Source organism: Schistocerca serialis, chromosome 3, assembly GCF_023864345.2.
Source record: "Schistocerca serialis cubense isolate TAMUIC-IGC-003099 chromosome 3, iqSchSeri2.2, whole genome shotgun sequence".
NCBI lineage: Eukaryota > Metazoa > Arthropoda > Insecta > Orthoptera > Acrididae > Schistocerca > Schistocerca serialis.
The window spans coordinates 301,634,104-301,706,192 of record NC_064640.1 but is presented as its reverse complement, the minus strand read 5'-3'; the positions used below and the strand labels follow the sequence as shown (position 1 = coordinate 301,706,192).

The 72,089-nt window shown below is 41.8% G+C and overlaps 1 protein-coding gene across 1 annotated transcript; it reads left to right on the top strand.

Annotated features, from left to right (window-relative positions):
- Positions 1-42,831: 42,831 nt before the first annotated feature.
- On the top strand, positions 42,832-45,654 carry LOC126470092 (innexin inx2). The gene has a single exon (XM_050097639.1). The coding sequence runs from the start codon at positions 42,963-42,965 to the stop codon at positions 44,040-44,042; it is 1,080 nt and encodes a 359-aa protein (XP_049953596.1). The 5' UTR covers positions 42,832-42,962; the 3' UTR covers positions 44,043-45,654.
- The last annotated feature ends 26,435 nt before the right edge of the window (positions 45,655-72,089 follow it).

The window sequence follows — 72,089 nt, the reverse complement described above, 5'->3', positions numbered from 1 at the left end:
TGTTGCTGTTTGGTCGGCTATCTGAAAACGCACAGGAAGGGAGTAAGGATACCCGGCGTTACTCAGCAAGTTTTACACGCAAATATTCAAGTGAGAAAACGATGCCTGTCGCATTCCGTCGGCCTCTGGCATCTTTGGGTCCATTCATCTCTAGAGTCCAGAAAACTACAACTGAAGAGGATAAACTGATGCCATCTGAGGTAATAGAGCTGCCTTTCAAACCATATCCCACTGGACAACCTGACAGCGACCATTTTGGAAGCAATAATGAACAAACGAGAATGTGACCACAATTTCGATGGAAAATTGTAAAATACTGAATAAACCATTTCAATACGGTAATTTTAACTTCTAATTCGTTATCAGTGACATCACAGTACTTGAAACTCGAAATTTTACTCGTATCCTCTGAATTTTTAATTTTTGATCTGCCAGATTGGCTCCGTCATTTTGATCCAAAGAATCTAAGGGGATTTTAGGATTTTATATCCATTTTTTTCTGCTATGTCCAGGTTTTGAAGCGAGTTGGCCGACTGAGCGGCGGTCCCGCCTCACGTGATACTTAGTGGTCAACTCCGCATTACATAGGGGTGTCCGAAAACTTCTGATCATATAGTGAACGTTTTGCGAAACGACCACAACGAGCTAATCAGAGAAATCAGAGTTAATACGTAGGTTTACCATTAACCATTCTTCGCAAGCTGCGTTCGGGAATGGGAACAGGGAAGGGGCAAAAGATAGAGGTACTTCTGGTACTCTGCCCCGCACCTTAAGGTGGTTTGTGGAGCTTATTTATACAGTAGAAATAGATTGCTTTGAGGACGGGTACACGGTGAGATGGGAATTATGCCTCCTTGGAAGGAAGGGAGGGAGAAAGAAAGATTAGGTCATATATTGCAGGCTTTCACGGCGGTATTTGCATCGCTGGTGGTTTTTGTAATATATTTTTGTTATATGGAAATTAGGCCGTGCTTAAGACACGTATCTGAGTCTACCATCTCGTTTCCCTATATTGGAGACATCATCAGAGGCTATAGAGCCTCAGATAGTAGTTTAAAACACAAACAAGCTCAGCAATCGAAACTCTTTTCGTGTATATTTGCATCGTAGCAGAAATGTGAGTGAACTAACTAAACGAGATCGCTTGTTTCGTTTTCCTTCTAAAAATTAAACTTTTCTTGAGGCCAGTGTCGATGCAGTAACTGTCACAGCCGATTTTTTAGGCTGTAACAGCCGGGACATACCTTCAGTGTTCCGTGCATCTCTCGTGGTGGTGAAGGAAGCAGTGGGAATTCGTTTATCGAAGGAATTAATTAACAGTGATTGCGGTCGCAGCTTGCACAAAGCGTAGAATCTGGCACTTTCTTTAATCAATTCACCAATAAATCGCTACAGTGCAGCTCTTGTTGATGCAGCGACATCGCAGCATGGATCGAGCGTCTAATCTTAGATTCAGTTCATACAAAGTTGTTCGGCGCCGAGCAGCTTCTTTGTCCGTTGCGTATTCAGTTGCCGCAAACAATGACGCGGCTCTCGTGTTCAAAATAGCTAATGCGAATAGCGCTACTTCGGTCTGTCAGCTCTCTTGGAAGTTGGCTGGAAGGTATACGGCCGACAAAATAATGGCTCTGAGCACTATGCGACTTAACATCTGAGGTCGTCAGTCCCCTAGAACTTAAACTACTTAAACCTAACTAACCTAAGGACATCACACAAATCCATGCCCGAGGCAGGATTCGAACCTGCGACCGTAGCGGTCACGCGGTTCCAGACTAAAGCGCCTATAACCGCACGGCCACACCGGCCGCCTATACCGCCGACATACCGGTTGAAGAAATGGATTTTAAGCGGAAGTATTCCTGAAAACTTAATCGGCCAGTAGATACGCCGCGAAAATATGAAGACGCACATCATGTACTAATTTCGCCAAGAGAAGAACCAATAAAGAAGAATAGCTCAGTATTTAGCTGTGACTCGATAGAAAATTATGGAAAAGTTATCTTTTAGGAAGCAGTGATGAACAAAAACGTATAGTAAGCAAAGTATTGCCGGCCGGAGTGGCCGAGCGGTTCTAGGCGCTACAGTCTGGAACCGCGTGACCGCTCCGGTCGCAGGTTCGAATCCTGCCTCGGGCATGGATGTGTGCGATGTCCTTAGGTTAGTTAGGTTTAAGTAGTTCTACGTTCTAGGGGACTGATGACCTCAGAAGTTAAGTCCCATAGTGCTCAGAGCCATTTTTTAACCAAAGTATTAAGAAGCATTTTTATTGAAATACGACGGGATTTTTACTTATGATTTTATTTATGATTTTATGTTTTGTTGTGTTTATTTTATAAATTTTCTTTTTTTATAGTTGTATAATGTCAACGAAACGAGTAAGAAATATTATGAAAACTTCAACGTCATATAAGTGGCTGAATATTAGAGTATGTAATTCATGCAACGTGGGTTTTTAGCAGTTTCGTCTCACTTTCGTCACTTGCTAAAATAACTGCTATATCTACTTTTAAATAGTGCAACTAGTCTCTAATGTAGGTATAATTTTACTACGTTTCATGCCCAATTAGGGCCCTTTAATTTCATAAAAATAATCACGTTATATTTTTACAACTGTTATAACAGTACAGAACTTAATACTGTATATCTTTGTTCCACCCGGCGTATCCGTGCTATCCATTGTGACCTCTGGCTGACGTTTAACTGGACGTTGGCTTAACCGCCAACTAGACTTCCGGGAGTTTGCCAGTGGCGGGTGATAGTGAGTAACACTGTTAGCTACGAAGAGAAAAGCATTTTGCCTATAACCATCGACACGCTAAATTGCACGTGACCTAATCGGTTAAGTTCCATCAAGGCGATAGCATACATAGGTCAAATAAGTTAATAACAATAAATAAATAAAAACCAAACCGTCTTCAGTCATAAATCGTGATTTTTATTTCAATGCACGATGCACTTCGAGGCTGGGTGCTTCTCTTCAGGTGCGTGGTCAATCTACATCAGTTTTCAAATTTACGTTAATACTAGTCCTGTTTGCGATATTCTTCTTCTTCTTAACCGTCGCTCTGACCTGGAAAACCATAGTCGTCCTCTACATTCCGCCACCAATGATTTCTGTTTCTGGCTTTCGTGGCTCATTCTCCTTTTCTCAGGCCCATCGCCTCCGGATCGTTGATATCATCCTTTCATCTTGTTGGTGGCCTTCCTCGGCCCCTTATGCCCTCCACGGATCCTGAAAATGCTACTAGCGCTAGTCTTTCCTCTGCCATCCTCGTTAGGTGTCCTGACCACATCGATCTTCTTTTCTTCATCCTTCGACCAATGTCAGCTTGTGAGTATATGTCTACCGGTTCTTGCTTTTTTTAATATCCTCCATTCTTCCGTCTGGGTGGCCCTCTTTGGACCAAATATTTTCCTTTCTCTCTCTCGAAGACTAGCACCTTTGGTTCATCTGTTTTCCTTAATGTAAGTGTTTCAGAGAAGTACAGAGCTACCACATTAAAACTTCTCGGGATTGCTTTACTATACAGTGCGTCCCGTAATCCAAAATATGCTCTATTTGCCGCTGCTATCCTTGGCTTAATCTCTGTTTCCATTCGACTCGGCTCGTTAAGAATGCTTCCCAAGTATTTAAATATGTCTATTCTTTTAAAAGTTACTTCATCACTTGTTGGTGGGGTACTATCATTGGTTGCCTTGCTCACGACCATGTTCTCAACTTTCTCATCATTAACTTGTAAACCTGCTTTTCTTGCAATATTTATGTAAGAACTTGCCGTGAGTTGCAAGTCCTCTTTGCTGTCATTTATTAGAACAACATCACCCGCTTATGCAAACCAATTTATTTAGTTATTATTCAGTTTTATTCCAGCTTCTTTTATTCGTGGTGTTCTCTGTCTATCTTTTTTTAAATAAATTAAAAAATATTGGAGATAAGTCGTCTCCTTGTCTGTTGTATGAGCACTTCTGACTTCAGAATGCTCTGACTTTCCTGTAGCGATATTTACTCTGCAATGAGGTTTCCTCTACACACAACTGTACTAGACGTATTAACTTTTGTGAAGACTGAAACTCTTTCAAGAAATTGGTAATTGTGCTCCTATGTGAGCTTTCATAAGCTTTTTTTGCAGTCAGCAACAACCATGTGAATATGAACGTTATGTTCCCAACCTTCCTCGGTTACCTTGTCTGAGCATAAAAAGTTGGTGTATAGTTGATCTGTTCCTTTTGAAACTACATTGATAGTCCACTAAAATTTCTTCTGCAACTGGGTTCATTCACTTCAGTAGACAATGAGACAGAATTTTGTAGCTTATACTAAGGAGTGCAGTCTCTGTAATTATCAGTACTAGGGGTCGCTCTTTTTTAGTATAGACCAGATTACGGCCGTTTCCCGGTCGTCAAGCAATCCCTCATACTCTAAAACATTTCTCAGGAATTTCGAGATTATTTCAACCAGTACAGGGCCTCCAACTTGGTAATACAATGTATATTACAAACTGGCACGTTATGAACACAAGCTTTACAAAACTAAGACTTCAAAGGCATGTAACCACTACTAAAAACTAAACTCAGCACGAACAGGTCATGAAGGCCCAATGGCACCGACCGGCCGCCGTGTCATCCTTAGCCCACAGGCATCACTGGATGCGAATATGAAGAGGTATGTAGTCAGAACACCGCTCTCCCGGCCGTTTTGTCAGTTTACGAGACCGGAGCCTCTATTTCTCAATCAAGTAGCTCCTCAGCTGACCTCACAAGGGCTGAGTGCACCCCGCTTGCCAACAGCGCTCGGCAGACCAGACGGTCATCCATCCAAGTGTTAGCCCTGCCCGACAGCGCTTAACTTCGGTGATCTAACGGGAACCGGTATTAACACTGTGGCGAGGCCGTTGGCAACCACTACTAGAAACAGTAAATAATTTTTCGATGTTGTCTTAGTTTTGTATAACTTGTATTCAAAATGTGTCAATTTGTTATAGACATATGTAGTCCTAACAAAAACAGTATTAACATAAATCTGAAAAACGATGGCCGGCCTTGGTGGCCGAGCGGTTCTAGGCGCTTCAGTCTGAAACCGCGTGACCGCTACGGTCGCAGGTTCGAATCCTGCCTCGGGCATGGATGTGTGTTTGTTAGGTTTCAGTAATTCTAAGTTCTAGGGGACTGATGACCTCAGATGTTAAGTCCCATAGTGCTCAAAGCCATTTGAACCATTTGAAAAACGATGTGAAGTAACCAAGCACCTCAAGATGAGCCATTAAGACTCGAAATGTATCGTGTATTGAAAGAAAAGCGCGATTTGTGACTGAAGGCGTTTGTTGTCTTATTTTACGAAAGCAATACAGTCAAGGAAGCATCGCTGATAGCAGAGGATAAAATTAAAATAAATAAAACGAAGCTTTTACGCAACGATTAATTACTTGTAATAAAATGTAAACTACTTTGCCACACGAGATCTGTTGGTTACAGGAAAAATGTCACTATCCTTTCCTTGATTTGGACGCTAAATTATAATGCTTACAAGTGTAAGAACGGTAAGACAGTACGAATGTGATGTGTTTTGAACGATAATATCGATGGATATCAGGAAAATAGAAACACTTGAACCTCCCTTAGCACATCATATGTTTGCGATTCGTCGCAGTGTGAACTCTTTCTAAGCCGTGGAATGTTTTCTAGAGGAATTGGGTACGCTCCGGCATAATGGCAGACTCTACAAGTCAGTCACTGTATACTCGGGGATTTCTCAGTTAAACTTCCGAGTGTGTAGGTTTCAAACATGATTAAAGTACATAATCTTCATACGTATTCTCCAAGAAAAATTGAAGTTTTATGGAACTGATGGTATACCAAGAATAACGTTATACCTAACTAAAAGAATGCAGGAAGTTGCACTTACTAATTCAAACAATATAGTCTGGAGACGTTATTCTGACTGGGGAGAAATTAAGTATCAGGTTCCCCAAGGCTCAATCTTAGGTCCATTATTGTTCATCATGTGTAAACGACTTTCAGACTAATATACAACCAGCAGAATTGGTTCTTTTAGCGGATTACACTAGAACTGTAATCAATCCAAACATATTTATATCAACAGAATAAATGGGAAACAATGTTCTGAAAAGTATCATTTGACTTGTTTTCTGCGAATGGTCTCACTCTCAATTTCACGAAGACCCAACATATTCAGTTCTGCACATCTAGGGGCACTACACCAATGGTAAGTGTAACACTTGGCGAGGAAATAATAAATAGGCTAAAAACATCAAAATTCTCAGGCGTCCGTACTCATTAGAATATAAACTGGAAAAAGCACATTTTGGAACTACTAAAACAGCATAGTCCAGCCACATTTACGCTTGGAATTACTGCAAATCTCGGGAAGAGAGAATTAATATTCTGGGGTAATTCATCTTTAAGAAAGAAAGTCTCCATTCCTCAAAAACCAGCTGTAAAAATAATGTGTGGTGCTTACCTACGACCAACTCGTAGACATCTGTTTAAGGACTTGGGCATTTTGACTACTGCTCTACAGTATATTCATTCCCTCATTAAGATTGTTGTAAATAATCCACTGCAGTTCAAAAGGAACAATGATGTACATAATTACAATGGCAGAAGAAAGAATGACATTTGTCACTCAATAATAAGGTTGTCTTTAGCACAAAAATGGCTGCAACTAAAAGTTTTGATTACTTAGCCAGGGATGTAAAATGTCTGACAGACTGGAAAGTAAAACTTGAAAACAAACTGAAAAAATTTCTCCTTGACACGCACAAAAAAACACTTATAAATGTTCAGCATGTAGCCATATTTCCAAATTAATTTGTGATGGGAACGACCTGTTCCACATTATTGCGATTTGTAGTGCAAAATGATCCATGAAAAATGAAACTAACTAACTTCGCACATACATCCCGCAAAATGACAAAGACGGTCATTCCAGTGGATTTTCAAGCTTAGTCGGAGGCTTGGAGATAACTGTTTTTCCCGTGCATCATTTATTAATGGAGTAGGAAAAGGGAAAACGACTGTGGACCACGAAGTACCATCCACCACATACCGTGTGGCTGCTTGTTGGGAACAGATGTGTATGTAGCTGTAGATGGTTGCTGCACTCAACTAGTTAACAGTGATAGGTGCGCCAATCTGCACAGGAATATCTTCGCTGAAACTGATCAAGAATGCTCAATAATCAATGAACATCTGTAAGTGGTGACTATCTCATCGAGTAGAAGGTCCCGGGAGAATGTTTACAGCCTATCGGGAATTTTCTGCAACCCTCCTTTTCGACTACTAATGTCTATATCACCAATTCTACGTTATATAAATATTCTGAAATATTGTTAACAAATTACACACTATATTATCGTATTCATGACCCTATCAATCGCTCCCTTGTATACTTACCCCTGAGAATTGAGTAAGTAAGGCCAAAATACTTTTCTTACACTTTCCGCGATTAACAGCCAACAAAAGAGCACATTGGACATTACACAGACGATGGAATTGCAGATTAAAATCCTGTATGTGATCTAGTCGAGGCTTGAAGAAAGGAAGGAAAATAACAGTTTAGCCTCCATTCCCCCACGAGACCATTAGAAACGGGGCACAAGATCGGATTAAGGAAAGATGGGGAAGGAGCTTGGTCGTGCCCTTTCCGAAGGAACCAATCCTGCTTTAAGCGGTTTAGGGAAATCACAGAAAATCTAAATCAGAATGGCGGGATTTGAACCGTCACCCTCTCGAATAAGAGTTCAGAGTACCAATCACTGCGCCACTTCGCTCGGTTCGGAATTTCAGGACGAAATTCTTAGTTTGGCGCTTACTCTCCCTATTGAGCACGGATAAAATGATCAGTAGGTCCTCTCTCTTCTTCTTAGTTTTTGACTTTTTTTCACAGTTAACTTATTAGAGAAAAATTAATCCAAGTTTAAGACATCTCTGAGATGTATTCTGAACACAACAGGAGACAAAGGAATTTTCTGTGTGTGTGAGTGTGTGTGTGTGTGTGTGTGTGTGTGTGTGTGTGTGTGTGTACGTGTGCGTGTATGTATAAGTGTGAACAGAACAGGAAAAACATGGTGTTTAAAATTGCCCGATCTCATTCCAGTCTTTCAACATGTCAAGTTTTCACCTTCTGCAGGTACGCATTGGTTTTAAACCGCGGACATCGACACGGATGAACATAAAATACTCGCAGTTCTAAAGTGATCTTCTTTGAGATATGTAAGTATTAGCGATGTCTATTTTTAACTGTTAACAGATGTCTAATGAAATTTATATACTGCAGAGTGTCCCAAAAATATGAACATAGAGTACATTTACAGTATTGTTGCTTTGATGGATATGGAATTTATCGATAAATTTTCAGAATTTGTTCAGAGTGGTATCATACAAGATGCTGATGGTCTTCACTGGCCTGTTACCGAGTAATAGCATTTCCCGACTGACTGAACAGAGTTGTCTACAAAATACACATTGAAGATGCCCTTCCACACTTCCTGGCAGATATGACCATAATAACTGTTTGGCATGTATGGTTTAATTTTGACGGTTTGACGAGATATTGCAACACTTTATAGGAAAAGGAAAGAAGACTGGAGTTTATCGTCCCGTCAGCGACAAGTCCGTTTAAGGCCGGAACAAAAGCTCGCATTTGATGAGACAGGAATTTTATATAGGAAACTGCAGAAACCTTGAATCTTGTTGGCAAGTCGGCATATCTGCTTCATTATGTACACCACCGGCCATTAAAATTTCTACACCAAGAAGAAATGCAGATGATAAACGGGTATTCATTGGACAAATATATTATACTAGAACTGACATGTGATTTCATTTTCACGCAATTTGGGTGCATAGATCCTGAGAAATCAGTACCCAGAACAACCACCTCTGGCAGTAATAACGGCCTTGATACGCCTGGGCATTGAGTCAAACAGAGCTTGGATGGCGTGTACAGGTACAGCTGCCCATGTAGCTTCAACACGATACCACAGTTCATCAAGAGTAGTGACTGGCGTATTGTGACGAGCCAGTTGCTCGGCCACCAGTGACCAGACGTTTTCAGTTGATGAGAGATCTGGAGAATATGCTGGCCAGGGCAGCAGTCGAACATCTTCTGTATTGAGAAAGGCCCGTACAGGACCTGCAACATGCGGTCGTGCATTATCCTGCTGAAATGTAGGGTTTCGCAGGGATCGAATGAAGGTTAGAGCCACGGGTCGTAACACATCTGAAACGTAACGTCCACTGTTCGTAGTGCGAACAAGAGGCGACCGAGACGTGTACCCAATGGCACCCCATACCATCACGCCGGGTGATACGCCAGTATGGCGATGATGAATACACGCTTCCAATGTGCGTTCACTGCGATGTCGCCAAACACGGATGCGACCATCATGATGCCGTAAACAGAACCTGGATTCATCCGGAAAAATGACGTTTTTCCATTAGTGCACCCATGTTCGTCGTTGAGTACACCATCGCAGGCGCTCCTGTCTGTGATGCAGCGTCGAGGGTAACCGCAGCCACAGTCTCCGAGCTGATAGTCCATGCTGCTGCAAACGTCGTCGAACTGTTCGTGCATATGGTTGTTGTCTTGCAAACGTCCCCATCTGTTGACTCAGGGATCGAGACGTGGCTGCACGATCCGTTACAGCCATGCGGATAAGGTGCCTGTCATCCCGACTGCTAGTGATACGAGGCCGTTGGGATCCAGCGCTTTGTTCCGTATTACCCTCCTGAACCCACCGATTCCATATTCTGCTAACAGTCATTGGATCTCGACCAACGTGTGCAGCAATGTCGCTATACGATAAACCGCAATCGCGATAGTCTACAATCCGACCTTTATCAAAGTCGGAAACGTGATGGTACGCATTTCTCCTCCTTACACGAGGCATCACAACAACGTTGCACCAGGCAACGCCGGTCAACTGCTGTTTGTGTATGAGAAATCGGTTGGAAACTTTCCTCATGTCAGCACGTTGTAGGTGTCGCACAGGCGCCAACCTTGTGTGAATGCTCTGAAAAGCTAATCATTTGCATATCACAGCATCTTCTTCCTGTCGGTTAAATTTCTCGTCTGTAGCACGTCATCTTCGTGGTGTAGCAATTTTAATGGCCAGTAGTGTATTAAGCAGTGTGCCGTTGCGTTACACTGCGCGCCTGTTATCAGGGACTATATCTAGCGCTCTCTCGGTAGCAAAAATGGTTCAAATGGCTCTGGCACTATGGAACTTCTGAGGTCATCAGTCCCCTAGAACTTAGAACTACTTAAACCTAACTAACCTAAGGACATCACACACATCCATGCCCGAGGCAGGATTCGAACCTGCGATCGTAGCGGTCGCGCGGTTCCAGAGTGTAGCGCCTAGAACCGGTCGGCCACCCCGGCCGGCTCTTCCGGTAACGATAGATTGCTTATACAGGGTGTTACAAAAAGATGCGGCCAAACTTTCAGGAAACATTCCTCACACACAAATAAAGAAAAGATGTTATCTGAACATGTGTCCGGAAACGCTTAATTTCCACTTTAGAGCTCATTTTAGTTTCGTCAGGATGTACTGTACTTCCTCGATTCACCGCCAGTTGGCCCAGTTGAAGGAAGGTAATGTTGACTTCCGTGCTTGTGTTGACATGCGACTCATTGCTCTACAGTACTAGCATCAAGCACATCAGTACGTAGCATCAACAGGTTAGTGTTCATCACGAATGTGGTTTTGCAGTCAGTGCAATGTTTACAAATGCAGAGTTGGCAGATGCCCATTTGATGTATGGATTAGGACGCGGCAATAGCCGTGGTGCGGTACGTTTGTATCGAGACAGATTTACAGAACGAAGGTGTCCCGACAGGAAGACGTTCGAAGCAATTGATCGGCGTCTTAGGGAGCACGGAACATTCCAGCCTATGACTCGCGACTGGGGAAGACCTAGAACGACGAGGACACCTGCAATGGACGAGGCAATTCTTCGTGCAGTTGACGATAACCCTAATGTCAGCGTCAGAGAAGTTGTTGCTGTACAAGGTAACGTTGACCACGTCACTGTATGGAGAGTGCTACGGGAGAACCAGTTGTTTCCGTGCTATGTACAGCTTGTGCAGGCACTATCAGCAGCTGATTGGCCTCCACGGGTACACTTCTGCGATTGGTTCATCCAACAATACTTCAATCCTCATTTCAGTGCAAATGTTCTCTTTACGGATGAGGCTTCATTCCAACGTGATCAAATTGTAAATTTTCACAATCAACATGTGTGGGCTGACGAGAATTCGCACGCAATTGTGCAATCACGTCATCAACACAAATTTTCTGTGAACGGTTGGGCAGGCATTGTTGGTGATGTCTTGATTGGGCCCCATGTTCTTCCACCTACGCTCAATGGAGCACGTTATTACGATTTCATACGGGATACTCTACCTGTGCTGCTAGAACATGTGCCTTTACAAGTACGATACAACATGTGGTTCATGCACGATGGAGCTCCTGCACATTTCAGTCGAAGTGTTCGTACGCTTCTCAACAACAGATTCGGTGACCGATGGATTGGTAGGGGCGGACCAATTCCATGGCCTTCACGCTCTCCTGACCTCAACCCTCTTCATTTTTATGTATGGGGCATTTGAAAGCTCTTGTCTACGCAACCCCGGTACCAAATGTAGAGACTCTTCGTGCTCGTATTGTGGACGGCTGTGATACAATACGCCGTTCTCCAGGTCTGCATCAGCGCATCAGGGATTCCATGCGACGGAGGGTGGATGCATGTATCCTCGCTAACGGAGGACATTTTGAACATTTCCTGTAACAAAGTGTTTGAAGTCACGCTGATACTTTCTGTTGCTATGTGTTTCCATTCCATGATTAATGTGATTTGAAGAGAAGTAATAAAATGAGCTGTAACATGGAAAGTACGCGATTCCGGACACATGTCCACATAACATATTTTCTTTCTTTGTGTGTGAGGAATGTTTCCTGAAAGTTTGGCCGTACCTTTTTGTAACACCCTGTATAGTTAATTTTCAAATATTATTCAGTCGGACTTTTTCTTCTGGTATCAAGTGCAGAGCGCAGTTTACGATAATCTAGGCTAAGCTCTCGTGTACCTCGTTACTAGGATTACTGTTGTTACACTGTAGGAAATACTCCATCCAACCACAAAATGGATAGAATAATTATAATTGTTGCTTCGCACTCCTGCTAGGCGTATGCTTCAGTACGTGTAACAACTCGAAAACATCGCTGTACAGTCTGTTGCAATCATGGCGGTTGAGATTTTGAAAAAATGCTTTAAAGTAACAGTTCTGTGCAATAACAGAACAGAAACCCAGCGACAATGGATAAAGATGGGCAAATTGTACCACAAAGCTCTGCATTGCTTTTGGAATTAATTTTGAAAGATTATATACCCGTTATTCATCATTGGGTTTTGAAGCTCTAACAGTAGCCGTGTTTGCTGAGAAAAACTACTGGATATGAGGTTCACCTATTATACAAACCTGTTGTCTGCATAACAGAAACTCTCTCTCTCCGTCTGAACAGGTATTGAAGGCCCGACGGTACCGACCGAACACCGTGTCATACTCAGCCCACAGGCGTCACTGGATGCGGATATGGAGGGGCATGTGGTCAGCACACCGCTCTTCCGGCCATTGTCAGCTTTTGTGACCGGAAACGCTGCTACTCAATCAAGTAGCTCCTCATTTTGCCTCACAAGGGATGAGTGCACCCTGCTTGCCAAACAGCGCTCGGCAGACGGGATGGTCACCCATTCAAGTGCTAACCACCGGCCGGAGTGGCCGACCGGTTCTAGACGCTACAGTCTGGAACCGCGAACCGCTACGGTCGCAGGTTCGAATCCTGCCTCGGGCATGGATGTGCGTGATGTCCTTAGGTTAGTTAGGTTTGAGTAGTTCTAAGTTCTAGGGGACTGATGACCTCAGCAGTTAAGTCCCATAGTGCTCAGAGCCATTTGAACCATTTGAACCAAATGCTAACCAAGCCCGACAGCACTTATTTCTTTGATCTGACGGGAACCGGTGTTACCATTGCGGCAAGGTCGTTGACGTTTGCATAGTTGGTGGACGTGAAATCCAGTAATTAGCTGCCTGCTTCTTTAAACACGATACCACAGTTGTCAGAAGGTAATAATTACTTTGTTTCTTTATTTATAATCTCACAACCTACCTGGCACAGTCCCAGAGACATTATACGTCTAACACTTCAACAGATCGCAGTTGTCATAAGACAATGAAACACTGATTTATTTATTTAAAATCACACTACATCTTTTATGGTTTCTAAGACGTTATGAGATTGGTCGATACGAAGACGCTACTACTCACCATGGATTCGCTGTATGGAACGCCTGGGAAAGCCTCTGCAAGTTTTTAGGTAACGGTCACATTCATATAAAAGTGACAATGTATTTTGTTGTGATGCTTTTTAAAATACAGTATTAACAATATCTTATCAATGTTGACGTTGTTATGAAAATCCAACGAGATGTTGTCGTAACTTACAACTGCTATTGTGGAATTTGTCATCTTGCTCCGCAACCTCTAATGGTTTTTTATTTGTGCGATTATTCTTTCCGGGGCAAGATTGCCGCGAAGAAGATTTGTGTTGAAAGCAATTAAAAACACACAAAAAAAATAAGTCGATGGTGAACATAAAAGCTGATATGAAATGTGACAATTTTCAGATAACGTGAACTATTCTCTGAGTGCAATGGAGACGATACTGGTGAGTCCGCAGCTCGTGGTCGTGCAGTAGCGTTCTCGCTTCCCACGCCCGGGTTCCCGGGTTCGATTCCCGGCGGGGTAAGGGATTTTCTCTGCCTCGTGATGACTGGGAGTTTTGTGATGTCCTTAGGTTAGTTAGGTTTAAGTAGTTCTAAGTTCTAGGGGACTGATGACCATAGCTGTTAAGTCCCATAGTGCTCAGAGCCATTTGAACCATTTGATACTGGTGAGGTCGTTTAGTATTACTTGTGGAAAGTAAGAATTTTGAATATAGATTTGAGCAGAGTTTCATGTGGAAGGTATGATGTATGTCTGTGGAGGGAAGGAGTTAAGGAGATGACGTAGATTTTTGCAACTGGGTAGAACTTTGAAGCTACGTACGTAAAGGAGGTTTGTAGCCTTCACTTGGGATGGGAATGGTAGGATAGGTTGCAGGCGATGTAATGGATAAATCTGAGTAATAGTTCATCTCGGAATGGGGGGCAGTTAACATTATCACGGGAAAGAACATGGGACGTATGGAGACATGAGGAAGGTGAACTGCAAACGAAACTTCTCAAAGTGATTTTAGGATTCTAGTGCAAGAGAGATGTAGGACAGGTGGAAGTTATACGTACCTTAATGAACAGTTATGGGAAGCGAGGAGACAGGGGAGACGGATATGAAACGAGAGGTGTTGAGCGCATAGTTCAAGACTTTGTCCTAGCGAGTAATGCCACGAAACGTTTCTAACTCAAGTTTTACTAGCGTAAAATATTAAACACGACATGTCTGTCACATAAAATGTATCAGTATGGAAATCTGTTTTCCCCGTTGTACCGTGGTTAAATAGCGGGTCAGAGAAGGGCATTAAAAGTTGTGACAGATTAGAAAAGCTCTACGAAGGACATCAGAACGGGTCGATGGAACCCTCAAGAACAGGCTTTTCCCAGAGTCATTCTGTAGGCGTCGTAGTGTTTCCCAGCGAGAAATAGCTTCCTTCATGAAAATGCAGAAAGCAATCTGTGTGTGCGTGCGAGTGTGCGTGTGACGAGCAGCGGAAGCTAGCAAGGTGTTGCTCAGACTACGAGGAACCCCAGCGTTTAGTGAAGACAAAGAGGAATTGCGTCAGCTGGTGACGCGCTGTAACCGCGCCTACTCGCTTTCTCGGTACGGCAGACACGCCTCCTGATAACCGCAACACGCCACCACGTGGTGCAAGTCTGCATACGCTCTTCGCGGAAGGCAACGGGATCAGGGTATTCCCTGGCGGAAGCTGGCTGGCGCCTCGCCTACGTCTCAACATTGGACAATGTCACTTGCCCTCTCATTCTGAGGAACAGCGGATAGGTTGGGAACTTAATCCAGCACATTGCCGCAACGACTGTTGACCAGGTACTTCACGCCATCGCCTTTCCTCACCTTGCCGGCGAAATATTAGCACTGAAAATTTCACCCGTCACCAGGATTCGAGCGGACTTGCCAGCGAGTCGAGCGTCACCGAACAAGCGAGCCTCTCTGTATACAGGGTGGTCCATTGATCGTGTCCGGGCCAAATATCACGAAATAAGCGTCAAACGAAAAAACTACAAAGAACGAAACTCGTCTTGCTTGAAGGGGGGAACCAGATGGCGCTATGGTTCGCCCGCTAGACGGCGCTGCCATAGGTCAAATGGATATCCACTTCGTTTTTTAAAATAGGAACCCCCATTTTTATTACAAATGCGTGTAGTACGTAAAGAAATTGGAATGTTTTAGTCGGACCACTTTTTTCGCTTTGTGATAGATGGCGCTGTCACAAACATGTTGTTGTTGTTGTGGTCTTCAGTCCTGAGACTGGTTTGATGCAGCTCTCAATGCTACCCTATCCTGTGCAAGCTTCTTCATCTCCCAGTACTTACTGCAACCTACATCCTTCTGAATCTGCTTAGTGTATTCATCTCTTGGTCTCCCTCTACGATTTTTACCCTCCACGCTGCCCTCCAGTGCTAAATTTGTGATCCCTTGATGCCTCAGAACATGTCCTACTAACCAGTCCCTTCTTTTTGTCAAGTTGTGCCACAAACTCCTCTTTTCCCCAATTCTATTCAGTACTTCATCATTAGTTATGTTATCTACCCATCTAATCTTCAGCATTCTTCTGTAGAGAGGGCACGTGACATTGACCAATCTAACTACCAGTAGACGACAAAGCATCTCCTGACCGTGCAGATGGGGTAGCTCGCGACCGCCACAGCCTTCGTAAGGGGACTGATTTTAAACGCTGTTTCGGTTTCCTATTGTTTCCATAAGTGTTGTGAGAAAGGAACAATGATTGCTGAAATATACGGGTACCATTTTCCCTGTTCTTGTTTAAGTTTACGTAGGCAGAGTGTTTGTTTTAACTTGAGACAGCTAAATACATCGAAAGCGACGCATCGTATGGAAAACATGTTCCAGGTAAAAAGTTAACATGACTAAAGGGGACATCTGTCTGTGGCCACCCACTAAGCACTCCTCCTGCATGGGTGGTGTCAACTTTGTGTTTTCAAACGTGGACCCCCATTGTTTTCCATTCATGGTAAATGGTGCTGCAATCGACAAATATCAGATGTGCCTGTTTTTCAATTAAGGACCGATGCATTTGATTCTGCGTCTTATCTAAGATGTAAATCTTTGTGTTTGAGCATTTATTGTCAATTACAATTATGGTAAATCACCGAAATTTAACACCTCAGTGGTGAGAGGCAAGGGGACTCACCGAAATAAAGCACATCAATGGTGAGAGAATAGTGGACTGACTGACATCAAGCATCCAGCTGGGAACAGAAAACTATTACATCAACGTCGTTGTTCCTGGATCACGCTACACGTAGTCTCTAACGCCTAACAATATTGTACTGTATAATCAAATTAGTAAATATGGAACATAAAAAATTAACCGATAGAACAGAAAAGTTTACATTTACGTCGTAAATGGAATCTAGAATGAAATGCGTCGGTTCTTAATTGCAAAAACAGGCACACTTGATATTTGTGATTACAGCGCCATTTGCTACTAATGGGAAACAATGCCTTGACTAAACCGTAGACCCTACGTACTTTTTTTCCATAGAATCTACCTCGAATGCCGTTCCCCGTCACAATCATTCGCTCACGGGCTTGAGGGAACAGTGACTGGCTGCATGCCTCCGTGAGTGTCTAATCCCATTTATCTAATCTTTCTTATATCTACGTAAGTCAAGTGATTAGGCAGTAGAATGATTACACAGTTCATCTCGAATATCGGTTCTTTAAATTCAGCTAACAGTGCTTCGTGGGATCGGATACCATCATCTTCCTTCCAGTGATACACATTTAGGCTTCCTGAACCAACCATAAACAGTCGTTACGCTTTCGTTAGGGCTGTATGTTATCTTGGCAGGGGATTTGCATTTCCCCATCCCCCTGTCGCCAAATCTGCCTTTTATTCGCCTGCTTACTACTGACTTTACGCTTTCGCCCCATTTTTTATCGCCTTGTAATAGAAACGCAATAAAAATGTTAAGCATTTAGAAGGAGAGGAGGAAATGAAATGAAGCTTCCGAGTTGCGAGCTTATGTACTTTCAGTTCAGTGGTTACAAAATCGAGTCTAATCAATAACATTGTAACTGAGCACAGTCATTATGACTTTGTACGACATCTTTCGATTTTACAAACTCGTGTCTGTGTCTTTCTAACGTCTTCCGGCAGGCCGAGTTCATTAGGTGCCCAATAGTGAAGGAGCACTCTGGAATACTTCTTGTATTATGTTATCTTGGCAGGGGATTTGCATTTCCCCATCCCCCTGTCGCCAAATCTGCCTTTTATTCGCCTGCTTACTACTGACTTTACGCTTTCGCCCCATTTTTTATCGCCTTGTAATAGAAACGCAATAAAAATGTTAAGCATTTAGAAGGAGAGGAGGAAATGAAATGAAACTTCCGAGTTGCGAGCTTATGTACTTTCAGTTCAGTGGTTACAAACTCGAGTCTAATCAATAACATTGTAACTGTCGCTCGATATCCTGGATATTGGCGCTGAGTCGGAGTTGCGATCCTACATTCACGCATATAAACCAAAATATTATGACCACATGCTTAATAGCATCTTGCTCCATCTTTATAAAAAAATAATAGAGCAACTATTCTACGTGGCGTGGGTTAGACAAGTCCTTGATAGTCCTCTAGAGGTATGTGGCACTAGATATCTATGCTCAGGTCACCCAATTCCCGTAAATTACCGGACGGTGTTTTGTAGGTGAGGAACTGGTACCCGAATGCGTCCGAGACGTGTTTCATCAGGTTAGATCAGGTGAATTTAGTGATCAAGATATCAACGTGAGTTCACTATCACGTTACTTAAAGCACTGAAGCCGATTTTAGACTTCTGATATGGACAGTACTCTGCTAAAAGTTGCCATTGCTGACAGGGAAGGCATTAAGAATGAAAGGATATAGGTAGTCCGTATTAGCGTTTGTGTATTCCACAACTGTCATGGTGCCTTCGATTACTACCACAGGTCCCATAAAATCCCAATTAAATGTACTCCATAGCATAATACTGCCACCATCGGCGTGCGTCCTTGGAGCGCTGCATGTTTCGAGTAGCTTTTCAGGACACGACCATCGATCTGGTGTAACAAGAACTGTGATTCATCGAGCCAGGCGAAACGATTTCATTTATCAACGGCCCTTTTCGGTGATTCTGTTCCCACTGCAGTCGTACTTCACGGTGTGGACGGGTCAACATGGGAACACTTGGGAGTCGTCTGCTGCAGAATTTATGTTCAACAAACTACGCTGAACGGTGTGGTTCCTGCACCAGTATTGTACACTGTCGGCCGATGTGCCAGATACCGCCACCTATCTTGATTTACAGTGCGGGCAAGCCTCCGATCTCCAAGTTCTACGGTGAGGCGTGGTAATCCAACACCTTGTCCTTACTCGTGGTTTCACCGTTCTTCAGCCACTCTCCAATGATGCTCACGACAGTAGCACTCGAACAGGCGACAACCCTCATCATTTCCGATAAGCTTTTTACCAGGTGCCTGGCCATATCAATCTGCCGTAAGTCAATGTCGCTTATACTATGTGATCAAAAGTATCCGGACACCCCCAAAAACATACGCTTATCATATTAGGTGCATTGTGCTGCCATCTACTCCCAGGTACTCCATATCAGCGACCTCAGTAGTCATTAGACATCGTGAGAGAGCAGAATGGGTCGCTACGCGGAACTCAAGGACATCGAACGTGGTCAGATGGTTACGTGTACGAGATATCCACACTCCTGAACATCCCTAGGTCCTCTGTTTCCGATGTGATAGTGAAGTGTAAACATGAAGGGACACGTACAGCAAAAAAGCGTACAGGCCGACCTCGTCTGTTGATTGACAGAGACCGCGGACAGTTGAAGAGGGTAGTAATGTCTAATAGGCAAACATCTACACAGACCATCACACAGGAATTCCAAACTGCATCAGGATCCACTGCAAGTACTATGACAGTTAGGTGGGAGGTGAGAGAACTTGGATTTCATGGTCGAGCGGCTGCTCATAAGCCACACATCACTCCGGTAAATGCCAAACGACGCCTCGCTTGGTGTAAGGAGCGTAAATATTGGACGATTGAACAGTGGGGAAACGTTGTGTGGAGAGACGAATCACGGTACACAATGTGGCAATCCGATGGCAGGGTGTGGGTATGGCGAATGCCCGTTGAATAGCATCTGTCAGCATGCGTAGTGCCAATATTAAACTTCGGAGGTTTATGGTGTTATGGTGTGGCCTTGTCTTTCATGGTGGGGGATTGCACCCCTTGTTGTTTTGATGTTTTAAGCACCTTCTTGCTTCCCACTGTTGAAGAGCAATTCGGGGATGACGATTACATCTTTCGACGATCGAGCACCTGTTCATAATGCACGGCCTGTGGCGGAGTGGTTACATGACAATAACATCCCTGTAAAGGACTGGCCTGCACAGAGTCCTCACCTGAATCCTATAAAACACCTTTGGATTGTTTTAAAAGGCCGACTTCGTGCCAGGCCTCACAGACCGACATCGATGCCTCTCCTAAGTGCAGCACTCCGTGAAGAATGGGCTGCCATTCCCCAAGATACCTTCCAGCACCTGATTGGATGTATGCCTGCGAGAGTGGAAGATGGCATCAAGGCTAAGGGTGGCTAACACCATACTGAATTCCAGCATTACCGATGGAGGGCGCCACGAACGCGTAAGTCGTTTTCAACTAGGTGTCCGGATACTTTTGATCACTTAGTGTATGTCAGTGGATTTCCCCATTTGCTGTGTGTGTCGTCACTAGAATGATTCATCATTTGGCTGATTCTTTTCTTACCACGTCATGTGCCAGCAACGCTACCATGCGGCATTCAATCTTGCGGTGGGCGGTGTTCATAATGTTTTCATCAGAATATTTACTATTCGAAGCATTTCGGGGCTGTTACTGGACCAAGGGTACGTCAACATCACGCGGACCGTTCATGGAGACACGTTCTGCATATAAACGAGGGTTATCCTGTTGAAAGACAGTACTAGGATATAATCTCACGAGCCGGCCGCGGTGGTCTCGCGGTTCTAGGCGCGCAGTCCGGAACCGCGCGACTGCTACGGTCGCAGGTTCGAATCCTGCCTCGGGCATGGCTGTGTGTGATGTCCTTAGGTTAGTTAGGTTTAAGTAGTTCTAAGTTCTAGGGGACTGATGACCACAGCTGTTAAGTCCCATAGGGCTCAGAGCCATTTGAGCCATAATCTCACGAGAGGTGATCCGTGAGAACATAAGATGTCTGTCGCTTACTACTGTTCCATCACAGTTCCCTGCGTCACTACCAGACGTGACCTGGATTCATACCTGATGTATGTTCACATCAAGGCCCTTAGCAGTAGCACAGGTGTGTCTCTCGGTACCCCCATAGTCGTAGATGATGGTGAGCCGAGGTAGCGCAGTAGCGAATTTCATCGCTGAAGAAGATACGATGCCATCGATCCATCGTCCTATGTATGGCGCCACACTAAAGGCAGTCTTTTGTGCAATGGTGCTTGTAGTGTCCCAATCATGGTATGACTATCTAGTAAACAACTAGTGGGGCACACGGTTGGTGTTCTTTCAGTGAGCTTATTACGTGTGACCGAATGACAGTTCCAGATACGAAGAGGTTATGATTGGCATGATCAGACTTATGTCGATTACAACCTTGACGATGAACGGAACACACTTCAACATCGGGCCACTATCGCATCAAAACACCCCACATGCCTGGAAATCGCACAATTATACCAGTTATCTATGTGGAGACCCACAAAGGCCCCCTTTCAAACTCTGCCGTCTGTTAGAAACTCTAAAAACTCGCGAGCACACGGCAGTCTCATAGTCCTTCTCTGTGCACACTAATAATGTGATGGACTGTTCACCTATTACATGCTCTTTTATACATGAGAAATGGTCACATACTGATAACACGAATGCACTCTGGTTGCCGTTCAAGTCATCACAGATGGTCACTACTCTAAAGATTTACATACCCGCTGATGGTGTATATGTTCATGGAATTGTGTCTCTATTGGACAATATTTCCCATACATAGTCCCTGTGGCGGCTCGTGAGTATACATTGTGAGAGTTCACAAATTTTTAGATTCAGATAAGTTTGGGAGAGTGAAATTAATAGCATCTGCTGTATAACGTTATGCTTAACAACAATTTTATACAACTGCAGCCACTGCCAATAATAACAACAACAGTAATAATTATAATAATAATGAGAAGCATAACTTATTTGACAAAGGAAAGAATTGTTTTTATGGAATTTTGTTGTTTTGTGCATAATTAAGTACAGTTTAAGGCAATAACGAAATAATGATTAAGCTTTCACTACTCTACGTTTCGCATTTTTGTGTAAGTGGGAGTTTTCGTGCTTTCTCATTTTTTCGGACAAATGTACAAGGTCCCTAACAGGTGTATTAGTTCACAAATTTACTTCCGCGCTGAAAATCAGATATTCTTACGCTGCACCCACACAAGGACTTGTGCTAGTTCTACACTTCCGTTGTTAAATGTTAGCTTGTAGTCACGCTTATTTCATTTCGTAACTATCTCAATGAAAGGATCTGCTCTCGGAGGCCCTAGTTCCTTTGCGGCTAGCTTTTCCTGATAATTTCACAAAAGGAGATTTTCACTCTGCAGCCGAGTGTGCTCTGATATGAAACTTCGTGGCAGATTAAAGCTGTGTGCTGGACCGAGACTCGAACTCTGAAACTTTGCCTTTCGTGGGCGAGTGCTCTACCGACTGAGTTACCCACGCACGATTCACGACGCTTCCTCATAGTTTTACTTTTCTGTTAGCATTTAAAATACATTCAACGTAGTTCATGTTTACAAAGCCGATTCCTGCACAGTAAACAACCAACTCTAGACACAATCTACCGTTTGTGTAAATGCGTAAACTCAGCTAGAAATATCTACCAACATGGTCACCTGACTAGAACACAAATTTGGCGCTGAGATCCATAGGGTTCAAATGGTTCAAATGGCTCTAAGCACTATGGGACTTAACATCTGTGGTCATCAGACCCCTAGACTTAGAACTACTTAAACCTAACTAACCTAAGGGCATCACACACATCCATGCCCGATGCAGGATTCAAACCTGCGACCGTAGCAGTCGCGCGGTTCCAGACTGAAGCCCCTAGAACCTCTCGGCCACCGCCGCCGGCGTGCTATCACCTAGCAGGATTTATGGCGAGTGAACGGGGAGGAAAGTCTGCCGCAGTGTGCTACCACCTGGTGGCACTGAGGTAAACCTCTAGTTGAGTGAAAGGGCTAGCTGTGCATATCGTGGTGCGCGCACGTTGTTTATCAAATTTGCATGTATTTGGCCTGTAACGTAATTACGTCACGCGAGTTGCTCAAGTGCAAAAGCTCCTCAAAACGTGCACAACTGAAGCTGTGCTCGTGACCCCGATGCCAAGTTTCACAGTGTCTAGAGGAGCAGTAGCGCTGTAGATTGAAGTGCCATATTTTTCAGATTGCAGCATCTATGTTGTGTTTACATTACACTGCCTGCCGAAATTAAGAACATAAAAATGTTGGCTTCACTTAATAAAGATTTGAAAGGATGCTAATATTTAACAGTTTTCTTAGCACTGAGGAACATACAAATTATTCACATTGACAGTTCTGCCACTATTTCCAAGAAGAATTGTCTTTCATATAAAGAGTATTCCTGCTATTCCTTCTCTCTTTTTATTATTTCAATGAAGTCGGAAGATACAGGGGTTGGACAAAATATGGAAACACCGTGAGAAATGCATGATTGAACACAAATGTAGATGCTAACCAAGTCTACGGCTTGTGCTCTTGTACGTGACCACGAACGGCACCTGTGAAATGTCCTCAATACGTTGCAAGTGTCAGCAGTGGTCATCAAAACGGTGTTCTTTATAGTTGCAAGTGCATTATGTCAGAGCTAAGTCAATTCCGAAATGGGCAAATTGTTGGTGCTTGTAAGGTGCCCGCTTCCCTAAGGCAGCCGAAGTTTTTGGTGTACGAAGGGACACCGAATCGAAGATTTATACTGTGTACAGGAAAAGTGGAAAAACACCTTCCGTTAACGCACAAAGCGAGTGCAAGTGTGTGCTGAGTGCTCGTGATAGACTGTCAATAAGAGGATTGAGACGTAAAATAAGAAGACGACAACTACAAAAGTTACTGCAGAACTGGCTGTCGCAATCGCGAACCTTGTCAGCACCATAAAAATACGAAATGGAGGAGGGGGGTCTAAAAGCAGAGAATTGCAGGACAAACTGGAATTCCAGAACCACTCACCAGTGATGCAAATGCCCTTTACAGGAAGACATGGTGCCACAGCCATAAAACCTCGACTTTGGTGGAATGGAAGAAAGTCATTTGGTCAGATGAGTCTTGTTGCACACTGTTTCCAACTTCTGGCAGAGTTTACGTCACAAGAGTGAAACACGGTAGGGATTCGGTGATGATTTGGACAATCGTGGTATTATATGCGCCCTATGGGTACTGTGCAAGACCGCGTTACTGCTAAGGAGTACGTGACCGTTGGGGCTGATCAGTTCTTCCTCGTGGTACGCCGCGCGGGGTACCCTCGCAGATTACGGCGCCTTTCTACGGTTCGCGAAGCTGCCCCGTCGGAGGTTCGAGTCCTCCCTCAGGCATGGGTGTGTGTGTTGTCCTTAACGTAAGTTAGTTTGGTAGTGCGTAAGCCTAGGGACCGGTGACCTCAGCAGTTTGGTCCCATAAAAACTTACAACAAATTTCCAAATTTCCCATGGTACAGTGTTTGTTCATTGACGTTGATGCTGTGTTCCAAGACTAGAGGGCCCTGTTCACACAGCTCGTATCGTCCAGGACTGGTACTGTGAACAGGAAGATGAATTGTTGCATCTCCCCTGGCCACCGCGGTCAGCAATATCAATATTACTCAATTTTTTAGGCTTTCCACTATTGCACAAGAAGAACGGTGCAGATTCCCTTGAGAACTACATAAGATATGCATTTATCCATTTCAAGATGACTGGAATTGGTTTTGAATGCCAACGGGTTTCAAAAATGGTTCAAATGGCTCTCACAAGGGAACCTCCCCATCGCACCCCCCTCAGATTTAGTTATAATTTGGCACAGTGGACGAATAAATGCTACAATCTCACAATCGACAATGATGTGCTTTAGGTCCTTATGATTCTCACTGCCTCAAATGGATTATTGTATGACAAAATTCATAACTTAATATTTTATAACTCATTCAGAAACCAACAAAACAAGTTTATTGTAGGTACAACTTTAACATATTCTGACATCCTATCTAATTTTACTATATAGTGAGTCAATTAGCGTATCAGAGGAGTGTGCTATCATCAATATGGTTCAAATGGCTGAGCACTATGGGACTTAACATCTGAGGCCATCAGTCCCCTAGAACTTAGAACTACTTAAACCTAAATAACCTAAGGACATCACACACATCCATGCCCGAGGCAGGATTCGAACCTGCGACGTAGCGGTCGCACGGTTCCAGACTGTAGCGCCTAGAACCGCTCGGCCACTCCGGCCGGCGCCAACGGGTTTCCTACACCTTATTATGCGTGGTAATGTGTTGTGTTTTTGTTGTTTCGTTACTTTTGTTGACTACCTGCATGTCTTTCATATAAAGATTATTTCTGCTGTTGCTTCTCTCTTTTTATTGTTTCAATGAATCTGGGTATGCATCAAGCTGTCGTGACAGAGAACAATAACGGTTGTATGACTGATATTGAGTGTGTGAAATGATGTGGTTTGAATTGCCTCGAAGTGATGATGTGTATGGAAAAACTAGAATGCAAGGGCTTCCACAGTTTTTATACACACTATATTGAATTACTCTTCTAGAAACTCGCGATCTCGGAATTGCAACAGTAAACCGTACTGTGATGCAAAACACCTGTGTTGCAACGTCTGCCAATGTTGGCTGAGTATCTCCGTGACGCGTTCTCGCCTACTAAACGAACCTGTAGCGAAACGTGCTGCTCTTATTAGGATTTTCTTTATTTCCTGTATCATTTCTATCTGGTACGGATACCAGACTGATGAGTAATATTCAAGAATTGGTCCAACGAGTGTTCTGAAAGAGCCGGCCGTGGTGGCCGAGGGGTTCTAGGCGCTTCAGTCTGGAACTGCGCGACCGCTACGGTCGCAGGTTCGAATCCTGCCTCGGGCATCGATGTGTGTGATGTCTTTAGGTTAGTTAGGCTTAAATAGTTCTCAGTTCTAGGGGACTGATGACCTGAGATGTTAAGTCCCATAGTGCTCAGAGCCATTTGAACTATTTGTTCTGAAAGCTGCTTCCTTCGTTGATGGACTACATTTCCTGACGATTCTACTAATGTATATCAGTGTGGCATCTGCAATATCCGCGAGTTATTTGATGTAGTCGTTCCACTTCAGATCGCTCCGTACGCATATTCCTAGATATTTTACGGATCTCTTTATGAAAGTAGCTGTTTCTAATGATTGTTCTGCAATTTTGTAATAATGCAATAAAGAGCCTTTCCGTCTATGCATTCGCAATGCGTTATATTCGTTTACGTTGAGGGTCTATGGCCACTCCCTGCACCAAGCGTCGATCCTGTGCAGGTCTTCCTGTATTTCGCTACTATTTTTAGCGTTACGACTTCTCTGTATAAAACAGGATCATCCGAGAAAAACCTCGTGGTATTTCCGACGTTATGTATTAGGTTACCTAAGTATGTTGTGGAAAGTAGTGGTCATATAACGCTCCATGGGTCATGCCCGAAGTTACTTGTGCGTCTGAAGACTTCTCTCCGTTTAAAATGACATGCTGTTTTCTGTTTGCTAGAAACTCTTCAGTATCATCACTGATATTCCGTACGCTCGTATTTTGTTCACTGGGCAGCAGTGCGGAACTGTACCGAACGCCTTCCGGAAGTTAAGGAACACGATATCTATCTGTGCACTTGAGTCTACTGCTGTCTGGGTCTCGTGAGCAAACAGAGTCAACTGGGTTTCACACGATCGTTGTTTTCGGAACCCATGTTGATTCCTACAAAGAACATTTTAGAACTCCAGAAATGTCATAATACGAGATCATAAACCATGTTCCAAAATTCCAACAGACCGTCGTCACAGATATAGGCCCATGATTTTGTGCGTCTGTTCGACGACCCTTCCTGCTTTTTTCCAGTAATTAGGAAGGCTTCACCTTTAGAGAGACCTACGTTATACTGCTGCTAGAAGAGGGGCAAGTTCTTTCGCATTCTCTATGTAGAATTAAACTGTATCCCGTAAGGTCCAGTGGTCTTTACGCTGTTGGGCTATTTCAGTTGCTTTTCTATTCTTATATTGCGATATCTATCATCTCGTTGTTCGTGCGACGATTTAAAGGTGCGATCTTACAATCAAAATTTCTTGGGATTTTTTTTGTCTTATCGGAAGATTAAATTTTACTTTAGAATTCGCTCAACCCTTTACGAATAACCCTCCTTGCGCCAATTTTGGCTTCACTTAGTTTACGTTTGCCTACACGGGTTTGGCTACGTTAAAATTTGCAGTGAAGCTCTCTTTGCTTTCGTAGCAGCTATCTAACATTGTTCTCGAACCACAGTGGGTCTTTCTTTTCCATCCCTCAAAATTGTGCACCGTATATTCTCGCCTAAAGTGTGTTGTATGATGCTATTGCACTTCGTCCATTGAGGTTCAACATTGTCAGTGCTAGAGATGAAATTTACGTGATGACCCATCAAGTAATCTGAAATCTATCTTCCGTCGCTCTTACTAAACAGAAAGATCTTCCTACTTTCTTACAGTTGTATTCAGTGATGCTGTAACGGCGTTATGACCACTGATTGCCTGTTTTACGCTGAGTCGAAGAGTTCGAGTCTGTTCTTCACCACCATGTCTAAGATGTCATCTTCACGAGTCATATCTCTGATCAACTGCTCAAAGTAATTTTGGGATAAAGCATTTAGCTCAAATGGTAAAGCACTTGTCCGCGAAAAGCAAAGGTCGCGAGTTCGAGTCTCGATCCGTCAGACAGTTTTAATTTTCCAGGAAGTTTCAAATCATTGCACACTCCGCTACATAGTGAAAATTACATTCTGACATTTAGATCAATTTCAATTGATTCTCCGTCCCTACTACCCGTCCTAATCAATTGAGTCATCAAGATTGTAGCTGGTAAGTTAAAATCTCCCTTTAAAACTATAACATAAAAAGGAAATTTACGTGAACTATTCTCCAAGTTCCCCATCGGATGTTCCGCCACTACTGCTGCTGAGGCAGGGGTCTATAAAAGCACCTGATACCATGCTTCATCCATCTTTAACACTTATCTTCGCCCAAATTATTTCGCGTCTCTATTAATTTCGATACACATGATCGTATTTTCATTCCTATAAACAACACCGGATAAAAGTCTTATAACAGGCTTCTGTATTCTGAAAACACTGTTGCTGTAAGTTTCTTTTCCCCAGAAAACAACTCCATAACTCATTAGTGAATGTAAATATGCAGAATAAACTAGCTTCTTCATTTTTAACCATCTACAGCTATACTCAAGCGTACTGATAACGTAATTGAATTAAGTTGCTTTATTAATTCTGGGCCATGAGTTCCTTAAATAACTAATGTGACTAATTTTCATAATCAAATCGGCACTTGTCCAAATGAGCATCGGTTTCAATTTTAATTTCATCCACATGAGCGTTTTTTTCATTTTTTTTTTAAATTTTAATACTGACAATTTAGGATCACATAACAACTTCAATTTCTCTTCCTTCCTTTTTGTTTTTTATTCTTTCAGCTCTCCTTCATCTTTTCTCCATGTTGTCTTTTCCTTTCTTCTGTACATGTCGCTCCAGATTTTTTATTTCTTCTACATTAAAAGGCTTCTAAATTTAATATTTTATTCTTGAAAATATTTCTGTCTGTTATTTCCGAATCTTTGATGTTGTTTCTGTTTAGGGCTTTCCTTATTTCTGTAATTAGATATTTCTGAATACGTATATTTTTCGCTTATTTTTCGAGGATTTGAGGACTGAGTACTGTAATCCCCAAGTCCTCGAAAAATAAGCAAAAAATACCTATTCAAAAAAGCAGATAAAAATTCACTTGACGCCTTCCTGAGAGACAATCTCCACTCATTCCAAATTAATAACATAAGTGTAGACCAGATGTGGCTTAAATTCAAAGAAATAGTATCGGCAGTAATTGAGAGATTTATACCAATTAATTAACAAACGACGGAGCTGATCCTCCTCGGTACACAAAACGGGTTAGAACACTGTTGCAGAAACAACGAAACAAACATGCCAAATTTAAACTGACGCAAAATCCCCAAGATTGGCGATCTTTTACAGAAGCTCGAAATTTAGCGCGGACTTCAATGCGAGATGCCTATAACAGTTCTCACAACGAAACTGTCTCGAAACCTGGCAGAAAATCCAAAGAGATTCTGGTCGTATGTGAAGTATGTTAGCGACAAAAAAACAATCAATGCCTTCTCTGCACGATAGCAATGGAGATACTACGGAAGACAGTGCTGCCAAAGTAGAGTTGCTAAACACAGCCTTCCGAAATGCCTTCACAAAAAAAAGACGAAGTAAATATACCAGAATTAGAATCGCGAGCAGCTGCCAACATGAGTAACGTAGAAGTAAATATCCTCGGAGTAGTGAAGCAACTTGAATCACTGAATAAAAGCAAGTCTTCTGGTCCAGACTGTATACCAATTAGGTTCCTTTCGGAGTATGCTGATGCGTTAGCCCCATACTTAACAATCATATACAACCGTTCGCTCGACGAAAGATCGATACCCAAAGACTGGAAAGTTGCACAGGTCACACCAATATTCAAGAAAGGTAGTAGGAGTAATCCACTAAATTACAGGCCCATATCGTTAACGTCGACATGCAGCAGGATTTTTGAACATATATTATGTTCGAACATTATGAATTACCTCGAAGAAAACGGTCTATTGACACATAGTCAGCATGGGTTTAGAAAACATCGTTCCTGTGAAACACAACTATCTCTTTATTCATATGAAATGTTGAGTTCTACTTACAAGGGATTTCAGATCGATTCCGTGTTTCTGAATTTACAGAAGGCTTTTGACACTGTACCACACAAGCGGCTCGTAGTGAAATTGCGTGCTTATGGAACATCGTCTCAGTTATGTGAGTGGATTTGTGATTTCCTGTCAGAGAGATCACAGTTCGTAGTAATTGACAGAAAGTCATCGAGTAAAACAGAAGTGATATCTGGCGTTCCCCAAGGTAGTGTTATAGGCCCATTGCTGTTCCTTATCTATATTAACGATTTTGGAGACAATCTGAGTAGCCGTCTTCGGTTGTTCGCAGGTCACGCTGTCGTTTATCGACTAATAAAGTTATCAGAAGATCAAAACAAATAGTAAAACCGTTTGGAAAATATATCTGTATGGGGCGGAAATTGTCAATTGACCCTAAATAACGAAAAGTGTGAGGTCATCCACATTAGTGCTAAAAGGAATCCGTTAAACTTCGGTAAGACGATAAATCAGTCAAATCTAAAGGCTGTAAATTCGACTAAATACCTAGGAATTACAATTACAACACTGGCTTGTTTTCCATTGTTCTTACTGCTAGTTTTCCTTTATAAAGTCTGTAATACTGTGTGTCAACTACATTTTCATCTAAGAATCTCGTTTCCTGCAAAGCTAAGACTTGTGTGTGGTTCTTCTGTAGAAATAATTCCAATTCCTTCTGTTTCCCAATTTTCAGAAGAGAATTTTCATGTTATATTCCTAATTACTACTTCTTTTTGCACTTAAACTTAGGAGGCTTTTCAGTATAGCGTATCTCTTCATCATCGTAAATGTTGGGTTTCCCCAGAACCCTAGGTCTCAATGCATTACAATATGTGATGATGGTTTTCTCATCAGAGTTACCACCTGGGTTATTGCATTCACTGTGTGAACTTTCGATTTAGTGATTTTAAGTTGTCAGTTGTAGAGAGTAGGAAATCTTGGGTCATTCTTGAATTCCTAAAATACCAGATTGTGAGCCTGGAATACTCCTGATTCAGCCGCCACTAACATGTGGAAAGGACGCTACCGCCACTAACATGTGGAACCGTCGTGCCCTCTGTCCAGTTTAGCCTCGAAGAAGAGGTTCCCTCCTTTCTTTTAAAAACAAAAAGAAAGAAAGAAAGAAAAGTGGTGTTACTCTTCTATGAGGAATTATTTTATACGCATTGCAGAATTATCTCGAGAAATACGGTTCATCAGAAAAAAAAGTTTATACCTAAGTACGACACAGGATGGCCCTAGCAATTTATGTAACGTTGTTAATGGTAAATCTGAGATACGCTTCATATTTTATGTACATGGTAATAAAATCTTACACAAAAATTATGGGTCAATGAGAGCCGAAATTTTAAGGTCTCGCAGATGTCACTAGAGGAGTACTAGGTCAGTTTTACAAGGCTTGAGAAGGAACTTGGACATGGTCTTCTTGAGGGACCCATCCCTGAATTCTTGTAAAGTGATTGTAGAAAGCTGCAGTAAATCTAAGTTAGGCCGAACAAAGCTCTGAATACTGCTCCTACCCGAACACAGGTCCGCTAACCACTGTGCTGTCTTCATCTGTAATGATAACCGTAAGGTGCTCTCCTATTTGCACATTTCTTCTTCTAAAATTACATTCCAAAATGTTAACATAAGAAATGGAATGTTGTACCATTGAAGGCAGATGAGGCAGTGAGTGTAAAAATGTGATATAATAACGAAACAGGGAATGCGTGTGAAACTTAATGCAGAAAGAAAGGAAAGAGGGACATGGAGGAGAGAGAGAGAGAGAGAGAGAGAGAGATAGGTTGTAAGGGGACAGTCAAACAACTAGAGACAGAGACGAAGACAGATGCATAGGGAGCTAAGAATATCCAGACTGAGTTCACGCTTCGAAGCACGAAAGTATGCCTTATAGTAATGGAAACTTCAACTGTCTAATAGGAGCCAGAGGAGACGCCCACTCCTATTAAGTTGTATCTGCCGACAAAGAAGTTGTGGGCTACTGAAAATGACAACAGCGTCGACTCAGATTTAGCCAATAAACAATATTTATGTGAGTATGAGGAGATTATCTCGTAGTCAACTTCAGTGAGCTCATAGACGCTTATCGCCATCAACACGGCAAATATAAACGTCAGAATTTGGTTTTTCTTGGGGAAATCACACTTGGGTTATGTCTTTTTCCACTTCCTTCTTCATTTCATTCAAATTTAAGACGATGTTTACCTACTTTGTTTTCGGATAATTAGATTAATCATAAATTGAACAAAAGGAGAAACCTGACTCTCTTTACAGTGGAAATATACACTGGGGTGCCAGAAGTCATGGGATAGCGGAGGAGGAGGAGGAGGAGATTAGTGTTTAACGTCCCGTCGACAACGAGGTCATTAGAGACGGAGCGCAAGCTCGGGTGAGGGAAGGATGGGGAAGGAAATCGGCCGTGCCCTTTCAAAGGACCCATCCTGGCATTTGCCTGAAGCGATTTAGGGAAATCACGGAAAACCTAAATCAGGATGGCCGGAGACGGGATTGAACCGTCGTCCTCCCGAATGCGAGTCCAGTGTGTAACCACTGCGCCACCTCGCTCGGTTGGGATAGCGATATGCATATATAAGGGGGCAGTGCATTGGTGGAGCTGTCATCTGTACTCAGGTGATTCATGTCAAATGGTGCCCGACGTGATTGTGGCTGCACGGCGGGAATCGACAGACTTTGAACGCGGAATGGTAGCTGGAGCTAGAGGCATGGGACATTCCATTTCGCAAATCGTTAGGTAACTCAATATTTCGAGATCCACAGCGTGGCGAAAATACTTAATTTCAGGCATTGCTTCTCACCACGGACAACGCAGTGGCCGACGGCCTTCACTTAACGACTGAGAGCAGAGGCGCTTGCGTACATTTGTCAGTGATAGTAGACAGGCAACACAGCGTGAAATAACCGTAGAAGTCAATGTGACACGTACGACGAACGTGTCCGTTAGGACGGTGTTGCGAAATTTGGCGTTGATGGGCTATGGCAGCAGACAACCGACGCAAGTGCCTTTTCCAGCATCAGCTCTCCTGGGTTCGTGACCATATCAATTGGCCCTAGACTACTCGAAAACCGTGGCCTGGGCAGATGAGTCCCGATTTCAGTTGGTGGTAGTGTTCGATTGCGGCGCAGACCCCACGAAGCAATGGTCCCAAGTTGTCAACAAGGCCCTGTGCAAGCTTTTGGTGATTCTATAATAGTGTGGGTTGCATTTTTATGGAATGGACTGGGTCCTCTGGTCCAACTGAACCGCTCACTGACTGGAAATAGTTATCTTGGGCTACTTGAAGACCATTTGCAGCCATTCACGGACTTCATGTTCCTAAACAACGTTGGAAGTTTTATGGCTGACAATGTGTCTTCTCACCAGGCCACAATTGGTCGCGATTCGTTTGAAGAACGTTCTAGACAGTTCTAGCGAGTGGTTTGACCAGCCAGACATGAATCCCATAGAACGTTTATGGAGCATAATTGAGAGGTCAGTTCGTGCACAAACTCCTGCACCGGCAACATTTTCGCAGCTATGGGCGGCTTAGACGCAGCATGGCTCAATATTTCTGCAGGGGTCTTCCAACGACTTGTTGAGTCTGTGCCACGTCGAATTGCTGCTTTATGTGATGGCTAAGTTTTCTTGATAAAAATTTTGTACGTTATTAGAAGAGAATGTTATATTTCTTAGATTAAAATAGCGTCGTGATTAAAATTGTACAGCAAACCCACTCTGTGGAGAACGGATCTTTTGAATCAAATGGACACAGAATCCACAAGATCAAACCCAACAGCAGGCTATTAAAGACTGCCCCGTTTTCTGCAGTGGTTTCATAATTTCTAATAAAATAATTGACTCAATAGTGAGCTTCGACCCAATTGACGAAAGGACATCCGCTTTAAAATTCAAACCCTCAAATGGCGTGCATACCGTTTTAAGAGTTCATGTTGCAACTAATGATCAAAACCAGGAGAAAAACAGACGTAATATAGACTAAAACTGAGAGAAAATAGATAACTACACGAGTAAAATACACTCGAACCGTACTATAATTCTATTGGGCGATTTCAACATATGAATTGGAAAACAGAAAAAATACAGGAAGATAATTGGTATGCATTCTGCTCATATGCTTACCAATAGAAATTGGAGAAGACTGCTAAAATGATGTGCTAATCACAATGGAGTCTTAAAATCCGTATCCTCTCAGAGAAAAACCAAGACGCTAACGATGTGAGTGTCACCGAAACCAATGTATGGTGAAAAACATCTACACCACATAGCAATAAGCAGAAAATTATGAAAAGAAATAGTGAATGTTAGAGTTATAAAGTCGGCAAATATCGAATCAGATCTGAACAGGACATTTTTGTAGATCAATTTAAAATCAAGCCTAAAGTACATAGAAAACTTAAGAGAGACAAACTGAAAACCCGAAATATGACACCGATATGCTGTAGTTCGGAAAATTAAAGGCAGATCTTCAAAACTAGGACTTTCAAATGTGCGACGATCTTAAAAATGGCATAATCAAAGCAGCAATCATAACAGCACCATCCACGAAACGAAAAAAAAAGCAATCGTGGTGGAATGATCAATGCAAGCAGCGCCTACAAGCAGGACAGAAAGCATGGGAACACTGGAATGCAAATAAAAGTAGGGTAAACAAACACAACCTAGAAAGAAGAAGGAAAGCCACTGGAACTTTTAAAAGAGAGAGGAAGTTATTCGTCACGAATGAGCTACACCACTCTATGAAGATTTTAAAAATGCATAAGAAGAGAAACTATTTCCAGCTGTTTAAAAAATAATTGACCAAATCTATACCGCCAACTTGACAACTTTTAAACTTGAAAACAAACCAAACCGCTCATTCTCAACTGTGACATAATGCCGAAACTTTTTGAAGATTTACACACTTGTCATTAACCTGAATCAAAATTTATCGTTAGTAAAGACTGTACTCAAAACGATGACTCAGCAGCCCCAGAGTTTGAAGAAAGTAAAGGAATTATATTTTTAATGAAAACCAGTAAGGCAGTTGGTGAGGATAGAATTAAGATGCAGTTATGGAAAGCCCTAGATGATGACGTCACTCTTAAATTTAAGAATATAACAGTTAAAATTTGGGAGAAAGAAAAATAGCAGAAAACTGGAAAACAACCAATATACATCATCTGCACAAGAAAGGACCTAAATTGACCCAAATAATTATAGAGGCATAACACTTCTATCAGCGGCATACAGAATTTATCTAAAGGGCTGCTCAATCGTGCAGAACCCTAACTACAACCACAACAAAGGGAATATCAAGATGGATTTCGGAAAAATGGATAAAGCAGCGAATAGCTCTGGAATCTAAAAACTATTCTCCAAATGAGACATATGAGAGGCAAAGGTACCACAGTTACATCTGTAAATTTCAAGAAAGGCTATGATTCCGTTGACAGAGAATCCTTCATAATTACTGTGAAAGAATTCGGTTTAGACAAAAAAAAAAACTACAAACAGTAACCAATATATACTAACAAACACCTCATCGAACGTCAGGTAATGTGGAGAACTCTCCAAAAGCGCTGAGATAAACACAGGAATCATGCAGGAAGAACGGACTGTCACCTTTGCTTTCGAACTACACTCTGGAGAAGGTGATAAGAGAGTGGAGAAAAATCGACACGAAAGGGATCAACTTGGGAAACCAAAATGGAAACATTTATGTGGACTTCCTGGTATTCGCAGACTGTCCACATAAATTACTCACAAATCATAACAAAATCATGGGAGTCAGCTCATTCAAATATTTACGTGCGTGTCTTAACATAAACAACACTTAGAAGAACAGTCTAGAAATGAGAGCAGATAAGATGAACATTGCATTCCAGAGCATCAGAAACATATACTAGAAAAAGGCTTAATTGTGGGACGCCAAAATTAAACATTACAGTACAGTAGTGGAATCTGACACTCTGTATGACGCCGAAACACTAAAACTACTGCGGAAAGGTACCATAAGTAACATTCTGTAACTAGGAAAAAGACTGGTTAGAAGGATACTTGGCCCAGGGACAACAAAAACAGAATACGACAGGTCAAGATTCAACATAAAAATCCATGAACATGTAAGGAGTGCGCAATAGAAGAACTCGTCCTTCCCACATTGGCTAGAATGGGTGATGACAGACTGCCGAAGCAAATATTTAATAAAGTAATGAAGCTGAATGGACAACCAGTATGATTGACTCTTACTTTAAATAACTTCAGAAAAGCAAATATTAACATAATGGATACGCATAAGAGGGATTTATTTAGGGGCAAAATTCAGAATGTGGTCTTAAGGGAAGAACAAGTAAGAAAAACAAAACACCCTCCTAACATCGAACAGCTTCGGACGCAAGAGACCTGAACATGTGAAACGAATATGGGGGTAATTGCAGAGGATGCATGCATCAAGAAGTGAAATACTGATATCACGTTCTCTGTAGAGGGGCTATTCGAATAAATAAATAATATAATAGACGACACATGCCGCTGTTTCAACCGCCAATACGGAACTGAAATCAGTTTTGTTTCGGTATTCGATAACACATTGTATCAAAACTGATTAGAGAGCACAAAATTTCGAGAGTTTTGTGTAAACAGTAATTAAATAAATTTTATAAAACAGATTAATGGCTATAAAGATAGTTGTAATGACAGGATGCTTGAATATAACGATAGGTGAAATCGGCGGAAGCTCCATTTTTAAAAAATTCAGATTGGACACAGCAATGTGGCGTCCTGAATGACTTCGTTCGTAGAGAATAAATAAACTGCTTCAAAACAGTCGTGAAATTGCGTGCTTATGGAATATCGTCTCAGTTATGTGACTGGATTCTGATTTCCTGTCAGAGAAGTCCCAGTTCGTCGTAACTGACGGAAAGTCATCGAGTAAAACAGAAGTTATTTCTGGCATTCCTCTAGGTTCCTGCTGTTCCTTATCTGTATAAACGGTTTGGGAGACAGTCTGAGCAGCCGTCTTCGGTTGTTTACAGATGATGCTGTCGTTTATCGATTATTAAAGTCATCAGAAGATCAAAACAAACTGCAAAACAATTTGGAAAAGATATCTGTATGGAGCGGAAATTGTCAATTGACCCTAAATAACGAAAAGTGTGAGGTCATCACATGAGTCCTAAAAGGAATCCGTTAAGCTTCGGTAAGACGATAAATCAGTCAAATCTAAAGGCCGTAAATTTAACTCAGTACCTAGGAATTACAATTACGAACAACTTAAATTGGAAGGATGGTTCAAATGGCTCTAAGCACTATGGGATTTAACATCTGTGGTCATCAGTCCCCTAGACTTAGAACTACTTAAACCTTACTAACCTAAGGACATCACACACATCCATGCCCGAGGCAGGATTCGAACCTACGACCGTAGCAGCCGCGTGGTTCCGCCTAGAACCGCTCGGCCACCGCGGCCGGCAAATTGGAAGGAACAGATAGAAAAATGTTGTGGGAAAGGCTAACCAAGGACTGTGTTTTATTGGTAAGACACTCAAAAAATATAACAGCTCTACTAAGGAGAATGCCTACACTACGCCTGTCCATCGTCTTTTAAAATACTGCTGCGCCGTGTGGGATCCTTACCAGAAAGGATTGACGAAGTACATCGGAAAAGTTCAGAGAAGAGCAGCACGTTTTGTATATAGGGGAGTGTCACTGAAGTGATACAGGATTTGGGGTGGACATCATTAAAACAAAGGCGCTTTTCGTTGCGGCGGAATCTTTTCACGAAATTTCAATCACTAACGTTCTCCTCCGAATGCGAAAATATTTTGTTGACACCATCCTACATAGGTAGAAACGATCACCATGATAAAATAAGGGAAATCAGAGCTCGTACGGAAAGATACAGGTGTTCGTTCTTTCCGTGCGCTGTACGAGATCGGAATAATAGAGAATTGTGAAGATGGTTCGATGAACCCTCTGCCAGGCACTTTTATGATTTGGAGAGTATCCATGTAGATGTAGTGACAATAATACATATTTTCCTGTCCCTAAAGAAAGGGATAGACGGCTAATTAGAAATTTATATTTGAACAAGAGAGCAAGAGTAAGAATAGGAGGTGTGATGAGTGAAGAAATTGAACTGGCAAGAGATGTAAGACAAGATTGTGGTTTATCACCAACAATGTTCAGTATATATCTGGACGAAAAAACTAGTGAAAGTGTTGATGGAAGGAGAGGAGTTTGTATAGGGGGTCGGAGAGTGGAGTGTATAAGATTTGCAGACAACATGGTTGTGATGGCAGAGAGTGCAAGAGAGATGGAAAAAATGTTAGCTTATCTGAACACAAAATTGGAGGAATATTGGATGAAGATTAACAAGAAGAAAACGAAAAGCATGGTAATTGGAAGAAAGGGGAGAAAATGCCTTATGAAAATAGGGGGAGAGGAAATAGAGCAAGTGAATAACTTCAATTACTTGGGAAGTGAAATAATGGATGATATGTATTGCTCAGCAGAAATTAGGAAAATGATTGCAATGGCAAAAGAAGGATTCAAGAGGAAACAGAAATTACTTTGTGGACCACTAAACAAAGATATGAGGAAAAGACTTGCCAAATCTTACATCTGGAGCGTTGCACTATATGGTGCGAAGACCTGGACATTGAGGGAGGAAGATGAAAGAAGATTGGAGGCACTAGAGATGTGGATATGGAGAAGAATGGAAAGTGAAATGGGAAGACCGAGTTAGGAATGAAGAAGTATTAAGAAGAGTTGGAGAAGAAAGAAACATACTGAAAGTCATCAGAAAGAGAAAACGGAACTGGATTGGACATTGGTTGAGGAGGGGCTGTTTATTGAAGGAAGGAATAGAAGGAATGGTGGAGGGAAAAAGGCGAAGAGGAAAAATAAGTTATCAAATCCTGGGGAATATCAAATGGTTCAGATGGCTCTAAGCACTATGGGACTTAACATCTGAGGTCATCAGTCCCCTAGACTTAGAACTACTTAAACCTAACCAACATAAGGACATCACACACATCCGTGCCCGAGGCAGGAATCGAATCTGCGACGGTAGCAGCAGGGTGGTTCCTAGAGCCGCTCGGTCACAAGGCCGGCGACAATATCAAAGGAGGCAAATATTCAGAAATGAAAAGACTGTCTATGGACAGACAAAAGTGGAAGAGACTTAACCCATGACAAGACATGCGGTAAGGCAGAATACCATACTACTACTACCAAAGAATTCTAAGTACTTTATTTTTGCTTGATTTACGCAGTCCAATAGATGTGAAACACCTATCATAGCGACAATGAAATTGATTAATTCCTCCAAAAAGTAATGAAGCAGTGTAGACATTAGAGATGATGCACGGCCTCTAATCATAGAGAATGTACATTCGCAGAGTGAGCATAGTGTACTTCGCATATTCTCAACATCAAACCGGGCTAGTCACGTGGTTTTGGGAATACGCTGCTGTCTACAGTTTGTGATAATCGTGAAACTTCAATATTACACGTATTCAAAATGTTTTATATACGTTTCTGCTCGTTTGAGTTTAGTGACAGCTGTGGTGCAGTATTGTCGTTGCTACGGATGTAAAGAGACGTATGTGAAAGGAGGACTAGTTACTTATCATAGCTAGGTGCAACCAATTTTCGAGTATAATTGTAAATATCATCTTGACATGAGGCACTTTATATGTTCAAAAGTATCGAGACACGGTATTATAAAGTCTTGGATTGTAGAGATAATTTCTGCGACTTTATGGCCATTTGTTTACGAGACAAGTGCATTATAAATTTACAAATGTGTTTGAGTAAACTGTCAGACAGTGTAGATGAAATTTATAAATGGCAGTCTGACTAATTTCCTGCAACTCATGCCAATTCTTAAGCCTTTGTATGTATCTGATTATTTCTGCATGAGGCAGTTTCATATACAGTGTCGCTGTAATGTAATTAATTGGAGCAGATTCGACAATATGAGTCAGTGCAGCAGAAAACCTAAAAAACAATTGTTGGCTGTCACTCCTTTTATTACTCCAAGATATGAGAACTAATCTTGCATTTTTTATTTTTTTGTGCGTTGTATATGGTTTTGACTTTTCTGATAAGATAACCAAGAAATGTTATAGATATTTAGCTTGTCTTTAAAAGGGGAAGGATAAATAAAGAATAATTGAAAATAATGATGAAATGGTGCAAATCGCTTACCGTATTTACTGTAACAAATTCATAATGAATATGAATAAGTGCAATAGAAAGCGTCAAAAAGTATTGTTGGCTGTCACTTCTTATCCTGTTACCGAAAAAACGTAAACAAAGCGGAATCTAAGCTATGATACTGTGACGAAGAAGCACAATACCATTGCTCTTCACGTCTGTAAGCCAACTTCAGTTCCTAGTATCAAATTGTTCAGATGTTCTGTAAAACGCTTATACAAAATTTCGTGATACTTCTGGAGGTGTTCTATCGTAGCAGCGAAGTAATAACATTGAAAATATGCTAAGCGCTATACGGGCTAAAATGCACCGTTCCAAAATCACGTGGCTTGAGCTACAGGAGATGTGGGCAGAACTGAAGACTAGAAGAAGGAAACGCTGAATAAACTAAAAAATAAATATTTCGGAAAATGAGAAAAAACCATTGGAAATTATGTTACAAACAATTTGCATTTAATGAAATATTAATTTAGATATCTGAGATTATTGTTAACGTTTTACCCAAACACATTTTAAAAATGAACATTTGATACTGAGCAAAGACTCCCATGAGACTTAACACTTTGGTAAGGCAGAGTGTGCCATGCCAAGGAACCTCTGAATGTCCTTTCAAGTTCTTACGCTCTAAAATCACTTACAGAAAGATTTATAAAATGCTCTATATTTCACAGCAAGAAAAGGAATCGTAGCAAGTAGGTCTTTTTTTCCTTCACTTAGTTTGCTTGACAGTGGAAGTTGAGGCACATTTCCTAAGGACGGTATCCGTTTTTGAACTTGGAGAACACTGTTCAGTCTGCTTCATCAGAATGGTTTCCCATTAGAAGCTTGACTTTCTTGTCTGAAGAGAAGTGTGTTACTGAAGCTTTGGTTATTTTTAGTTTGTTGGCGTTAAGATACGAATTAGCTAAAGAAGGCGCATCCAAGAAATCATCTTCACCCACACTGATCAGCATTTCTTACTCTAGCCGTGGCCACAATATTCTTTTTCCTTTTCTCTATAATGCCAAAGCCTCTATCGGAAGGCATGTAACTATGACCATACACTAAAAACTTGATTTCAACACTTTCAAACTACTTTCTGGATCAAGCAACGTTAAAGCTACCATCGTCATACGATTTTTGTTCTGTCCAACACAGTTACCACACCACAAAATGAGTTTACACGATATTCAAAGTACTACAACGGTAGGAGCTCACGTCAGACACTAGTTACAACAATCGCTGCCTTCAGGCGCGTGCACATTCAGCGCTCACTTCCGCATCAGTCGGCCCTCTTTTGAACCAAAGGAAACGTTTGTAGTACTTCCAGTCTTTTCCATATTATTCGCCTTGGCATATACAACAGTTTCCGTGAGAAATCCGACATTGCACAATTCTGGCTCTTTCAGCGTTTCCGATTTGCAGTCTTCAAATTCTCGTTCTGCGCATCCGAATGCTAACTCCATAGTTGTTTGCACTCTATGACTCTAAAAGACGAGGATACAAGAAGGAACTACCGAGCGTACATCTGAAATACTCTGTTTCTCCAGAATACGCCTGTACTGTCAGGGATGAAACCAGCTGTAGATCTTTTAACAGATTTAAAGTAATTTTTGTGTAGCTTACGCTTTGTAACTAATTTTGTATTGCGTAATTTTGCGACACTTAAAAATTGCATAAAACGTCCCTAACGGATAATGTTTGTTACTCTGCATTTAGCGCGTTCCCGATGGTGCTGTCAATAGTAAGAGAGGAAAAACAAAGGAATTATTTTAATTGTAAGAAAAGATCTTTCTTTTAACTTGGTTAGCTGAAGGAGAATGAAGTCTTAATAGTGGTTTTGTAAGAGTGCAAAATACACATTGTAATGGTGCACACTGACAACAGGGGATTGAGTCCTACAATGGACCACAATAGTTTAGTATATTGTAAACACAATCTTAAGTATTAGGGGGTAAAAGTGTATTAGCGGAGAGTAGGGAGGGGTGTATATCCCCTTCCCCTTTCCTCATATCCCACACCGCCACACAAGCAGCCATATCAATTCATGGACGCTGTGAATAAAGCCAGAACATATAATGCTCATTGACTAATAGTGAGTGTATCCGGAGACATTTGTCATGAAACCTCAAAACTATTTCGCCATTCACTGCTATTCACCTTGCGACGTGAAATGCTAGATGGCTCTGGAGTTCTAAAATCTTTCAGGGTTGCAGTAACTTCTATTAGTGATCTTTTTCTCATCGTACCAGGCAGTGTCAAAAACTACTAAATATGTGAGCATAGAAAATATTCTCATGTATCTGAACGTTCCTTGCCTGGCAGCAAGATTAATACGTAAAAATTTCGTTCAGCTGTACTCATTCAGTTTGGTATATTGTATCCAGCAGTCACCTAACATAAAGTGCAAGCAACACTGATACACTTGGCGATTAAAAAACATCGCTACTCTATAGTTTTTACTTTTATCACGTTTGAAACTGTGCATCCTTTCCTTCACTCCTTCAAAACTGAATGAGTTTTCCCATCTAGCTCAGTTCCCGCTCACGTTAAAAGTGTTGCATATGTTACAAACGCTGGCATTACGAAAAGGGATATTTACTTTATTATTTTCTCTCATACAGTCCCGAGGCGAATATATTCCCCGATAATTTATGAGGTTCTAAGAATAGCTGGTTCTCGTACTCATTCCCAGAATCTTAGTCAGATTTTTATAACATCGGACTATCATTATCAAAGTGAAATGCACACACCATAAGAAGAAGCTGAGAACAGGTAACTTCTGGAGTCTATTCTGATTCGTTCAGTGATGTTCAAAAATTATGCCAGATTGTTTAGGTAGTAACAAATTCTCAGTCTTTTCAGGAGAAGAATATAAATAACGATTAAACATGTACTTCCAGAACTATAGCTGAATTTACATTTCGATGTATTTTTAACTGCGGTATGTAGAATTGTTACAGGAAAAAGCGCAACCTTTTGTTGTTGGTGCGCTCTTGCAGTCAGAATTCCACTTATCAACTCAGTAGACATTAAAACTGTAGTTGATGTAAAAGAAACTTAACCTCTGGAAGGAATGAGTGTCACTTTCTCATTAAATATATGTTACGCCAACGATATCGGTAATCCTGCAAGTTAAGTACAATGAAAGCGTAACATTGCGTCAGCTACGCAGGGAGGTATTGGTAGGCCTGCTGCGAGGCTACTTCCCCCACCAGTCACGCTGGGACAGTGGGTAACTCTCCCCACCAACGCGACAAGTCAAGTAGCTCCAGCGGGGAACAAAGTTACATGGGACAGCATATTTGCAGTTGTGTAGCAGAGACCGAAGAAGACGGAGGTGGTGGCGGTGGCGGGAAAGGGACCGTGTGACATAGAAGTTGGCCCTGTATTGTTTTAAAAGTGCAACAGACATAGTGAACAACCATGTTTGACGTGTTCGGCTCCGTTAAGGGGCTACTGAAATTAGACTCCGTTTGTATTGACAATAACTTGTTTCGTCTGCACTACAAAGCTACTGTTATAATTCTGATTGCATTTTCGCTGTTGGTGACATCGCGTCAGTACATCGGCGACCCAATTGACTGTATTGTGGATGAAATTCCTCTTGCTGTGATGGATACATACTGCTGGATTTACTCTACGTTCACTATTCCAAATCGTTTAAATGGCAAGATAGGGCTAGAAGTGGCTCATCCAGGTGTGGGCGCCCATGTAGCCGGAAAAGATGAGGTGAAGTATCACAAGTATTATCAGTGGGTGTGTTTTGTGCTTTTCTTCCAAGCTATCTTGTTTTATATCCCAAGATATTTGTGGAAGACTTGGGAAGGTGGTCGAATCAAGATGCTTGTGCTAGACTTGAATAGCCCTGTAGTAAACGAACAATCCAAAGCAGATCGTAAGAAGCTCCTAGTGGACTACTTTGCCACAAATCTACACACACAAAATTTCTATGCTTATCGCTTTTTTATTTGTGAAGCATTGAATTTTGTCAACGTCGTTGGACAAATTTACTTTATGGATCTTTTCTTGGATGGAGAGTTCACAACTTATGGTTCAGATGTTGTACGATTTACAGAAATGGAACCTGAGGAGCGATCTGATCCCATGAGCAGAGTGTTTCCAAAGGTGACGAAATGCACTTTCCATAAATACGGTCCATCGGGTAGTGTGCAAACATTCGATGGTCTCTGCGTCCTTCCTCTGAATATTGTCAACGAGAAGATCTACGTTTTTCTGTGGTTTTGGTTTGTCATTCTGTCAGTTCTCACAGGAATAGGTCTTGTGTATCGTCTAGCAACTGCGATGGGACCACAGATGCGCATGTATCTTCTGCGTGCTCGCTCTCGTTTGGCGCCGCAAGACCAGATAGAAACAATCTCCAATAAATGCCAGATAGGAGATTGGTTCGTATTGTATCAGCTGGGTAAGAATATAGATCCGCTAATTTATAAAGAACTGGTTGCGGATCTAGCTAAGAAGTTAGAAGGTAAAGAAATAGTATAACGTAGCCACAGACTGCTTTTTTCCTGTCATAAATCTTAAAACTGTGGGTGGTTTTTGAAGGGACCACGCCTCCGTGAGAGCCCATAGTATAGACTGTTGTGTTCATTCCATCATTGCATTTTAGAAGCCAGTTAACAATGCTGGGTAAAGTGTCTCTCACACATTTCTTTTTTGTTATTGCTTCCTTGCATGAAATGGGTGTGTGCATAATGTTTCTCAGCATTGTTAAAACCCCTTAGCCTTATTTCAGAACAAGTGATATTAGGTGGCTGTATTGTTTTTATTTGTTTATTTACAGGCAAAATTAATTTCTAGTCGTACATCTGTCATAACCTCAGCCCATGTACATGTAAGGTACTGTAGTGAACTGCAGGTTAGTCCTATCATTGGTCAGATAAGTCTAAAGGTGCAATAACAATGCCAGTGTCAACCTGTAACATTTTATTTACCAGGCTAAGGTGTAAATGGCTATAAATGAAACAAATATATTCCTGTGATCATGTAAAGACTGTTCATTGTTGGAGGTGCCGTTTGCTCTTTTGTGTTAACAGTTGCTGGTGTTAAGAAAATTTTTCAATATTGTAATGTTGCTTGCAGATCTTTGAGGGTAAGATATATATATATAAATTTGCCAGTTTTTAATGAACCTTTTTCTTCAAAGGTCAGTGCTACTCACCTTCCTCATGTAGCATTATAGGGAAGCAACTGCCTCATTCAGGGGCTATGGAAGTATTTTATCAGTTTTTAGTTATTTATAATACTATCAGCAATATTTTATATTACAGTGAATGAAGCTTGAGAGATATTTTTGTGGTAGTATTTTAATCTAGTGTCTTAGTGGACAAATTTTAAAATGCAAATTTGCTTCTAGATCAGTTAAAAGCAATTTCTGTGTTATGAATTGCCATAGTTATATGTGCATGAGAAATATGGTAATGAAATTCCTGGAATCAACTTCAAGTTTTTAATTGTATTAATTTTTTGTTCCCTGTTTTACTTTTCTGTAACTTTACATTTGAAACAAGTTTTTCATGAGACTGGTATCTGTGCCTTGTTCTAATGCCATGAAAAAACTAATTTACATTTAAACATATATCATCTGTTGCCAGTTTGCTATTATCAGTGGTGAAATACTTTTTTCACTAATGACCTCCCATTTCAATATTTGTAACTGAAATGAAAGTGAAAATTTCATTTTGTATCAATAAATATTAAGACTTGTCATGAGATTTGTTAACCACACTGAATTTCTGATTCATGTGTGAGCATTACAAAATGTTAGCATTCACAAATATGTGCCTTAGTCTTTCGTTAATTTATTCTTCCAGTTTGTGTATTACGTGACTCATTGAAGAAGCAAGTCATTTACATATTTTGTCATCTCAATGTGTTCACATATGTAGTGCATTTTATTAGATATTTTTGTTGAAGAAATCAGGATTATTGTTGGTCTGGCCAAGGCTTGTCTTCCATGCATTCCTTTTGATTTTTAAAGTTTGTTTTACAATGATTTTTTTTTGCAGAGGATGCATTTCATTTAGTGTTTGTGAACTGCCTAATTTTGTATACAAATAGAATACCAATAAATAAATGTTCTATAGTGTTACTATTATTTTGTGTTACATTTAAACCTTTTTAAACTAAAATTTCACTTTTGTGTATAGATTTTGGTTTTCTGCAGTCTCTTCTTACAGCAGTATTCTTTTGGATGGGCAAACATATAATAGCTCACATTCAGCTAGCTACTAAAGAACTAAAATGAGGATTTACAGTTGCTTTGCATACTGTAGAGAGCAATTGAAGAGGTCAGTAAAACTAACATGGTATAGTTCTATTTATGTAGCATTAGTGGTATTTGTGGTTAAATTATGATTAAACTTCTCTCATTGGTAGCATAACAATTGAGGACTTTAAATAGGTTATGCCAGCAGATAGTTTCTGAGGTGGAATTTGAGCTTGCTTTTGTGTACTGAAGAGAATGACTGGCACACATAAGCAGCTTGTACATTGTGGACCACTTCTTGTAAAATAAATGTCTCACTACTGCTAAAGGGTGTGTGTGTGTGTGTGTGTGTGTGTGTGTGTGTGTGTGTGTGTGTGTGTGTGTGTGTGTGTGTGTGTGTGTCTGTGTGTGTGTGTGTGTCTGTGTGTGTGTGTGTGTCTGTGTGTGTGTGTGTGTCTGTGTGTGTGTGTGTGTCTGTGTGTGTGTCTGTGTCTGTGTCTGTGTCTGTGTGTGTGTGTGTGTGTGTGTGTGTGTGTGTGTGTGTGTGTGTGTGTTTTTGGACAATGATTAAAAAGTGTATCGAGCAGACACATCATGTTTCTGAAAAAGTACCAATCCTCAATTTTTCAGTCTGTTTTTATATATTACATGTTCTGCAGGAACAGTTAACGCAGGAGTTGCGATAAAAATATATTAAATGACACACATTGTACAAATACAGTTTCCAGATAGGATCCTTTCTAGTACAACATGCAGTCAACACCTTATTTAAAGCCATTTGAGATTATTATTATTATTATTATTATTATTATTATTATTATTATTTCCAAGCTTTCCTAACAGTTCTGATTGCCATTGCCATTCAGACTGTTACTCCAGATGTGGGGCCATGTTCAGGTTAATATTGGTGTACCTCACACTGTAAACAGTTACTGTGGAATGTATGCTGTTATGGTCGTGAATAAGAGTAGCTTGTCCTGCTTCGCTTTTATGTTGTCCAGTGGTTTCTCGTAGAGTGTTGCAGCTATCTAGATGCTTTCTGTGACTTTCGTTTTGCTGTGTTTTTGAGAGCATAAGTGAATATCATGACTGCACAATTTTTGTAGGGTGTTTTCCATTAATGTTCATTCTTTAACATTCCAAGATCAAAGGTAAGTTTCCTGTCAGTTGTTTACTTCAGTTTTTAGAATATATGGGTCACAGTATTGATACTCACACCAATAAACTTGTATGGTGAAGCTTGGTATTGCACACTTCGGAGGGACTCTACAGTGATACACAGGCCTGCAATGAAAGGCTTTCAATTTTTCTGTCATAGCAAAGAATTTTTATGAACTGCAGTTGGGGAGTTTACTTGCTATTCAGTTCAAGGTTTTGAACACTTGTTTGAATCTTTCACTGTTAAATTGTAGATTAATAATGGAGTGTAAAAATCAGACTTATATGATTTGGACAGTATTTCTTGATTTATACCGCTGGAGAATGGTACAGTTATATACATGCTGTTCAGGTATCCATCTCAAAATTGTTATAAATCTTTGTGACAGAAATAAAATCCTCTAGACATAATGTGTAATTCCCATGTACATTCTTTTTGTGAAGACAGTTGGGATTTCTGGGACTCTGCTTAAACTGCACAATATTAGAAGCAATACACACACATATTCCTGTCTGAGTAAGCAAGAAAAAGATATTTGTATGAAAACCAATATTAGCTGCACATAAAATCGTCTTTACTCTAGATTTGAGCTGTAATGAGCAATAACTGACATACCTGTAATAAATTTGCAAAACATCAAACATGGACGATTTCAATATATTTGCAAGAAAATAAATGGCAGCTATATATTTCAAAATATTGTGAATAGACTGGTGTTTGTTTGAGATACTGTTAAAATGCTGAAGGGATCATATCAGTGTGTAATGCACAATTCTAAACTACATATTTTTTCAGTGTTCACATGTTATAAAATACATTTTCACTTGGCAAGCCTTGAGAGGTCTGATACTGAGGAAACAAGACACATCCAGTACCCTCACTGACAGTATTTATTTTTAGAAAGTCATTGATGGTGTTCGGTAAACAATGGATATCAGTATTTTACTAATACCATTCATAAGACTAGTGATATTCAACAAGATAACATGCCTCCTATCAACAGTACCTCTGTGAGATACTATCAACATTGATAACTCCTAGGTAGATGTGAAACTCTGTTGTGAAGTTATTTGGTGTTAAAAATATTAGTAAATGAAATGTTTGCAAACTGCCAGTTCATTTTTTTAAAGTTTTTAAGTTATTTAAACTACTGTTGCCAGTGATAATTGTTTCACAGTAATTGTCTAGTAACCAGTGGCAAATTCAAAAACTTTACACTATCAAGTGTTACAATTTGGGGTGGCATATAAACATTTATGTAATTGTTTGTATACACATCAAATGTGTATTTTACAGAAATGGACAATATGGTTTGAGTTGTTCTTTCCTTTCATAGTGATAACTAGATAGTAATTAACTAGTAGGATGGAGGTGCTCTGCCCGATCATCTTGATCTGTTTTCATAGGTCACTAAGGCAAGTGCTAGTATTGTTCTTTAGTCAAGACCATTCCTGGCCACCCATACTATCATCATAAAGCATGTTATGTATGCTATGTGTTGCATATTTTGACCTATTGCCTTAACATTGTGTTACCGTGACAAATTCCAGGTCATTGAGAGAGAATACTTACATGAACAGAAAAAAAATAAACAGTACTGAACTTCACTATACAGGTGATTATACCATAAGATTATTTTTTACAGTAGTCTTCAAAGTTGGCAGCAGTCCACTACTCCCTCCCTCTCTCCCTCCCTCCCTCATTTCTCCCTCTCCCCATCCCCCCCCCCCCCCCCCCAAGTGCCCTAGGCCTGTGGTAGAATGTGAGTGACTTCTTGTACTGGAAGCTGTTGGCTGCCATGTGACAAACTTTTTTACTTAAAATACAACAGGAACTATGACTGAACCTGATAACCAGGATTTTAAACACATGGTGTCTGTAGCCAGTTTCTGAATAAGAAACTGGAGTTTACTTGTATCAGTACAGCTACAGTCTTGATATCCTGAAACTTTTTACTTGTAGTTAAATAAAAATGCACCACTTATGTGAAGCACAACTGTCTAAGGCAGAGGAAATTGTGCAATACTTAAGAATATTACCGTAGCATTTTACTAATCAATTGCAAACAGGTGTGTGACTTTGAATTGCAGTAGTTATTAGTGAGCATTGTCATGCAAGTTAGCAGCACCTTCATTCATATGGAAGGTTTTACGGCTTAATGTACTGATATATTAAGCGAAATTGCATGAAACTGTATATTGTTAACAGGCAGTTTTAATCTGCATAACAATTTCTCTGGAAGAGAGAGTATGATACCCCTGTCAAAATGATAGCCAGGGCACATCGAAAATCTTATTCTTCTGGAGATAAATATGTTGTATAAAAGATGCCTGAAAAAATGGTATTGCACTCCAGTTGTGTATGACTGAAATAAATTACAGGAGAGGTACTGCTGATAAAACACAATGACTTGCCAGCAGAGTGCTGGACAAAGATAAGTGTGGATGCTGCATAATTTTATTTGCTATTCTGGTCTTATTCTTTGCATCACGTTTACTGCTTTGATAACATAAGTGAAAGGTATGTATGAACATAAATTCTCATTCTGGAACACCATATCTAAAACAGTTTATCCAAAAATATGTCTATAGTCTATTTTTGTGGGTCTACTATGGCTTGGGGGAGATCATTAAAAGCAATGGTGGAGTCATGCTAAAGGCACTGGTACTTCAAAACGAAATGAGTAAAATAGTCCTTTGTGACAGAAATATGTTGGACCCAAAGGGTTAAAAAGAAATTAAGTACTGGCTGGCTCTTAGTAAGATTTCCTCACATTGAAGACTAAATTTAAAATTAAGTTTTTAAGGCGAATCTCTACTCTCCAATGAGTCACATTTCTTCAAGAAGCTAATACCAGCTTTGAGGTGTATTCTAAATAAGCAGTAGTGGTGATTGTTAGTCACTTGATTACCCCATAACCACAGTACTGTGACCAACTAAAAATCTGGTCTGGTTGGGCTGTAAAGTACTTCAGATCTTTGCATTTTGTTCTCTGCGGTTGTATTTATGCAGGAAAGCTAACAGCTGTTAAGACAGAAGAGCTGTGTTCTAATGTAAATAAAAAACATTAATGACCACTGAGTACAGAGTGTTTCCTCCATAAAATGAGCAGTGTGTGTGTGTGTGTGTGTGTGTGTGTGTGTGTGTGTGTGTGTGTGTGTGTAGGGAGAGAGAGATTAACTTTCTCCTGGCTTCCGGTGTTTACATGCGTTAGCAATATTTCTTGTGGACAGACATTGCCACCAGACTCGTTTCGTAACTCCGAAAAGAGATCAGTCTGCATCAAAAGAAAAGTTCTGTGATTCCAGAACGACTGCAATACGGCCCTGCACAAAAGTCAGATTAGTACAGTAAGAATGTTTGTTTATGTAGATCTAATGTCGCACTCGCTATTGTGGCGTAGTTCGTTAAGTGGGATGGTGGAAGGGGGGGGGGGGGGAGACGAGGAGGAACTAATGGACATCAGACCACCCAGTTCCCAACGAAAGTACATTTAGACGTATGTTACAGCTTCTAGAGCTAATAAGTCGCTAATAAGTCGCCATGTGTTAATGGAAACGCTATTTGAATACAGAAAATTGGAATTATGTTCATCAGAATAGGGAACAACAGATTGCCAAATCATGGACGTAAATTTCGTGAGAGAAGAAATGCAGCTTACCGACGTAAACAACAGAAAACAATTATCAAGTAAGACAGTGAAAAATCGTTAAAAAACAAGTCACTTGTTACTCAGGTCTTGGGAATTCTTCCGGAAGAAATGGACTAAACGACAGTAGTAGTTACATGGACAATGAATGCGGTTTGTTTGTGAGAGCAAACTATTTGACCACGAAACGTCTGTTTCATTGTAGGTGAAATAAATTGCTCCTGGCTAGATAACGCGAACTTAGGTCATATTGGGTGTTACAGTCGTTGAATAAGATGTGTAGTAGTAAGCTTTACGATGGTTTAGTAACAAGCCCCTCTCCCCCCCCCCCCCCCCCCCCCCAGCTGCCCCCCTTTAGTGTCCTAGGGTTTGTATGTTAACCGGGGGCCTAGAAACGACGGAGAGGCTCCGTCGCCGCAGTGGTCTGCAACCTCACGGCGACTACCGCAGTCCACGTCACCCCTCCACCGCCCCACACCGAACCCAGTGTTATTGTGCGGTTCGGTCACCGGTGGACCCCCCCAGGGAATGTCTCACACCAAACGAGTGTAACCCCTATGTTTGCGTGGTAGAGTAATGGTGGTGTACGCGTACGTGGAGAGCTTGTTTGCGCAGCAATCGTTGACATAGTGTAGCTGATGCGGAATAAGGGGAACCAGCCAGCATTCGCCGAGGCAGATGGAAAACCGCCTAAAAACCATCCACAGACTGGCCGGCTCACCGGACCTCGACACAAGTCCGCCGAGCGGATTCGTGCCGGGGACCAGGCGCTTCTTCCCAGTCCGGAAAGCCTTGCGTTAGAGCGCACGGCTAACCGGGCGGGCCTCCTAGGGTTAAGAACAGCAGCATAACATGGCGTAATACTTTAGAGGCCGTATATACACTTAACAGGATTAGGGCTGGAATCTCCGTGCGACCTTTTAAGTGTGGTTTAGATCTCTTGGCTAATGCTGAAATGATTTCTTCTACAAGGCAACTTTCTCCTTGGCAAATTGGGCAAGTGTTTTGTGTCTGATAAAGTTGATATCACTGGGATACCTATTTCTATCAGCCTCATACACGGTATCACGTTTCGGCGCAGGCCCAAGTTGGTGTAGCCTGCGTGTCGCAATGAGGAAACAGACGACAATATTTTTCTGTTGGTTTTCTTTTAATTAACTTTCATAACTGAGAAGGATCGTTGACAGGGATAATGATCTGCCGAAGTAGCGAAATGTTATGATCTCCTTACACAGGTTTATTTACCACTAGACATATTTATATATGGAGGCGTCTGACCGTGACTCCGTGATGATGGAGGAAAGTAAATGTATAAATCTGTGGTAAGGGATCCTGGTCCGGAAACTACCGAATCTAAAGTTGGATGCGAATAATCGTTCTGATACCTCTGACGGTGTAATACGTCTACCAGTAACATTGTTGCTAAGTTTTTAAGGTAGGGAACTTTAAGGGATAGTACAGTAGTATGAACCAAAACAAGAAAAAAAATCCAGTAATTATATTCTCTGAAATGCATGCCTTTAGAGGTATGAGAACTTGTTGATCTTCGCTACTGCGAAACACGTCTCTTCTACTGAACAAGTGCCCCTAGTTCTTAAGTTATGTATTTTAGAGACCGTATTTACTGGGAATTTTTTGTTGTTGGTTTGGTCCATGCTACCACCTCTAAGAATATGGAAACCAAGGAACTTGCGATAAAAGAGATTGCTTCATAGTATCAAAGTCGAACAAGCGCTCATAGCTCTTTAAGATATGCATGTCAGAGCCGAAGTTTAGTAGACGTTTTTCCTTGTTTTGATCCATACTACCTCTTCTGTAAGTTACCTACTCAACAGTATTGGTACATGTATTCCACAGTCAGAGGTTTTCAGATCAGTTTCGCGTATAACTTTCGACTCTGTCACTTACGGACCCGGGCCCCTTGCCTCAGATTGATACCCTTACCCATCAGCCCTCAGAGTTTATAACATCATCACAGAATGACTGTGTATACAGGGTGTTACAAAAAGGTACGGCCAAACTTTCAGGAAACATTCCTCACACACACAAATAAAGAGAAGATGTTATGTGGACATGTGTCCGGAAACGCTTAATTTCCATGTTAGAGCTCATTTTAGTTTCTTCCACCTACGCTCAATGGAGCAAGTTATCATGATTTCATATGGGATACTGTACCTGTGCTGCTGGAACATGTACCTTTACAAGTACGACACAACATTTGGTTCATGCACGATGGAGCTCCCGCACATTTCAGCCGAAGTGTTCGTACGCTTCGCAACAACAGATTCGGTGAGCGATGGATTGGTAGAGGCGGACCAATTCCATGGCATCCACGCTCTCCTGACCTCAACACTCTTGACTTTCATTTATGGGGGCATTTGAAAGCTCTTGTCTACGCAGCCCCGGTACCAAATGTAGAGACTCTTCGTGCTCGTATTGTGGACGGCTGTGATACAATACGCCATTCTCCAGGGCTGCATCAGCGCATCAGGGATTCCATGCGACGGAAGGTGGATGCATGTATCCTCGCTAACGGAGGACATTTTGAACATTTCCTGTAACAAAGTGTTTGAAGTCACGCTGGTACGTTCTGTTGCTGTGTGTTTCCATTCCATGATTAATATGATTTGAAGAGAAGTAATAAAATGAGCTCTAACATGGAAAGTAAGCGTTTCCGGACACATGTTCACATAACATATTTTCTTTCTTTGTGTGTGAGGAATGTTTCCTGAAAGTTTGGCCTTACCTTTTTGTAACACCCTGTATAGGATGAATCACCTAAAACCTGCACCGCAAATATTGCGGAAATGGAAAGTGCTACTGATGTGCGGTTTTCACAGAATGGACTGGTAGTCAGGGGCTCGTATTGTTAGCCAGTAAACAGATTTAAATAATACTTAGAAAGTGTATTTTTTGTGCAAACATACAAATTTTTAAATGGAACAATTTCTATTGTCATTAACAAACTAAAAGTAGGGTAAATTAGAATTTGAGTAGTGTTTGCTGCAGGATTATAATGCGAGTTGTTTACGAGGTATCGTATTTTGAAAAGCTCTCTCACCGACACCTGCACAATACCTTTACTAGCACACGCTAAAGAACAACACAGTTTCCTACACTAGTTATGTGGATTTTGACCAGTAACAAGAGAAGTGACCATCACAGGTTGTGTTCAAAATGACCACCGGCAGCGGCAATGCACGCTTCCAGTCTGGCACGGAACGACTGCTGCACACGTGCTAGCATTTCAGCAGGCTGCAGTAATACGTCGTTGCATATCATTGGGTGTAGATGGTATGTCCTTGTAGACAGCGTCTTTCAGCTTTCGCCACCGGAAAAAGTCTACAACCGTCAAATCCGGCGAACAGGAAGGCCAAGATACAGGTCCTCTGCGTCCAATCCAACTATTTGGAAATAATTCGTAAAGACGTGCTGCAGTACTTGGTGCAGTATGGGGTGGACAGCCATCGTGTTGGCACTACAGGTTCCTCTTAATGTGCTGAGGAACATCATCTAGCACCCCATGGAAGATGGTAGGTTAGGAGGTGCGTTACTTCTGTGCGTTCACTGTTGCTTGTATGAAATACTGCCCTACGAGCTGATGGGTCACTATCGCACACGACACGTTACACTCCGTGGACGCTGGCGCTCCAACTGACGAAGCCAATGGGGATTGTCAACAGACCAGTAGGGTATGTTTCGGCGGTTTACCGGGCCATGATTGGTAGATTTGGCATCATCACTGAACGAGATACGTATTACTTCTTAACAGAAGTTAAGACGATTCTCATAATTGTTTCCATGCAGCACTTGATGGAGAGATGTACGATAATAGTGGAACCTATGTCAATGGAGAAAGCGTAGGACATTTACCTGACTCATTCCGCTTGCTCATACGATTGTACGAGAGCTAACGTGCAGATCAACAGCAAAAACATTAATTTTCCCCCCCGTCTTCTGTCGTCACTTATTTTCTTCTGTTATGGTGCCTAGGTGTTACATTACCACTTTCACGTAACTGATTGAAGAGGTTGATAAACAGCCGAGATGGTTGACGTCTTTTAGGATATCTTGCCACATATGCCGTACGAGAACGAACTGTATTGTTCCTGTGTTCTCCGCCCACGATGAACATGTCGGCTTTTTCTGCATTGGTAAATCCCATCGTCCACTCACGACCTACTGTTTGGACTGTCACACACTAACTGACTAACAAGTCGCAGCGCGCTCAAGGAACACACAAGCACACTGTAAACAAATATAACAACATCGTATCTAGCAACTATGCAGGTTGAATAGCACAAACAAGTGTCGGTGTGGGAACTCTTCAAAATATCATATTTCGTAAACGATTCGAACTAGACTCCTGAAACACACACACACTTGACATTCTAATTTACTGTACTTTTAGTTTGTTTATGTCGGTAGGCATTGTTCCGATTAAAAAAACTGTTTGTTTGCACAAAAATACACTTTCTAAGTATTATTGTAATCTGTTTACAGGATAACAACAGAAACTCCTGACTACCAATCCATCCTGTGACAACCGCACATCAATAGCACTTTCCATTTCCGCAATATTTACGGTGCAGGTTTTAGGTGATTCTGTATACATAAGCCACACTTGATACAAAATTTTGGCTGATGAAACCCGTTACACATGGGCTTCCCGCCGTCAAGATACAAAAGCCACCTGGCGTCTTGTTTGTCATTACTAAATTCGCTATCTGGGGTGCCTAACTCGGAGACTTTGTGTGAGACAAAGACAGGCTGTCTCTATTCAACACTACTCAATGAAACGTAAACAGGGTGGCCAGAAAGAGTTGTAAGGATGTTGCAGGGTATGTTGTGCTGAGAAATAATTGTTAACAAGAAAATTCGATAGGTGACACCATTTTCTTTTAATTAGCATTAATGTAAATGTATAAAACTGCAACCAGTCACTTTTTTGAATAGTTATTATTCGATGAACAGGTTTTCTGGAACTTACATAACTATTTCTAACATAATGCTGAGTGCTGGCTCTGTGACAATAAGGTGGAACACGCTTTAATGTATCGCCTGAATATTGTTTGTCTGTCGATATGGATGCAAAATTTTGCGACAGCATGGGTGGCTTTTTTCTGTTACTGTTCATGTGTCTGCTTCGATTTTGATGGCAAGTTAGTACACCATATTACCCACTTTTACACAATCTGTATGCATTTTCGCTGTGACAGCGAAACTTTGCCAGCATCCGTCATGTGATATACAACTGTTGCTTGTAACAAAGATCTTTACAAAAAGATACCATGTTATACCTACTTCCTTTTGCAGTAGTCCTGGTAGATCAACATCAACTGGAAAGGTGTATATCCCATTAAAAGTTCGACTTATAACAAGGATTTTGGGTAGCTAAGCGGTAAGTGTACACAAAAACCGTGCTTAACATTACTTACTCGACCCAGCTTGTCAAATCCCTGAAATTACATGAATTTTAATTGATTATTAGCTGTAGTCTCTAACCTAAGGGTCAGGTATTTTCACCTGCCCAAGATGACTGGGTGTTTGTGTTGTCCTCATCACTTCATCATCATTCATGAATGTGGCTAGTTTGGACTGAGCAAAGGTTGAGAATTTGTACGGGCGCTGATACCCGCGCAGTTGAGCGCCCCACAAACCAAACATCATCATCTAACCTAAGGAGAAAATTGCGCAACGAAATTTTAATTCGCGAACTCCAGAACGAACGATCAGCGTTTGGTCTTTCTCAACGTAATAAATAAATTTCGCTCACTTCGTACTGGAGGTTAATGGTTACAGGGTGAGGGAAAAGTCTTTTGTGCACGTTGGGACGAAGTTTAACGAATTGAGTAGTTCAGTTCAGAAATTTTTCGTTACAGATGGAGCGTACTCTCGAGACTGCAGTTACATAGGACATAAGAAATACTATTCCTATGATTCCTTATGGGCAAATGATGGTAACATACCGTTCGTTTGTCAGCAAAGGATTGTTTAGATTAAGGAAACACAACATGGGCGCACAAATTACTCCCACGCATTCAAAGCCTAAATTCACCACTTTGAAAATACTAATTGAGCCACCAAAGTTCGCTCATGACTCACAGCGAAATGAGTCATGTCAAACAACTGAGCGCATGATGTATAAAGTGCATCGTGACCGATTAAACACAGGATTGCGTTTCATCTGATTTTACGTAAAACGATGCTGAAATATCCCTCCATAGAATTCCGGACTGCTCCTAACGACGGAGTTCTATCGTTAGAGAGAAACCTAACTCGAAATCCAACCAACTCCCATCCAAAAATTAGTGCTTACTTCGCCCCGTATAAGTGATTTCTTCTCGCTACTCTCCTCGTCCATGCCCCAGTAAGTTTTCTCCAAATCTTGAACTGCCTCGCCTCTGCGTACAGAGTGCGACAAAAGTTGAGGTGGGCACACTTCCAACCACCAAGATGCTTTATTTAAGAAGAAGAAGAAGATAGCAGAGGAAATGCCTAGTCTTTTCAGCCTAAAATTTTCCATGCTATTCAACAGCCGAAATTTGGAAGGCGGCATCCCAATGCTCGGATTCGAAATAGCGAACTATCCATCCGTATGCCTGGAGACGGGCTGCCATGTGACAGTCCTGCCAAACCTTCAGGCGGAGAGAACTTCCGTTCTTACGAAAAGTCTGAAACTTTAGTACAGAGAGGAAGTGCTTGTGATCAAACCTTAGATCACCTGTCGGGCTTTCTGTTAACGCAGAGTCAGACTCTCTAGCATGCTCCAAATACCCCGAAAATCCATGTCGAATGCTGTGACCGACAAGCCCTACGTTATCATGATACTCGGACGCCGCATTGCACCTTCTAGGCTGGCTGCAGTTATTGAGCGAACACCCCTTTTCACTTCCGCAATGCGCTCCCTGTGACCCGTTGCTCTTTGCTTTCTGAATGCGAAGTACTCTTCCGCACTTCTTGTTCCTGCTGAACAACGCGATGCTCCAACTTGCCTACTCTTTGCGCGGTACCCGCAACTGCATTCTGTCCCTGAGTTTACGGTGACGCTATCGCATGTGAATTAATATTAGCAGTGCGCCCGGCTATTCTGGCTATATTGTTTGTTACTGTAGCTAATGTCCTGGCATCAGCCGCTTCTTGTCTTGGCAAGCCAGCTTCCTTCTTCGCCCTCAGCGCATTTTGATTAGCTTCAGTACTGATTTATCCTATTTTCGTCACATGGGCGTCAGTCTTGTTCAGACGGTTATTCGTGGTCTCTGTCCAGTTTCTTAACTGATCGTTTATCTTCTGTACCAGTGCCCCCACGTCTTGTTCTCGTTTCTGTTCAGACACCTAACTTTTATTTTCTGATTCTGTCATCTCTTACAGTATTTAGACAAGTAAATTTGATTCCTTCTTGGACTCCTTTACGCCTCCAGGTAACAAAACGCGAGATCCCCGTTTGCTACTGCATTGTCGGGGCAATAGAGGTCTATTCACGCCATTAACTACATTGTACCTGTCGTGAACAATAGCCACAAAGTTTCTGCCGAGCTTAACCGCGTTTTCCTCCTCGCTCATAATGTGTATTCCGTCAGACCGCTCACGACCTGTCACTGAATTGTTCGTATCACTATTGTTCATAGCTTCCTGTTTCTTGGGAAAGTACACCATCTCATCCTACGACTCATATCCGTCCATGCCCTGTGCATGCTCCATATTACTACGCCTTTCTAGTTGTCTCCCACTTTGTAAAAAATGGTTCAAATGGCTCTAAGCACTATGGAACTTAACATCTGAGGTCATCAGTCCCGTAGACTTAGAACTACTTAAACCTAACTAACCTAAGGACATCACACACATCCAAGCCCGAGGCAGGATTTGAACCTGCGACCGTAGCAGCAGCGCGGTTCCGGACTGAAGCGCTTAGAATCGCTCGGCCAACTTTGTAACAACCTAGCCCTACTTGTTACCATTCATGCAACTACAATGAATGGCATATTAATAAATTCGCACAAGCTGCTTAACATACTACAGAATTAACGAGAGGTGAAAAACTGGAATTTAACTAATTAACAGTCTTTTAAGAATTTAGTTAATTGACTGAATATCTCTCGGCGTCAACCAGGCAATGTCCTGACAGGGCCGCCATATTGTGCGAGGTGGTGGGGTGGAGAGGTGGAATGTTCACCTGATTTCATATAAAACTGTATCAGAAAGGCAAGTACACTCTACACTCTCTTGAGCTGCCACTTTTCCTATCTCATAATAGATAATAATTAACGCTACAAGAAACTATTGAGGCCCATGAGTCGACAGTTCAAGAGTTGACACTTGTGTCATTTATTCCGATGATAGTATCATTAATTAATATCCCCCAAAAATTTATGGTACAGGGACAGGATATTAAACGTGGTACCTTAACTTTTGAAATGATAAACAGATTGAATATCACAATGACATTTATTATTCTAGGACACAGAGATAATTCAGTACATAACGTAATGATTCTGTAATATAATGGTCAGAAAGGAGGTATTTGAGAACGAGCTGTTGGCAAAATCAAACGGGGACCTACTATGTAACTACCGTTTCCTACATTCTGTTGTGAGTTGGATGGAATTTCACATGGGTTAAAAAGTCGGCTATGCTGTACACCTGTGATCGAGTAAGATTGCTCATCTATAGTGTCACACATGCAAAAATCCCTGTTGTGACCACAATGTGATGGTGCATGCAGCTGAGAGTATCAGCACGTATAAGCAAGTCCCAATTTACCAGTGCTGTGAATACTTTACCAAACGTTGTAGTCAGGTCGTGGGCAGACAGCTAACGGCAATGGGTTGCTCTGCAGGCAACAAACAGGATTGTCGACCACCGTTACGAGCTGCAACCACGGATAATTTCCTGACAAGTCACGGATTCGGAAGGTAACTTACTCCGACCCACGGTTACGTTTGGGATCTGTGAAACTCGGTCCGGTCTACCGTGACTGTAATCATCCCTATGTCAACCAAGAATTCGGTCTTCTACGCCACGATGAAACACTTTCTCTCTGGTGGTCCAGGAGGGACACCCTTGCCCCTCTGTCAGGCGGCCCCGATGAGATTCTATGATAACTCTCCTCAATGCACCAACTCTGGAAAATTAGCACTCTTCGGCCCCTCCATGCTCCAACGCTTTGAGTCGTGGCTGTGCATCGGATCATACGCCAATCATTTCCATACCGAACACCGAACACAACCCCTCCAAAATCACCACACAAAATCAAGGGCCAATGGAGAGGATTGCGACCAAACTAAAGAGGTGCTCTGTGACGTCAGGATGAACCATCTCCAGTCTTCCAAGCATTGCGCTCGTTTTCTGGGAGGACAGAGTCATGAAAAACTACACCTGAGCACTGAAAAACAGTGTCTGATGTTTCGCCTACCTGTTGCACACCCTATTGTGTCAGACATCACGTCTTACGGGCGCCACCCTCACAATGCACATGCTTCTGCCGAGATAACGACCAGTACGCTGTATTCAGCAGTAAAATTATTTCGCGATGTGCCAGCCAGTTGCTCTAAACTTCTGCTGGGCCACTGGTCTCTACATCCTGGCTGATACAAAGGCGTACCACTGACTGTTTCCTAGGGGTCAACTCTGTGGGCATTCCACTATTGTCACCGATAGGCCACATTGGGAACTCTTTGGTCCCACCACACGCCATTCTGTAAAAGTGCACCACTCCTCACAGAGTGGCCACACTCACAGATTCAGTAGAAAAATACAGAAACAAGACCAAAGCCAACACCCAATTTAATCAGCGCAAATGAAGTTAGAGCCCTCAACACCCGATCACACGTTATTCCATGACCTTAATTGGCTCGCTCCCACCGATGACATTTCGAGTGAGTGATAAAAATGAAAAAAAAAAAGAGGATCAGGAGAAACAAGGGCTTGGCGTCTTTCAAGCTGTCTGCTCGATCTTGTACTGCAAGTACACTCAGTCTCAAAGTCTTGAGCTGGCATAGACTGTGTCACTTGGCGTACTGTACACATGTGGGTACTGCTGTGCAGAAGGAACATCTGAGAGTGAAGGTCTAAATGTGAGCTTGGATCGGCTAGTGTTTAACCCCATGGCAGCACATCAGTCTGGAAATCATAACAGGCCAGAGCAACCGGCTGTAAACGTTAGGCAATGGTGGTTTCATTCTTCCTAATTTTCCTGTCCAATCAGCATTTCCAAGCATCCTGCCGCTGCTTTAATGTGTCCCAACTTTGGCTTCAGAGGCAGTGGCTGGCGTATTCTGCAGTGTAAATGCACTGAGTGAGTGTTCATGCGTCCTGAGCATGCCCTGTTGCTCCTGAATGCCTGGCCTTCGGGTCGTTGGTTGTTTCTCCCTCTATTACATCATTCTGCTGAATTGACATTGGGCAGTTCATTACAAGAGGCTAGGCTGTGGCACAACATTCATTCCTCCTTCGAAGAAATCCAGTGTTTGGGCAGGGACCTGTTTATATTCTGGACCAAAGAGATCTTAGCACATGTTTCATAGGTTGACATAACAAATACAACGTTCTCCTCTTCTTCTTACTCTATTTCAGTGTAAACCACGTGGTTCGTTGCCTAGCTATTGATCTCAGTTCTTTGGCAGCTGGGACACTGAGAGCTCAACAAGTTGAGCGGTTCTCTGCTTAAAGTGGTTACAGATTACACAAAACAGAGTCAGAACCACAATGGTACCAGAATAAAGACACTCATGTCATAATTTTATTGCATTCTTAATCATGGTATCGCCATACATAGTGGAGCATCTGCTCAGTGGTAATACAACCTTTCTGCATGGGTATAAGTTCATCCAATGAATGGAGAAGAAAACAAGTGCAGCCACTTCAGGCATTAAAACATAACAGCAGGATATGCTTTCAGTTCTTGCAACGTATTGTTAACTATATCGACTCTGAACACCGATATGCTTCATGCTCATTGTATTGGCATGTACTACATGAAACAGGCACTGACTGAGAACAAGGCAACTCGTGGCCTGACAAACTGCGCTGCTTACATCTTTCAGGTAATATACTATTATAGTCTTCTGTATTATTACCCTAGAACTGATACAAGTCAGTAGACCTTTCTGATTTTTCAAACTACACTTGCAGATTCCTATGTCAATCATTTCTCTCCACAATGTCCATACATGGGAACAGAAGAGTGCTACTAAAATAGTAAGTTCACTCACCACATTCATACCATCGAAGCTGGCGATGACGCTGCAGCTGGAGCATTCTTTCCACAAATGGCAGCCAATGACTTAGAAAAACTTCTGACATCAGAATGTAGGGGTGTCAGAAATCATTCCTTCTCCACACATGGCGGCTGTCTTCATTGCAGCAACTACTTCTGACACCATAATTTAGGGGCTGGGACATGGCCTCTATGGTGACAGTTGAACTGGCTGCTGACAAGTCTGGATGGAGTGTCATTTATCCACCTGTAAATGGAGTATGGAGATGGTAAGGACCGGAGTTGTACAGCATCCCGTCAGTAAACCATCCCTGGTTAAGAAACTCTTCTATTCATGTCAGTTGCAGGTATGGAAGTGTAGCCAGAGTGAAGATTGTTGTCCTTTGTGATGTAGTGGTCCAGGGTTGCACAGCATGCCAGGGGTCAGCAGTTGCTCACTAGGCAGGCAGCGTATGCTGGTGGTGGCAGATGCTGATGTCTGCGAGGCTGCACGTTCCTGACATAAGGCAGTGTGCCACTGGATGACAGTGGTAGCCCTCAATACTCAGCCTCTTCATGGCTGGAGAGTACAATTCACTGGGACAGATGGCATTTAAACCTTGGTGTCTGGAATGACCAAAGACGATGGTGTGCGCCTGCCCTAGTTGATGATCAGCAACCAGGGGAGATGTCCGTCAGCAGAAGGTAGCAATGCAGCAGTGCAAAGGCACCAAGTCGACGGCATGCAGATTTTACCCTGGTGAAAGCCTGCAGCTACTGGTGGTAAAGTCCGTGGGTGGTATCTGGTTGCTTCATCTTGTACTGCGGGTGGACTCTGTCATGCAGTCATGAGCTGGCAATGACTGCGTTGTTCCATGTACTCTACAAACGTGGATATTGCCGTGCAATGGAACATTTGAGTGTGAAGGTCTAAATTAGGTGGTATATATGTGATATGGGTTGGCTAGAGCTTTCCCCACGGCGGCACTTCAGCCCAGAAATCGTAACAGGCTGGAGCCCCTGGCCATAACTTTTAGGCAATGGTGACTTCATTTGTCCTGGTTTTTCCCGTCCAGTCAGCTCTTCCAGGCACCATGCTGTTGCTATTAGGTGTCCCAAATTCGGGTTTCAGAGGCGGTGCCTGGTGTACTCCACAGCGATGATGTAAAGAATTAGTGTTCATGCGTTCTGAACGTGCCCTCTTCCTCCGTAGCGCGTGGCATTCGGGCTGTTGGGGGCGTCTCCCTCTGTGACGTCATTCTGCTGAGTTGACGCTGGGTATTTCATTACACAAGGATAGGCTATGGCGCAACTATGCTTTGTACTCTCACCAATATTATTTGAATAATCGATCATAACTAGAAGATATTTTAGTCTTAGATTTTTCTGGCACTGCTTATTTCATTTCGAAGCTGCTTCAAGGAATTCACTGTAATCATCGTGTAAAAAGCTTTGACGCGTACGATTAACGTTTTTGCAAGAAACTCGTAACGTTCTATGCATAGAGACAAGTGTGCACTGAATATACTCTTGAATCATTCAAACAAATGTTAATTAATGTGACATGCAATGACTCATGTAATTTAAATTTACAAGTAAAAGTGACTTGCTTTGAGGCATTACGAAGTTCCGAGGAAGTTGGTGCAATGGTAACACACTGGACTCGCATTCGGGAGGACGACGTTCAGACCCACGTCCGACCATCCTGATTTAGGTTTTCCATAATTTTGCATGATTTCGCTAAATCGCTTCAGGCAAATGCCGGGATTGTTCCTTTGAAAGGACATGGCCGACTTCCTTCCCCATCCGTTCCTACTCCGATGGGACCGATGACCTCGCTGTTTGGTCCCCTCCTTCAACCAACTAACAAAACATTACGAGATTAATGTGTTCTACCCAAATGATATAAGCTTATGGGGAGGAAAGGCAGATGTGTGGTGCTACAACGAAATCAATGTTACAGCCTTCAAACCCTTGCAATCGTTTGCATGACTACTCTAAATAAGTAGCTCCACGTATGAGCAATAATATTCCCAGCGATATTTCAATAGTGATAACATTGCCCCTTGGGGAGGCTAGATATCAGAAATTTCTAGGACCTATCAGAAGTAGCTCGATAATTCTTCTGATTTGAGCAAATTCGTCCAGATATACGAATAACGGGCGTGCAATGTTCCTGTGAAAAAGGTCGTTTACCCTCACACCTAGCGCGCCATTTTCTTAAGCTTAAACGTAAACGCCACTCACGTATTAAGCCTTAGGCCTGCTCCGTCTGGCTGACTGCTGCCTACAAGGCAGTTAGAAAACCGACCTATGATCATTGGACATGTGTTTAGCATGCCGCCAATCCCTTCAGCCGTTGTTGCCAGTAGATGAATCCACGTGACACTGCTGCTTCTTTATCTAAGCAGCTCGTTTGGTCTCACGAAGCTGAGTGGACCTCGGCCTAGGTCCTTCCACACCATTCGGCTATGGAGGCGGTTATTGCGTGACAAAAACGACTTAACGCCCTGAGGTTGCCCGAAACAGTCGACCTGACAAGAGAGTTCTGAACGCTGAGGCCCTCAGTTCAGCGGTCACCTTGTGACCAAAGATACTGCAGGTAGATTTGGTTCTGTAGCCCCGACTTCCCGCCGTTTTTGCATCCTGTGACCAACCCCATTATGTGACACAATAATATAACCGTCCATATAGCTCATTGTTCTGAAGAAATTCGTAAGACGAGTGAACACAAAAAGGTGTTTGCTATGTCCTCGGACCTGTTAGCAGTGAAAGGCATTTATCATGTACTTGGACGAAGTCAACCCAATGGTGAAGTGTTTCTCTGCATGCAGATATGACATGGTGAAATTCCTCGTTGTGTTGCCGTCTGCATTGCTGGGAGACTGTAACCTATTCCCGAATGAAATAATGATTTGTATTCTCTTTACATCACGTGCTATCAGGTAACAGCACTTTGCTGTTATCTCTAAATACGTGGCTGTTTGCTCTGGGGAGTTTGCATTTCGTTATTTACTGGCATTGGGACATTCCTGTGTTTATCGCACGGCCCGATCTGTGGGCTCTGTGACGACGAGACGAATGACGGAAGGTTAATTACAAGTTCTGCCAATGTCGAGGTAATGCCAGACGGAAAAAAATGGGGCAACAAATGAATCATTAACTGATTCAGAAAAACTGCGAAAAACCTAATGCCATATATCTTAATCACAATGCCATCTAAGGCGATCACATGAAAAGGAATATAATAAAAAATTTAAAAGTCCTGTGCAACGCAGTCAAGATGCTTGATTTGCATTGGAGAGGAGCGTGGTTCAAATCCCACTCCGGCCATCCAGACATAGTTTTTCTACGATTTCCCTAGATCGATTACGGTGAGTGCCAGTGTGGTTTCTCGATAAAGATCACGATCAATTTCCTTCTCCAATCCTGGTTGAACCCGAGCCTCTGTTCTGTTTATTTATTTTATTTATTTATTTATTGTTCCGTGGGACCAAATTAAGGAGAAGTCTCCATGGTCATGGAACGGGTCAATACATGAAATTATAACACGATAGTAGAAACAGATAAAATGAAATATAAGAAACGTATTCGGGCGACAATTCGTAAGTTTAAATAAAGAAAATCAACAATGTAACACTAGAATTTGCTTAACTTTTCAGATCTTCCAGGAGCTCCTCGACAGAATAGGAGTGAGCCATGAGGAAACTCTTCAGTTTAGACTTAAAAGTGTTTAGGCTACTCCTAAGATTTTTGAGTTCTTGTGGTAGCTTATTGAAAATGGATGCAGCAGAATAGTGCACTCCTTTCTGCAGAAGAGTCAAGGAAGTGCATTCCACATGCGGATTTGATTTCTGCCTAGTATTAACTAAGTGAAAGCTGCTAACTCTTGGGAATAAGGTAATATTGCTAACAACAAACGACATTAAAGAAAATATATACTGTGAGGGCAATGTCAGAATTCCCAGACTATTGAATAGGGGTCGACAAGAGGTTCTCGAACATACACCACATATAGCTCGAACAGCCCGTGTTTGAGCGAAAAATACTCTTTTTGAATCAGAAGAATTACCCCAAAAAATAATACCATATGACATAAGCGTATGAAAATATGCGAAGTAGACTACTTTTCGTGTTGAACTGTCACTTATTTCAGATACTGTTCTAATGATAAATAAAGCAGCACTTAGTTTCTGAACAAGATCCTGAACATGGGCTTTCCACAACAGCTTACTATCTATCCGAACGCCTAGGAGTTTGAACTGTTCCGTCTCGCTTATAATATGCCCATTCTGTCTGATCAAAAATCGGTTCTTGTTGAATTGTGAGTTAGAAACTGTAAAAACTGAGTCTTACTGTGATTTAGCATCAAATTATTTTCCACAAGCCACGAACTTATTCCATGAACTACATTATTTGATAATGTTTCAATATTACACACAAGATCATTCATTACGAAGCTGGTGTCATCAGCAAACAGAAATATTTTTGAATCACCTGTAATACTAGAAGGCATATCATTTATATAAATAAGAAACAGCAGTGGCCCCAGCACCGACCCTTGGGGAACGCCCCACTTAACAGTGCCCCATTGGGACTGAACATCACTACCACTCTCAATATTGCGGAGAATTACCTTCTGCTTTCTTTTCTTAAAGTAAGAGGCGAACCAATTCTAAGCTAGTCCCCTTACTCCATAATGGTCCAACTTCTGGAGTAATATTTTGTGGTCAACACAGTCAAAAGCCTTCGTTAAACCAAAGAAAACACCTAGCGTTCGCAACCTTTTATTTAATCCATCCAAAACCCCACAGAGAAAAGAGAATATAGCATTTTCAGTTGTTAAACCATTTCTAAAACCAAACTGTACATTTGACAGCAAATTATGTGAATTTAAATGCTCCAGTAACCTTGTATATACAACCTTCTCGATAACTTTAGCAAACACCGATGGCATACAAATAGGTCTATAATTGCCAACATTATCCCTGTCTCCCTTTTTATAAAGTGGCTTCACTACCGAGTACTTTAAGCGGTCAGGAAACCGACCACTCCTAAAGGAAAAGTTACAGATATGGCTAAGTACTGGGCTAACATACATCGAACAATACTTCAGTATTCTGCTAGATACCCCGTCATAACCATGAGAGTTCTTGGTCTTAAGTGATTTAATTATTAACTCAATCTCCCTCTTGTCAGTACCATGGAGGAGCATTTCAGCTAACAATCTCGAAACACTTTTTTCTACGAGCGCTATATGGTTCCCTGTTGGGACTAGGTTTCTATTTAGTTCACCCGCTATATTCAGAAAGTGATTATCAAATACTGTACATACATGCGATTTATCAGTAACACGGACATTCCCACTACGCACTGATTCTATATCCTCGACCTGTCTCTGCAGACCAGCCACTTCCTTTACGACTGACCATATGGTTTTAATTTTATCCTGAGACTTAGCTATTCTATCTGCATACCACATACGTTTTGCCTTCCTAATAACATTTTTAAGCACCTTACAATACTGTTTGTAATGGGCTGCTGCATTTAGATTTTGACTGTTTCTAACGTTTTGATATAATTGCCACTTTGTTCTACAGGATATTCTTATCCCTCTAGTCAGCCACCCAGGCTGCCTGTTTGTGTTAGTACCCTGTTTTGAACGTTCTAACGGGAAGCAACTTTCAAAGAGCACGAGAAAAGTCTTGAGGAAAGCATTATATTTATCGTCTACTGTATCAGCACTATAAACATCTGGCCACTCTTATTCCTTGATAAGGTTTACAAAGGTCTCTACAGCAACTGGATCAGCTTTCCTAAAAAGTTGATAATTATATTTAAGATGTGTTGCAGCACAAAAATCTTTTAGAGTTAAAACTTGTGCATCATGATCTGAAAGGCCACTCACCTTTTTGCTAACAGAATGCCCTTCTAGTGATGAGGAATGAACAAAAATGTTGTCTATGGTTGTTCTACTGTTCCCTTGCACTCTCGTTGGAAAGAATACGGTTTGCATAAGATTATATGAATTAAGGAGGTCTACCAGCATCCTTTTCCTTGCACAATCACTTATACAATTAATATTGAAGTCACCACATATAACTAACTTTTTGAATTTCCTATAAAGTGAACCAAGAACCTCCTCTAGCTTTAGCAAAATTGTTGTGAAATCGGAGTCTGGGGATCTATAAATAACAACAGTAAGAAGTTTAACTCCACTAAATTCAACCACACCTGCACAACATTCAAACACCTTTTCAGTGCAGTACTTTGAAACATCAATTGACTCAAATGGGATACCGTTTTTCACATACATGGCTACTCCCCCACACCGCAAAAAGCTCCTAGAAAAGCTACCAGCTAACCTGTATCCTGGTAAAGGAAGCCTCTGAATTATCTCCTTATTTTAGAAGTGTTCAGATATACCAATAATTTCAGAGTCAACATCTATAGGCAGTTCACTAACTTTATCTCTAATACCTTGTATATTTTGATGAAATATACTAATTCCCTCATTACTCGGATACCTAAGCTTTGTCGAAAGTGGTTTCTTTGTTAGAGAGACTTCCCTTAAGCAGGAATGCCTATCAGCTGACTTAAATCTAAAAAAGGTGCAGCTCTAACACCCACTAGTACAGGAATTTTCCCATGAGTGATCCTACCACCCCCACCTATGGTGTCACCTATAAGCTTTGCCAACCTCCCCTTTTCATACCTGTTGAGGGTCAGGCCATGTCTAGTGAAACCCGTCCTGCTGATAGACGCCACCGACACCACTGAAATGTGACTCATGCCTTCTGTCATCAGCGCACCCCCAAGTCTCATGTAATTACGCTTGACGGCTGTATTAAGATGAGGCCGATCGTGACGCTGAAACAGTTCCACGAAATGCACATTCGTGTTGCCAGTCTGAGTGGCTATCTTTTCTAGGTCACCATCTATGTCATACTCCCCATCCCCATAAATACTATTACCAGCCCCACCCACAATCACTACCTGGTCCTCTTTAGTAAAATCCCTACATAACCCCCCTATGTTAACAGTCACCTGAGCCAATCCTGCATTAGGCTTCACAATGCTGGTGACCTGGTACTCACTCCCCAACACTTCCTGCAACTGCACGCCTCCGACGTGATAGTCAATGGGACGTTAAATTCTAATTTATCTCCCTTTCATCGTGTGTGGCAGAAAGGCATCTTAAAAACTGAACTGGAAAGGGTTTAGGTGAAGTTATCGACAGGTTCGGCTGGATCATAAATTTATTTCCGGTTTCTCATTCCGTTGGTGTGCTGTGATTCAGTTGCAACAAAAAAAAAAAAAAAAAAAAGAGAGAGAGAGAGAGAGAGAGAGAGAGTGGCAACCGTGCACATTGTATAAGGAAGGAATAATTTTTGTCTTTGTGTAAGGAAGATTTTCAGTTGTACGACGAGTGATACCTAAATGCAAGGTATTACCAATTTTCATCCGTTAACATATGGATCTACAGGGTGGTCAGGAACAGTTTGAAAAACTTGTAACGGTGTTGCAGGGTAGATTATGCTGATAAATAATTGTTAAGAAAAAATTCGATACGTTGCGCCTTTTTCCCAGATAATTAACATTGAAGTTAGCAAATCAGGCCGTTACGCGCGCAAATTCAAGCTACCCGCCGGAGACGGTGTCGCCATACATGGCCTTCGTTTGGTTTCTTAAAACTGAACAAGAGAGCGATACCAAAATTGGACATGGGTCGGTAGTAAGGATCGAACCCGAGCCAAAAGCTGAGCAGTCCCGTGAGTTATCATCTGTACTATGAGAATAACTAATTATATGTGGCGGGCCGCTTGAATTTGCGCACGCAATTGCTTGATTGGCAACTTAACTCGGAAATGGCGCAACATATCGAATTTTTTTCTTAACAATTATTTCTCAGCGCAATCCACCCTACAACACTCTTACAACCTTTTCAGACTGTTTCTCAGCACCTGGCAAACTACCCACTACAAGATGCTACCACAGTTAACTTTTACAAAATTTCAGTCACGACCGTGTAGGACTCGTGAGCTATTATTTATCAGAGCATCACTGGTGCATATCACACTTTGCGTAGTTCAAAGAATAGTTCAGCAAAGCGACGCGAGTAGCCATTGTAAGCTGGATAAGACGTTAGAGGGCCAATATTGTAAATGGTAAATATGTGGTGTAAGCCATTTCTGAAAGATCTGGCCTTTTTCATAGAACACTGTATTATGTATGAAAACCATTAAAAAAGCTGCTAACGACAGTGTGGTTAAAGAGCTGAGCTTTACGAGTGCAGAAATGTCTTTCTAGCTGATTTCAAACTTGCCGTAGACTTATTGGTTCCTCTGTGACCAAAAAGTTCAAGAAATATCTGAATCCATATTATCTGCTTTAGAAATTTGTGGTAAGGTCTTATGGGACCAAACTGCTGAGCTCATGAGTCCCTAAGCTTACACACTACTTAACCTAACTTAAACTAACTTACGCTAAGGACGACACACACACCTATGCCCGAGGGAGGACTCGAACCTCCGACGGGGGTGCCGTTCAGACCATAATAAGACGCCCTAGACCGCGTGGCTGCTGCTTTAGAGAGAGAGAGAGAGAGAGAGAGAGCGAGGGAGAGAGAGAGAGAGAGAGAGAGAGAGAGATAGCATAATATCAATGCTAGAAAGATTCGTGGAAGAAATTGCAAATGGAGAAGCAGATCTTATCTGCCTTCTATGTATCTCCTTGACCGCTGTCGGGCGAAGGTCCACGAGTGAATGGGTTATCTCATGATGACGGTACAGATTACAATGAATGCATCGTTTCCTTACAATGATTACCAGCATTCTGTTAGTCACTCTGCATCAAAACAATCTGTGTCACTGTCGATGAGTTAGCAATGCCATATAACGATGTTTATTTGAAAGCAACAATGGCATCTAATATACATATTTACAAATACGCGGGTGGCCATCAGTAGATTATTTGAATTTTGAAAATTTTCATTTAAAAAAATGTCAGTACTTTCATTTTAAGAGTCATCTGACTCTGAAAAAGACGATCGTAGCTAGAGGAAGTGTCATTTACGGCTGACAATGAACACGAAAATTACTTTCAATGACGTGTGAGGAGAAATGCCGTTGGAGTAAATATGTTTCCAAAAAAAGCGTAAAATTCAACCATTAAGTTAATGTAAGTGGCATCTGTAATGGTTCCTTGTGACGTTGATAGACTTATGAATTCAGAGACATGAAATGCAGAGTAAATAACATTTCACTTCGAAGCAGTAATGGAGCACAGTTAGAAGAACTGATTATTCCGTCGCTTCTTGACATAACCACTTCATAATTAAAAGTACGCCCACAGTATTGTGAATATTCTGCAGCTGAATATGCACATTATTGTGCTCTTTGTTTATAATCAAGTGAAGTGTCATAAAACGGTATCTAGGACGCCATTTATTGGGTGAATGGAACATCGTGTACTTCATATGTTGGTAATACACTGAAGAGCCAAAGGAAGTGGTACACCTGCCTAATACCGTGTATGGCTCCCTGAGCACGCAGAAGTGCCGCAACACGACGTGGCATGGACTCGACTATTATCTGAAGTAGTGCTAGAGGGAACTGACACCATGAATCCTGCAGGGCTGTCCATAAATCCGTATGAGTACGAGGGGGTGGAGATCTCTTTTGAATAGCACGTTGCAAGGCATCCCAGATATGCCCCATAATGTTCATGTCTGGGGAGTTTGGTAGCCAGCGGAAGTGTTTAAACTCAGAAGAGTGTTAATGGAGCCACTGTGTAGTAATTCTGGACGTGTGGCGTGTCGCATAGCCCTGCTGGAATTGCCCAAGTCCGTCGGAATGCACAATGGACGTGAACGGATGCAGGTGATCAGACAGGATGCTTACGTACGTCTCACCTGTCCGAGTCGTATCTAGACGTATCAGCGGTCCCACATCATTCGCACTGCACACGCCCCACACCATTACAGAGCCTCCACCAGCTTGAACAGCCCTCTGCTGACATGCAGGGTCCATGGATTCATGAGGTTGTCTCCGTACCTCTACACGTCCATCCGCTCGATACAATTTGAAACGAGACTCGTCCGACCAGGCAATATGTTTCTAATAATTAACCGTCCAATGTCGGTGTTGAAGGGCCCAGTAGAGGCGTAAAGCTTTTTGTCGTGCAGTCATCAAGGGTATACGAGTGGGCCTTCGGCTCCGAAAGCCCATACCAAAAATGTTCAAATGTGTGTGAAATCTTATGGGACTTAACTGCTAAGGTCATCAGTCCCTAAGCTTACACACTACTTAACCTAAAGTATC

What these genes read in the sequence shown, in the direction of transcription:
- LOC126470092 (XM_050097639.1), top strand. Translation starts at nt 42,963, where the DNA reads ATGTTTGACGTGTTCGGCTCCGTTAAGGGGCTACTGAAATTAGACTCC.